The sequence below is a fragment of the Euphorbia lathyris genome, chromosome 9 (genome assembly GCF_963576675.1).
Source record: "Euphorbia lathyris chromosome 9, ddEupLath1.1, whole genome shotgun sequence".
Taxonomy (NCBI): Eukaryota; Viridiplantae; Streptophyta; class Magnoliopsida; order Malpighiales; family Euphorbiaceae; genus Euphorbia; species Euphorbia lathyris.
This window is the reverse complement of record NC_088918.1, coordinates 71,991,673-72,063,560: the sequence shown is the minus strand read 5'-3', so window position 1 is coordinate 72,063,560 and position 71,888 is coordinate 71,991,673. Positions and strand designations below refer to the sequence as shown.

General features: G+C 38.1%; 3 protein-coding genes across 10 annotated transcripts; 2 read left to right on the top strand and 1 right to left on the bottom strand.

Annotated features, from left to right (window-relative positions):
• The first annotated feature begins 13,007 nt into the window (after positions 1–13,007).
• Positions 13,008–19,101, top strand: LOC136205385 (70 kDa peptidyl-prolyl isomerase-like). Of its 5 annotated transcripts, none has more exons than XM_065995949.1 (13): positions 13,008–13,127; positions 13,207–13,351; positions 13,672–13,748; positions 14,736–14,996; positions 16,207–16,284; positions 16,368–16,448; positions 16,636–16,815; positions 16,916–17,002; positions 17,254–17,405; positions 17,479–17,605; positions 17,685–17,827; positions 18,659–18,786; positions 18,860–19,101. In XM_065995949.1, the coding sequence occupies exons 2-13, from the start codon at positions 13,317–13,319 to the stop codon at positions 18,957–18,959; spliced, it is 1,449 nt and encodes a 482-aa protein (XP_065852021.1). In that variant the 5' UTR covers positions 13,008–13,127; positions 13,207–13,316; the 3' UTR covers positions 18,960–19,101. The 5 variants fall into 5 exon arrangements, with proteins under 5 accessions (XP_065852021.1, XP_065852018.1, XP_065852020.1 ...); XM_065995946.1 differs by having other exon boundaries at positions 13,662–13,748; XM_065995947.1 differs by having other exon boundaries at positions 13,052–13,127; positions 13,212–13,351; positions 13,662–13,748.
• Positions 18,584–38,423, bottom strand: LOC136205384 (ubiquitin carboxyl-terminal hydrolase 5). 3 transcript variants are annotated; one of them, XR_010675924.1, is made up of 15 exons: positions 38,118–38,423; positions 37,428–37,676; positions 36,957–37,101; positions 35,598–35,657; positions 35,380–35,475; positions 33,549–33,959; positions 31,710–31,850; positions 31,462–31,632; positions 28,235–28,492; positions 27,972–28,120; positions 27,238–27,810; positions 26,646–26,919; positions 26,048–26,254; positions 19,481–19,519; positions 18,584–18,715 (listed from the first exon to the last, which is right to left on the bottom strand). XR_010675924.1 is itself a non-coding variant. In XM_065995945.1 (15 exons), the coding sequence occupies exons 1-14, from the start codon at positions 38,255–38,257 to the stop codon at positions 26,081–26,083; spliced, it is 2,742 nt and encodes a 913-aa protein (XP_065852017.1). In that variant the 5' UTR covers positions 38,258–38,423; the 3' UTR covers positions 19,131–19,519; positions 26,048–26,080. The 3 variants fall into 3 exon arrangements, 2 of the variants coding, with proteins under 2 accessions (XP_065852017.1, XP_065852016.1); XM_065995945.1 differs by lacking the exon at positions 18,584–18,715 and having other exon boundaries at positions 19,131–19,519; positions 33,549–33,829; positions 33,929–33,959; XM_065995944.1 differs by lacking the exon at positions 18,584–18,715 and having other exon boundaries at positions 19,131–19,519.
• LOC136205386 (uncharacterized) lies at positions 19,516–24,322 on the top strand. Of its 2 annotated transcripts, XM_065995952.1 has the most exons (5): positions 19,516–20,431; positions 20,880–21,081; positions 22,523–23,338; positions 23,431–23,549; positions 23,642–24,322. In XM_065995952.1, the coding sequence occupies exons 3-5, from the start codon at positions 22,774–22,776 to the stop codon at positions 24,185–24,187; spliced, it is 1,230 nt and encodes a 409-aa protein (XP_065852024.1). In that variant the 5' UTR covers positions 19,516–20,431; positions 20,880–21,081; positions 22,523–22,773; the 3' UTR covers positions 24,188–24,322. The 2 variants fall into 2 exon arrangements, with proteins under 2 accessions (XP_065852024.1, XP_065852025.1); XM_065995953.1 differs by lacking the exons at positions 19,516–20,431; positions 20,880–21,081 and having other exon boundaries at positions 22,218–23,338.
• Positions 38,424–71,888: the final 33,465 nt, after the last annotated feature.

Sequence of the window (71,888 nt, the reverse complement as noted above, 5' to 3'; positions counted from 1 at the left end):
GTTCTGACATGTTCTTCGTGTACCTTTAACCAAGTGTCGGTAAAAAAGGTCCACGTTCACCGCACCAATGATAACTTGCTGGATCCGCTTTGATATTCTTTGCCGGTGTTACCTGCAAAACAAAACCGGAGACAGGATCTCCGGGAAAACTCTCCGACGATCAAGTCAGTTTTTGTAAAAATGAGTCTATAATTTAGCAATAGCTTTGTGGAAAAAAAATGTGAACGTACCTCCCCCCTTATTCTTAAGGCCTTTTATAGGTGTTTTTTGGGTAACCGCCGAGGGCGGTTACTCCTTAGTGGGCCACGTTCTGAGGGCGGTTACCCCTTTTTAGGTCATGTCCCTTTCGTGGCTTTCATGGCAACGAACGTGGTTTTGAGTGGGAGTCTTGACGCTCCGTTTAGGAATTCGGGGCGGTTTACTCGCTGCGCCCGCTTCCTTCATTCGGGTCCCGTCCAATCTTAGCCCATGGGGCTTTAATATGGGCTGGGCTTGCGAAATGAATATAACCCGTTTTGGGCTTCGCGGGTTATCATACTTAAAAGTAATTAAAGCCTTATTTGCTATTGTAGATTCAAAATTTTATCATTTACCATTTATGTATTATTTGGTAACATTTGCTCCCATGTGACATTTAACCCATTTTGAATTAAAAGTTAAGTGATTTGTTAATTCTTATCACGTGGTACAATTTTTGACCCGTGACATGTACACATGACAATTGGTTTTTTTTTTTTTGTCCATATAGACTTAATATGTGAATAAATAAGAAAAAATTTAATTCAGTATTTATCCACATATTAAGTCTATATTAAAAAATTAAAATAATTGCTAGATGTATATGTCATGTGTAAAAAAATGTGTCATATGGCAAAAGTTAACAAATCACTTAATTTTTTTTTTTAATTAAGATTCAATTTAATCTCTAAAATTGGTATTTATAGAAACACCTTAAAAGCAAATGATATCGATGAATTAAATGACAAGATTTTGGATAATACAACGATTAAATATGATTTTATTCCAAAAAAATAATAATATCCATTCAATAATTACGAACTCATTGAACTTTTGAATCATATAAAGATTCTTCTTATCTATTAAGTATTATATCGTTATCTATATTTATGAGTTAGATTCTTTTGAATCTTTCTCCTTCACTTCAAAACCTTTATATTATAGATAAAACTTAAAAGTTTAATAATAATAATAATAATTAATAATTAATAATAATAATAATAAGGGTAATTAATTTATTAGTCCCTATATTTTGACAAAACACACTGTTTAGTCCTTGTATTTTCAAAAACACACGGTAAGGTCCCTAACTTTTTTTTCGATGAACTGTTTAGTCCCTAACATTTTTGTCGTTGAACTATTTAGTCCCTGCCCTTAGACTCTTATGAAGATTCTGTTAGTCAATTTGGATAAGCAGAAACATCTTTCGTCATCACTGAAGCAGTTGGTAGTAAACATGAGTTGAGAATATGGAGGAAATTAAACTCACCATTGAGAGTAAGAGGATTTTCACCTTCAATTCTAACACGAAGAGTAAGCGAAAGAGATTTGAGTGGATTGCTACCTTCAATTCAAACAGGAAGAGTGAGCATGAGTGATTCGATTATGAGTTAGAGATTCAATCCTTTCTCCATTTTTTTATGAGCGCGAGTTATGAGAGAAAGACATACAGGTGTGAATTGCTTTTGACTGATAAATAGTAAATGGTAATTTAGTCATTTCCGAATTCATAAACGGTAAAAAATTTAACAAACAGATTGAAGGACTAAACAATTCACTGAGAAAAATGTTAAAGACCTTACCGTGTGTTTTTGAAAATACAGAGACTAAACAGTGTGTTTTGTCAAAATATAGGGAGTAATAAATTAATTACCCTAATAATAATAATAATAATAATGTGGTCAAAGTGGTTAAGGTACTAAGGGTCCGTTTGGTTGCTACTTTTCATGCTACTTTTTGCCTTTTCATTTCAAAAGAGAGAGTTTTAGGTGTTTGGTTAGTGATCTCTTGTTTGTCTTTTAAATCTGAAAAGCAACACTATGTGTTTGGTTAGTGACCTCATGTTTGTCTTTCACACTTGAAAAGCAGCATTTTACAAAGAGGGTGTTTGGTTGCTCCTTTTCAGACTCCTTTTGCCTTTTCACTTCAAAAGAGAGAGTTTCAAGTGTTTGTTTAGTGACCTCCTGTTTGCCTTTTACAATTGAAAAGCAGCATTAGATGTTTGGTTAGTGATCTCCTGTTTGCCTTTTACACCCGAAAAGCAGCCTTTTACAAAAGCAGAGAATCTCTGCTTTTTGGAAAAGCAGCTTTTTCCAACAGCAAACTGTAACAGCAACAGCAAACCGTAACAGCAAATAGCAAACCGTAACAGTAAACAGCAAACAGCAACAGCAAACAGTATGTAAAACAAACGGGCCCAAAAGCAGATAATCTCTGCTTTTTGGAAAAGCAGCTTTTTCAAAAAGCAAACAGCAAACCCTAACAGCAAATAACAACAGCAAACAGCAAACCGTAACAGCAAACAGCAAACAGTAGGTAAAACAAACGGGCCCTAAATGAGTTCAACCATCTTAGAGTCTGTTTGTTTCAATTATTCATGTTTTCTGTTTGCTGTTTGCTGTTGCTGATATGCAATAAATATTAGTTGTTTTTTCCGCAAAAAGAAGTTGTTTCAGAATTTTACTAAACACTTTCTATCTCCTGTTTAGTATTGAAAGGAAAAAAGTAGTTCCGAAAAATGAAAACAAACGAGCACTTAGTGGAAGAATTTTATCTCCCGAAAAGGACCTACCCAGCTCAAATCTGAATTAGTCTAGATCATCGGTCTCGAATACTAGACAATTAGACAAATAATAATAATAATAATAATAATAGTTTTAAAATCAAACCATTGATGATAAAAATTAATGTTCCAATATATGAAATAGTGCAATTTATCTCTAACGTTACTACATAAATAGAATAATTTAATAATTATCAATATAAATATTTCTAAGGTTTCGTATATAAATTCGAATTGGTACAAGTATCAAATTCAAGAGGATGAGATTATGGATTCAAACTCTTAAAAGAAAATCATATATGTAGTAAATAGAGTTATTTGATTATTTATCAATAAACTATACTAATAATTAATTATGATGATTCAAAATTTTTTTTTCATAATTAGATATTGACATTGTCACTATCAGTTTTCTCTTACCATAAAGAAATGACAAGTACCTTAATGTATGCAGGAGAAAATAATAATATTCTTTTAGAAAATTAAATTATTAATGAATTATGTATTTTTTTTTTGCCAAAAAAATGAATTATGTATTTTTTGCCAAAAAAATGAATTATGTATATAAATCTGTTCTTTTTATAAAAGCAAATATAACTCCATTAAATAAAAAAATATAGTAGAAAAACAAAAATAAATAAAATCCCATATAAACCCAAATTTGTGAAAATATGTAAAATCATATGAAATTCAATTTTTTTTTATAGTTTTCTGATTTCTCGGTTTGAGACTTGTAAGGCACACTTTAGATGGATTCTCTCTTAATTAAAACTTTCTGCATACGCTAAGATTTGAATTCGAGATCTAATTTAAGCGATTAATGCTCTTAACTACTCAAACCCAACTTTAATTGCTATATGAAATTCAAATTGAATTGAAGGTTCTTATTTGCAGATTCCATCCCGGAGTAAATTATACATGTGGTATCGAACTTTAATGTAACCTAACAGTAAAATACATATGACCTTTAGAAAAAAAATGGTACATCTAGGGATGGCCCATGGGTACCCGGCACTATCCGATCCTAATGGGACTACTCGTACCCTGTATAAAAGGGTATGGGTAGGGTATGAGATCAAAATAATTACCCGTTAGGGTAATGGGACGGGTATGGAAATACCCCCTAGGGTACCCGGTATCCGTTACCCGTCATAACTCTTTTATATATTAAAAAAATTATTAAATTTTTAGATGTAATATTTGATATTTTAAACTCCAACCTTTTGTTTTTCAACCATTGAGGGATACCACTAAGCTACTTATTCTTATTGATTAAGGTTCAATTTGTTCAATTTTTAGGTAAATGATTTATTAAATTTATACTTTGTTAAATTTATAATATTTTTTATTTTATTTATTGATTCTTAACGGGTAAGGGTACCCGTGGGTACCCACGAATTAAATGGGAAGGGTATGAGATGCAAAAATATACCCGTTAGGGTAATGGGACGGGTACGGATAATTAAAAAATAAACGTGTAAGGGTTTGAGATTGGTACTACCCGCGGATACCCTACCTGTTGCCATCCCTAGGTACATCACCCTTTAATCAGTTTCTGACTCAACATTGGGGTCCCACAAAGAAATGAAAAAGACCTTTTTATTCCTAGTGGTATTTCCTTTAATTCCCTTTCATACTTTCTCTTAAAATTTCTCATTCCTCTCTCCAATCTTTTTTCTCTCCCCCCTCATATTTTCTTCCCTCTTATCTGATGCTCCCATATCGTAAATGAGAAAAAACATGAAACATTAAATAAGCTGATGAGAAGTCGAGATATGTGCATGTTGTCTGGAAACCAAGTTAGTGAATATAAAGTGCAGAGGAAAGGTAAAGAGTAGAGAGAGAATGTTATCGTCCTTTATCATGATGAGTAATGGTTATGTTTATAGGTTTTTGAGTGTGGGATGGAAAATGACCTTGATACCCTTGGACCCTCAGCTCTGTCCATGGAAAGTCCCTTGGGCGTTCGGACGCGGGTTCTCTGATGTTGAAAGGTCACAGGTGTTGGACGCGATGGGTCGTTTGACGTCGTACGGTCTCATGTTATCATAAGTCTCCCCCTTTTGGTCGAATCTAGTCACTGCGTGCGAGGCTTTTTGAATGGTGTGGCTGGGTGAAGAGGACGAGATATGCTTATGGATTTGTGAATTTGATTTCATCATACGTGCGCGTGCTTTTTAAATGATTTTGGCGACTGTTTATCATCAGTTTTTCCACGTGGCCTAATCCGTGCTGAAATGATTTTGGCGACTATATTTATTACAGTGTGTCATGTGCCATGAGTGGGGTTTCTTTCTTAGTTTTGTCTACTTTTGCATTTCATTGCCTTTTTACGCGTTTTTCTCAGTGACGTTTATGTAGTGTTTTTCGGTGAGCTATTATTGTTTCTAACGAGTTTGTGAGGTTAGTGATCATTACCATATTCCTGCTCTTTTCCACCTTACTTATCCATTCCCCTTAGTTTGAGAGAAACCTTCGGGTTTCTGTAGTATGTCTAGTAGTGAGCTTAGTTCAGACAGCACCGTGAAGGAGTTGGTGGGGGAAGTGGTGGTGGAGTCGTGAAGATAGGATTTAGAACCAGAGTCAAGACCATCAGCGTCTATAGAGGCGAGCAAGGGTGTGACTGAGACATTTGTGGGTATTAAAGGGAAAGCGATAGTAAAAAAAACCCGTTTCTTTTGCCCCATTGTACTGGGGTGGACCAAATGGTGGTGTCGGTGAGATTTCCTGACTATTTCCTACAGGCTGAGCTGAGTTTGGCCGATATATTTTATGATATATGGCAGCAGATGTGGTCATAGGGGCCAACGAGGAATAGTTCATCTGCGGGCCTTCATTTTGATCCATTTAAACGGCCAAAGGTGAAGACTTTAGAAGGGGCTTACAATATTATAATCTCCAAAGACTTAGAGGCCATATCATTGTGTTATCGGCTAGGTTGGCCTCTAATTCTGGCGGTGCCTTCAATTGACAAGTGAGCAAATGATTTTTGTGCCCCCTAATGAGATGGTGGTGTACAAAGACCAAGTGGATGCGGGGATGAGGCTGCCGCTTTTGCGCTTTTTCATCGATGTCTTGCGTGAGTTTAATTTTGCTTCAGCCCAAATTATAGGGAATGGGTGTTTGAGTTGGTTCGAGCTTTGAACTTGGTTCAAGCTCAAATTTGTGTTTGAGTTCAGCTCATTTGTTCACGAGCTAGCTCGTTTATCTTGTTCACGAGCTGAGTTGGCGAGCAACCCATTGACATGTTCATGAACAAGCTCGTTTATTGTGTTCGCGAACCAAATAATATCAAATAAAATAATAACATGTTTAAAAAATGAAATAATACAATTTTACATGCATGTGATGAAGATATAAAGTGAATTGATGATGATTAAAAAAACCTAAATCCCTTCTCTATATATCCTCCTAATCTAATTTATATTTTACTATAATATTTGAAATACCATATATCAAACTATAATTATTAAATATAAATAATAATCGATATTATCATGAGCTTGTTCACGAGTCTCTATCGAGGGTGGTTGTAAACATTATAATCGAGCTAGTTCATAAACATGTTCATGAGCCTATAACTGAGCCTGCTTATGAGGTTTCGAGCCGAGTTTTGTCATGCTCAATCCCAGGTTGTTTACGAATCAAGTCTCTAAAACGTGTTTACAAGTGGTTCATTTATAAATAGAGCCGAGTCGCTAATGAGTGGCTCAGCTCATTTACAGTTCTAATTGGCCACCTTTATTTTATTTTTTTAAGTGCCTTATTAGCCACTTGAACTTGCTTAGAGTGATTTATTCTCTCCTTGAAATTGGTTAAAGTTATATACATTTCAATTTTTCCAAAATCAATCTTGTTTTGCCATGTGGATTTATAGAGTTAATCATGTAATTTTAAATAACTTCAGGAGGCTAAAGAAACACTTTGTAAGTTTAGTGAGTCAATCAATTTTTTTTAGCTAAGTTTAAGTAGGGGTTGTTGATGTATTAATCCTGTCAGAGATTAATATAAAAAAAAGTTTTATAGGTCCAATAATAACTTTTAGGGAAAAGTATGAAAAAAATGTTTGTGGTTTGTCCAATTTGTAATCAGAAACATGTGGTTTAAAAGTTTACAAATAAAGGTTACAATTACATAGTTAAGTTCTGATTACAACCAAAAACACTTTTATCTTAAAAAAATTACTCTTACATATGAGTAAAACACACCACAACAAAAAAAAAACTTCTTAAATCGAAACAATAAATAATATGATAGAATTTGACATTTTTTACTAATCAAACAGTTTATTAACTAAATTGATATTTAAGTTCATTTTACACCATTGTAATTTGATTTTGAGATCTATGTTTTATCAATATATAAATATAATTGAAAAAAAAATGTTCTTATTGTCATCAATTACTTAAAAGTTTAATTTTAAATACTTTATTTTGTAAAAAAAGCATAACACATACCTCTATTTGCAAACTTTTAAACCGCAGATCTCTATTTACAAATAACGCAAACCACGAGCATTTTTTTCGTACTTTGCCCTAACTTTTATATTAATCTCTGGCAAATCCATTAAAGAAGTATTCTAACAACAACTTTAAGCGTAGAATTTACTATTCCATTCGTTATGGATAATTCTTCTCCAAATATATATGATAGGGGGCAACTTTAAACTTCATCTCTAATATAAAATAGATAAGATTATCAAAATTCCAAGAGTTAATATTTAAATTTATAGGTGATGTGATATCAAATGAGCTAATTTTGAGGTAAGTAGCTATGTTAAGAAATGTACAACTAAGTATTGCGTTTGTTTCTATTTTTTGAATTACTTTTTGTCTTTTAACTCTAAGCAGAAGATAGAAAATATTTTTCGAAAATTTTGAAATAACTGCTTTTAACAAAAAAAAAACTAATATTTAGTACCCATCAATAATCAATCAGTTAACATCAACAACAAACATCATATAAGAACTAAGGGGGTATTTGGTTGCTCCTTTTCGTTCTCCTGTTTGCATTTTCACTTCAAAATGAAGAGTTTTAGGTGTTTGGTTAGTAACCTCATGTTTGCCTTTTACATCTGAAAAGCATCATTAAGTGTTTGGTTAGTTACCTTCTGTTTGCCTTTTACACATAAAAAGAAGCTTTTTACAAAAGCAGACAAATTCTGCTTTTTGGAAAAGCAGCTTTTTTTCAACAGCAAACAGTAAGTAAAATAAACGGGCCCTAATTTGGTAATTCCACCCATAGGAAACCATGAAAAGAAAAGAAAAGAAAAAGGTCTCTAATTAAGTGTGAAGAGGTAATGAAGTGGTATAAAATTAGTGGTAAGTCACATTCAAAAGAGATTTGAGTAGTAATTGACATAAAGAAATACATAAGATTTGGTGCATAGATTAATAGAGGCCTAAACTTTTATAAGAAACAGAAGCAAAACACTAATTGTAATGTACTAATTATATGTCCATATCATTGGTGACATTTTAAAGACCAACAAAATCAGGGTTTTTTTTTTTATATAATACAGCAAAGATAGCACTAATGCAAAATGGGATTCTTGCATGGAAGCCACTACCTTAATTAATTAATGGGATTAAGTCATATTTGTACAACTTCGGTTCTCCGCATATATGTAATTAATTGATCCACTTGGCCACTTTTGCTTCATTAATATTAATAGTATAATGCATACAGCTTCTATTCTCCACATATATTTAATTACATTTTTTAATTAATAGTATTAATTAATTATACATTTGTCTTGTAGCTAGGAAACACGTTGTGGCCGTGGTTTCATTTTACGCAAGTTTAAGGAGCTAACTAAACTTTTTATATAAGTTGAGGGAGCTATCGGGATATTTTGAAAATTCAGGATCAATCAAGCTTTTTAGATAAGTTCAGGGGCAAATGATGTATGAAGTCATATTTAAAATAGCGGGACATCTTATAATATATATGAGTCCATATTACACATAGAAAAATATATATGGGAGGTACTGTATTTGACATGGAAAACCGGATACTTCTAATAATTTTCCGTAGTCTGCAGCTTCTCATCTTGTTCATTTCAGTTAAGGTTAACACTATTGATTTCTTTTTTTTTTTAAATTAACACTATTGATTTAATCTTAACATTTTATTTATGAACTGTTCACAAGTAACTCGTTAATTTTATTTATAACTTCGCTTGCGAACAACTTATTAAATAAGTTTATTTGAATTTTTTTAATATAAAGCTATATTGTTTTACATTTCTCCATTTATAAAAATACTATCATTAAAAAAAATAATTGAACCAAACTTACTCATCAACATGTTGATTAATATTATAATCGAATCGAGTTTCGTCATGTTCAAACTCAACTCATTTATAAATCGAACTTTTATTGTGCCAAAAACCAAATATCTCATGAACAGTTCACGTTATTTATAGCCCTGGTTAACACTCATATGATACACAATTTGTATTGCTATATACCGCACTCAAAATTGCTAGCACCGCCCCCATTGGACAATTTTGCCCTTGCCATAAAAATGTTGTCAAAATTGAGAAAAAAAAATTTTGAGAGAAAATTTTGAATTCAGCCTAAACGGATGCGGCGTCCGTTCCACCATGGGTTGGGTGGTACGCCGCATCCGTTCCCGCCATAGGCCAGACGGTATGCGTCACCCGTTCCGGCCATGGTTAGAACGGATGCGGCATCCGTTCCACCATGGGTCGGGTGGTACGCCGCATCCGTTCCCACCATGGGTCGGGTTGTATGATGCATCCGTTTAGGCCAAATTTTGAAATATACAAAATCGTAAAATTTTTAGTGACGAAAAATACTAAATCATTCAATTTTTTGTGACGAAAAATTAAAAAATTCTTCTATTTTTTGTGACGAAAAATGCAAAATCGTCATGAAAAATATGTATTATTTTCATGAGTTCTTTGATAAAAAAAATATAAATCTTAATGTTTCCGACTCGTAATCATCCATTTTCGAGGTTCCAATTGTCACATATCAATTATTTTCATAATTTTAATTATTGTTGTTCGGGTTTATGATTTTGGAGAGAAAATGCAAGGAAGGTAGAGAGGATTTGAGCAAATTCCATTTTCTTGTTTCAAAAAGTGAGGAGGGCAAATATGTCCAAAATGGGCGGTGGACCGGAATTTGGGTGTGGTATATAGCAGCTCACTTATTTTATTTTCTGAAAAACAAATTATATGTTTTTGATATCCTTTTAATTTTTTATTAATATTATTAAAAAATAAAATATATTTATATGGAAAATTAATAGAATCATTTGGTTTTCTATGTCAAATTGAGGACTTTTTATATATATTTTGTCATATAACATGGACCAACATATATTATAAGAGGTCACACTATTTTAATTATTAAGCGGTGTCACAATACATATGTCCAAATATGAATTGGTGGTCTTCCAATCCACGTGACATGGAAGACCAGATGCTTAATACAGTAAAATCTCTATATAGGAATAACTTCTATTTTGTTATAAAAAAAAAAACTCGGTCTCAACTTGATAATAACCTCTATTACCAAACTCTATTTAGTAATAACCTTCCAATTGTTATACAAATAGTCAGATCTCAAATGTATTCATATATAGAGGTTTTACTGTATAAGAACTCATAAATATATATTTTGTTTAAAAACAATAAATTATAAAGAAAATAGGTAAAACCGTCAAAAGTTATAAAAAAACAACCGTCATCCCATCCCCACACCCCCATCGCATCCCGTCCCAACTTGGCAGGGACAAAACAATCCTCATCCCTGCCTCGTAGATTTCCGTCCCCATCAGGAACGGAAAATCTCTCTTCCATTTACACCCCTACTTAAAATCTAACTAATTAAAAACAATAAATTATAAAGAAAATGGGTAAAACCTTCAAAAGTTATAAAAAAAAATGGGGTAAATTACACCCATGGTCACTGAACTTCAATTCTTAACAGTGTGGTCATTCAACATTACACTTTTTAACACCGGTGGCCACTCAACGTCTCAAAACGACCGTTGATTGTCTTAAAATAAAAAATTCGAAGAGGTAATGATATTTTAAGGAACTTTAATTCTTGAAAATTTTCGTTAGGTGTTTTTTAGTTAGGATAGAGTGCGTGAATTTATAGAGAGAGAAAGTTCCAAAAAGATGATTTAGCCCAGTCTAGTCTAAGCCTGTAAAAGCCCGAACTTAAAACTGAATGGATTTGAGATTTATCTCAAATCCAAGTATAACCCGGCCCGGCTTGAGCTATAAAATAATTCTATATAATTTAATTACATTTAATATTTTAAATTATGTTTATAATGTTAGTTTTAATTATTTCTATTATCATTTTCACTTCCCTCACTCTATGAAACTTACACATTCTTATTAACTAGATTGATTTTTTTCAATGGTCAGTAGATTGATGTTTTGAAAAACAAAATTGCAGTGCATGTGTAAGCATATTTTTATTGTTTGCAAACTCTTATTTATTTTATTAAAGAAAAAAAGTATAATTAAACTTCTGAACTAAACTAAGCTCTTTATCAATTATTTTTCCACATTAAGCATATAATCATTAATTATTTTTCCATATTAAGTGGTTGGGCCCGGTTTGGGAATTGGTTTTTTTAGTCTATCTCACTCCGGCCCGAGCCCGATATAAATATAGTGTGGCTAGGCTGAGTTGAGCTTAGACCCAGTAATTAGATGTAAAACCTGGTTAGACCCGGCCCGACCCATAAACAAATATACTTGAGAGTATTTCAAACATCGTTAAAAAAATATAAATATTTTATTTTCATGTATTGCACTAGTTACGTATCAACTAGTTCACAAATAAAAGATTTTGAGTTTTTTTTTGTTTTTGCAATATCAAAATAGACAGTTGCGTTCACATGGACCATGATGACCACGTAAATTTAGTCATTCACCGTTAGATCTAGGCGGATTAAATATAAGTCTTAGGATGTTTTGAATCTCCATCTTAAGATTTTAATCCGCCTATATCTAACGGTGAATGACTAAATTTACGTGGTCATCATGTGAACGCAACTGTCAAAATAAATTTGGAAAAGAAATACATTTAAGCTCGACAAAGTATTTAAATTTTAAAATTTTGTTTTTCCAACACGTACAGAACACGAGATACTATTTTTAATTTTCTTTTTCACATCTATACATATTTCTTTGACTCGTGAGTAATCAGGGGCGGAGCCAGGGGGGTAGGGGAGGGTCTCCCGACCCTCCGGAACACCCTTGACGAATAGTGGTTTAATCCCGAGCAGCCCCCCAAAATAGTTAAAATTAGTACTTATAATGTAGAATGTAATTATATGACATAAAACTAAGTTTGCATAGTTGGTTGTAGTGATAATTAAAGGAATCCCTACATCCAATTGGTCCTATGTTCTAATCTCCCTCTTTTCACTTTTTATCTCATTTTAATTTTTTCCCCTAAACCTCATTCTCTTTACATCCAATTGGTCCTATGTTCTAATCTCCCTCTCTTCACTTTTTATCTCATTTTAATTTTTTCCCTTAAACCTCATTCTCTTTTATTATTTTTAGTTGTATTTTTTTAGTTACAAAATTCATGATCGAGAAGACAATTTGATGAATAATTTATCCGATGGGTAAAATTGCACCATTTTAGACGTTAGGGGTAAAATTGATCTTAGGTGTAAACATTAGAGTATTTTTGCACCTTATCCTTAGTTTATATTGAATCTCACTTGTTTTGTACCTTAATATTTACAATTATGATCAAATTTACCCTTATATTATAAAAAATTTAAAAATTTTGATTTGACTACTATGAATCAAAGCCTTAAGTCGTTATTAAGAAAAAAAAATCTCCATGCAATGGAGCCCCTCCGGACTTGGAGCTCTGACTCCACCACTGTGAGTAATAATATTATACATATATGCAGTGAAAATAATGTGAGTCATGACTGAGGAAATGTCTCAGTTAATGATGTACAGAGTTGGCTCGACTTATCAATATTAAGCTCCCAATTGCACTATTAACGACGTTAGGGGTAAATTTATTTTTTCCAATAAAAATATTTGTCTAGTTTATCAAAATATATTTATTTTATTTTATTTATTTATTAAAAAAAATGTAACTGGAAATTTTGTAATTGAAACGGTAACAAATACAAATGGAGGGAAATCCATAACGGCTTATCTCCAACACCATATTTTCCTCCATTCAAATCCTATCCCCATTTTCCCTATTTTTTTTTTATTATTCATATTCTTCTTCAATTAATTTCATTTTACCTCTGAATCTACACTGCAAAGAACTAAAAGGAAGTCTACTATTTATAGGTAAAAATTTCATATGAACTCTTTAAATTAAGTTCAATTATATTTAATTAGACTAATCATATATTAATGAAAACTGTAGGGTAGGATGTTACAACTTCCATCTTCCACGGATTCCGGCAACCCGAAATTTCCGGAGAAGGAAATTGGAAACCAAGGACTGAAGAAAAGGATTCTAAAAAAAGGAATTTCATGGCAAATTCCATTTCCTGGAGACCAAGTACAAGGTACTATTCAATTTTATTACTGGAATTTTCTTTTCTTAATTTCAACATTAATAAAGGAATTTCCTCGTAAATTGTAAATTTTATCGAAATTTCTCGAAAATAGGATAAATTGAATTGAATTAGTGTTAGCACATTGCATCTTTTTCTACGTCGAGTTATATAAATTGAATTGAATTAGAGTTTGCACATTGCATCTTTTTATGCGTCGAGATTATATAACTAGTTCGTGGTAAATTTGGGTAAATTTAAGCCTTATCCCGGACAAGTTTTCGGGTATTGAAGTGTAAATTAAGAATAAATATATTTTCAGTTGATTTCAGTGGAAAGATAGAGGGTGGAGAATGTTTTGATTCAAGTATTGATAAAGGCTCTCCTTTTTCCTTCAAATTAGGCCAAGGTAAGCCATTGAAATACTTTTATTAATGTAACGTTTTAATGTTTCTAATGTTAGCTGATTATATGCCTTCATTTCATATAATAATATTGTCTATTTTAAAATTTTATTACCTAAGTTTAGTATTTAAATTGTGAAACACATGAAAATAATATGTTTTACAATTTTAATAAAAATATGGAATCGAAAATAGATATATATTGAAAATAAATATAAAATTAAATAAAAGATACACACAAATAATTCATAAACAAAGCAAAGTATAAAACACAACATGTATATATAAGGGGAAAATACAAATTAAACTCTTGTAGTTTCATAATTTGTAGATAAAAGAATGTGATTTTATTTTATTTTATGTTTTTTTTTGTAAAAGAGATATGTTTTACCTGGTTAGCAAAAAGAATGAATTTAATTAACGGTGTTAATCTTCAATGGTGTAGCATGTTGACTTTGATGATGTGGTAGGTTGATTTGTTGGCTTTGCAAACATAATACGGTTAAATATTGACTTTTGTTGATATGGGATGTTGACTAAATGACGTGTCAAACAGTGTTAATTATTTTGCTAACGGTATAAACCACATGCTCTCTTTTTACAAAAAAAAAAAAAAAGAAAAAAAAAATCACTTTTCTTTATTTGCAATTGATTAAACCACGTGGATTTTATTTGTACTTTTTACTATATAATTAAAAAAAAACATTAATTTTTTTTTAATGTTTTTGTGCCAAATGTGGCACAAGACGAGTGTTGTTTCATTAAATCTCGTGAAAAATTCTACTGTGGTCTAGAAATAACTGATCTCGAACTACTCAAGAGATGGCAAATCAGTACCACTATCATTTTTTAAGCGGTTAGGAATTGATAATGTGTCATTTTCTGAGTAGTTTACGATCGGTTGATCTCAAAATTGATTGAACCCGAAATTTTTGAGTTAGAAATGGTCTAGAAAGTGCATTTAGCGTTATTGATTTATGCATATGTTTCAGGTGAAGTTATAAAAGGATTGGATGATGGAGTTGCAACAATGAAGAAAGGTGAGAGAGCAATATTTATAGTGCCCCCAAACTTAGCCTATGGTGAAGCTGGTTCTCCACCGTTGATTCCACCCAATGCTACTCTTGTTTTTGATGTGGAGATGAAATCATGGATCACTATCACTGATTTAACCGGAGATGGTGGAATTTTGAAGAAGATAACAAAAGAGGGTCATGGATGGGCTACACCAAGAGATGGAGATCATGTTTTAGGTTATCCTCAACTTCTTTTTTTTTTTTTTTTTTTTGTTAGGATTAAAAAAGAAAAGAAAATACAAATACACTTCAATGTTATTGCAAAGTATTCTACTACTAACCTACCGAATTCAGAGGCGGAGGCAGAGAGCTTGGGGGGATCAAAGCACCCTTAGTCGCTAGAACCACCTTTGGTTCGGGTGGTTCCAAACCTCTTCCTACATGAAAGGGGAGTTGGGTGCAAAATTGCACCTTGCCCAATGGGACGAGCTCAATCTTAGACTGGGTTGCAGCCGTTAGTAGGTCAAATAATTAGAATCAGGTGTTCAACCTCAATTACAATTATATTTGCATTAACAGTTCCCTCTCTCTCTCTCTTCTCTCAGTCATTCATTCCCTCTCTCTCTCTCTCTTCTCTCAGTCATTCATTGGCATATGTTGCCCTCCCTCAGTGGAGGAGCCACGATTTGAAATTAGGAGAGCTAAGTTTAGTCCTGCAGTGGGGTGGCGATAGAGAAACATACTTCAACACTGACAACCTAGTAAACAGAGGAAGAGGAGGAGGACTGAAAAAAGAAAAAAAAGGATTCAGACTTCACAAAAGTGAGAGAATATTGAAGAGAAGAGAAGAGAAGGGTTAATTCCAACGGAGGCAACGCCATGCTTAAGGTTTCACCAAAGTGGGGGGAAACCCCCAAGCACTGGGTTGTCTCCACCACTGCCCTCCCTCACGTCGGGGTTCAATTTTTATACAACACAGATGTAAAATTTGCACTCCGAACGAAGTATTTATGTATTCGTCCCTAACTGGACCAATAACAAGTTGGAGATTGAACTAAGAAAAATTCTACAATGATCATGGTTCATTTGAAAGGTTCATTTTGTCACGGATTGGTCCAATAGCATATATAATTCAAGTCTCATTTTTTTAGCCTCGCGGTTTTAAAACATGTCTACATGTATTTAAAATCTTACTAATATAGTTCAATCACTCTCTTCATTTCCAATGTGGAACTCAGTTCATTCGTATTCTCATCATCATTCTTTAAAATCACTTCTTCCTCAAATTTATCATCCATCATCATCCCCACAGAACCGGGTTAGTACATATTTGGACTAGAATCATCATACAATCTCTCAATGTTATGGAGTAAATTAAACCTTATTACTTGTAACATAAATGCTGTTGAGTGATTAGTGATTTATGAATGCATTTCCATCATTGTAGTAAAATACGAGGCTAGGCTTGAAAATGGCTCAGTTGTCTCCAAATCTGAAGAAGGTGCAATGTTTCATATAGGAGATGGTCAGTTTTTCTTTTTTTCTTTATTTTTTATATCAAAGGAAAACTTATAAAATTACATTTAATTTCATCTCCTTTTGCTATAGGTTATCTATGTCCTGGCTTAGGAAAAGCAGTGAAGACAATGAGAAAGGGTGAAAAGGCAGAGCTAGCTGTCAAGTCCTTTTGTAAGTTTTTAACAGGTTTCAATTGACTTTCTTATCAATTTCAACCACTTTCAACTTTTGTGAAACTGGATGAAATCATATGAAACTGATTGAAACTTAATGAAACCGCGCTAAATTGATCTGAATTTACCCAATTTTTCTCTTTTTATTTTGTATTTGTATTGATATTGCATTATTATCTGATTAGATGGGTTGAGCGAAAACGAAGAAGGCAAAAGGATTCCACCCGATTCCAACTTAACCATTGAAATTGAGCTAGTTTCATGGACAAGTGTGATTGATATCACAGGAGATAACAAAGTTGTTAAAAAAATTGTTAAAGCAGGCCAAGGCTTTGAACGTCCTAATGAAGATTCCATGGTCAAAGGTAAATTTATTTTCTTACCCAATTAATCTTTCTTTTCAACATGTTTAATTACCTTTTTTTTTAAATTATTTCAGCTGTTTTATTAATTGTTGTGACACAGTGATATACACTGCCAAACTTGAAGATGGAACAGTGTTTGAGCACAAAGGAACTAATGAAGAACCCTTTCAGTATACAACTCTTCAAGGTAATTTTACGTATCCGCTCGAGATTGGTCGAACACTTTTTAAATAGCCCTTCACCATTTAGAAAATATTGCATATACCAGAGTTCAAACTAGAAATTTCTAGCTTAAGCGACTCCGACTCAGTAGAAGTTCTCAAAGTCGCTTAAAACTAAAGATATTTCGATTTCAAATTCGGATCCGGGGACATCTAAACTATATCTGAACTTAATAAAAAAATTCTAACTAGTTTCTTTTGTTGTTGTTGTTGAAAGAACACATTAACGAGGGGTTAGACAGAGCAATAATGAGCATGAAGAGAGGAGAACATGCTGAGGTGACTGTTGGTGCAGAATATGTATGTGGGAAGAACCTTCCTGCAAATTCTATGCTTAAATACGACATCGAATTGATAGACTTTATCAAGGTTATTTCTCTCATTTTTTGGAATTGATTTTAAATGGGTTATCTATAAATAAATAAAGTTGTAAGTTATGCAGGAGAAACCATTTTGGAAAATGGATACAAATGAAAAATTAGAAGCATCCCAGAAGAAGAAGCTGGATGGCAATATGTTTTTCAAGGCTGGAAAATTCTGGCTTGCATCTAACAAATACCACAAGGCATGTTATTATTAATTTTAAAATTATAAAATTGATGATTATATATATATATAACTTTGAATTATATGAATAATTTCAGGCAGCAAATTATGTGGAGTATGACCACAGTTTCTCTGATGATGAAAAGTGCATTGCTAATGGATTGAAATTAGCATGCAATTTAAACAATGCTGCTTGCAAACTTAAACTGGGGGACTACCTTCAAGCTTCAAGATTATGCACCAAGGTTTTTTCTTCACTATTCCTCCTAGGGTGAGATCAGTTCGGTTTAATCCGGAGATTCGAAAATCTCTAAAATCTCCAGAATTATGCCTAATAAAAGTTAGCAATATAATCCAGTTCAGTCTTAATTTTCTAAGATACCAGCTCTAAGCTACAACGGGGTGTTTGTTAGAGGCGATAAAGACGCGGGGATAGGGATAAAAAAAACTAAGACGAGTTATCCAATGTTTGTTTTAGAGATAGGTTGGGGAGATATGAGCGGGATATGAGTCTTATCCCTCAAATCCTATACCCAATAGGGGGGTGGGATAAGCTTCTGCGATTTTAATAGGATGGAAATGTCCATTTTATCCATCAGATTAATATTATGTAGTTTAAATAAGGTTAAAATAGTAAAATGCATTATTTTATCTCAATCCTTGTCCCACATACCAAACATTGAATAATAATTCGCGACTATCATATTTTTATCCTTATCCCAACCATTTATCCTTATCCATATCCCAACCTTTATCATTATCCCTCCCTATCCCAATAGAATACCAAACGCCCCGTAAAGATAAATCTCTAGAATTGCACCTAATGAAAGTAAAAGACCAACAGTTCAATCCAATTCTAAATCTTTTCAAGAATCTACAAAATCCATGCTCAACCCTAACTACTAGACATGGCTGCCTCAATCCCCATTTCTTTCATTACACCAGCAACACCCTTGATCATATGATCTCAACAAAAAAATAAAATCATAATAGGAAAGATTTACCAATCAAATGTCTCAAAGAAGCAATTGTTTTGCTTGTTAAGCATTTGATCTCATAATTTGCATTAATGGCAGGTTTTAGAACAGGATCCATCAAATGTTAAAGCTCTATTCAGAAGAGCAGAAGCATACCTGAAAATTTCAGAACTAGAGAAAGCTGAAACTGATATTAAAAGAGCTCTAATAATTGATCCACATAACAGGTATATATTTATAACAACATCAAGATTATATTTCACATTGGTTCTAATTTTCACTTCTTGTTTGAACTGGCAGAGATGTGAGACTCAAATACAAGGAGCTCAAGGGTACTCAAAGAGAATATACTAAACACCAAACTGAGTTTTTCAGCACTATGATTGCAAAAATGGGTTAATTAATTAGTTCAGAATTGAAGACAACATAGTTGAAAATAATCAAGATTTCCCTAATTAATAATTTTATAGCTTTAATTATCGTACAAGACTAGAATTTTTAGAGGAGAGCATGATATTCCATTTGAGGCCTTTTGTGTTGTGTGATTATCTTTTTATTTAACAGAGAGATGGGAGAAAAAACTTGATTTTTATGGTATTCACCTCAATTCGAACCTGGAGGGACCCTCAAAGGGGGTAAAGCTCTCCTTGTATCACAAGACTCAAACTTGAGATCGTGCTTAATAGTAACAGGAAAATCCCATCTAAAAATTTCATAGTAGGAGATAATACATGGCAACCCACCACCGTTCGCCCAACAATTAGAGATGTAAATTCCTATTGTTCTATATCACAAAAAGAGTCGCTACTCCTAATTTCTCTATATTCCTTCTAGTCTACCGCGTTCCATGATACATAAATATATAAACATTTGCTGATACGCTGAAGAAAAATGGGCTGCAAAAATTAAGTTAGTGCTGACCTTTAATCTTGATGCTGGCTAGTTTTATCTTACAAATTCCTGCAAAGCAATGGCCTCAGTGAGTGACTGTATGCTGTTTTTGTTAAAGCAAACATGTAGCCAAGAGTACAGGTTTCATGTCAATCGTGTTTATATTCTACATGATTATATATGATATTCTACAGCATGGGGGCAATGGGGGAACTTGCCCCCACTAGTCCCCATTAACTCTAAAAAATTGGTTTAACATATCACGAACGAGTCCTCTGAACTTGGTCCAAAAAATTTATTGACCCCTTGAACTTACAGAGTTGTTAGCTTTCTAAACTTGTTTAAAGTGACCTATTGGTCACCTGATATTTTTAATATTGCCACCTAATATACATTTTGATTTGTCTTTGCTCTAGTATGTGGCTTAGGAGGTTAATTATATCACTTTAACATGTTCAGAGTGCTAACAAGACAATATGTAAGTTCAAGAGGACAATCGATTTTTCAGAGCAAATTCACATAGCTCAAATTTTATTAAGCCTAAATTTTGACCGGGCCGCCCTTTTTATATCTAATACCATAGTTTTAAAAGGCGATCGCCTCTGTCGCCTCAGGCGAGAGGCGACAGGGGCGATCGCCGTGCCGCCTTCCAAAATGGAAGGCGGCTTACCTTCAAGAGGCGTTCGCCTCTGTCCCTCAGGCGAGAGGCGGCCTGAGGCGAGAGGCGACCGCCTTTTGAAGGGGAGGCGATAAGTTGGACTTTTAAAAAAAAAAAAATAAAAATAAAAATAAAACCCTAATTTCTATTAAAAGGAAAACGCACGAGCCATAAGAAAAAGAAACATACAGACAGACACAATACTACAGCCCCCAACTCCAACGGCTCTCTTCTTCTCCTCTCCTCACCGCCGTTAGTTCTCCTCCACACACTACCGAGTTTCTGCTTCTCAACTCACCGGCAGCCGGTCATCAATCATACAAGTATGCTTTTTCTCTTCTTTCCTCTTTATTTTATCTTCTTTTTCTGTTTTGCTGTTTAGGTTTAGGGTTTTTCTTATTCTTCTTCACTTGATTTCTTTTTTTTTACTTTCTTTCTTCTTATACTTTCTTTCTTTCCATGTAATTGTGCCGTTATGCTGCCGAATTTCTGTGAAAATTTATAGTTTTGATTTGAGATATGGTTATGCTTGTAATTGATTATCTTTTTTCTGTTTTGTGGAATTTATGCTTTTAATTGATTATATGTTTTCTGTTTTGTGGAATTTATATGGTTTGTTTGATTTGAATTCATGCTTTTAATTGATTATATGTTTTCTGTTTTGTGGAAATTGATTGGAATTTGATTGGAATTTGATTGATTATATGGAAATTCTGTTTTGTGTATATCATTTTTGTTATTAAGATGGTTTCAATTGATTGAATTTTGTAGGTGTTTGGAAATGAGTGCTAGTGTTACTGATTCTACTGTATCGAAAAAACCGAATGCAAGAGCGGATCCTTGTTGGAAGTATGTGACGATAAATAAGCCACCTTCTACAAATGATCTCAAGTGTAACTTTTGTGACTTTGTCTCCAAAGCTGGAATATGCCGAGCTAAGTATCACATTGCTGGAGGAAATACTAGTGTTCAGGTGTGCAAAAAATGTCCACCTCATGTGAAAGAAGAAATTGTTAATTATATTGCATCTAAAAAGGCGGCACGTAAATTGGTGGAAGATGTAGATATCACCAATTTAGATAGTTTTGGGGATGATGAGACGGAGTTGGATGATCTTGGAGAGTCTGGTAGTCGGGGTGGAAAGAAAAGTCTTTCTAAATTTCATATCCCGAAGAAACCAAGGGTGAAGGGTCCAATGGATGTATTTTTCAAGCAAGATGCTGAAAAGGTCGTGAAAGATAGAAAGTTGAGACAAACAACAATAAACGAAGCTTGCAAAAAAGAGTTGCGAGAAAAAGCTTGTGCGGATATAGCTAGGTGGTTTTTTGATGCGGCAATTCCTTTTAATGCTGTTAATTATCCTAGCTTTGATGTGATGGTAGAGTCCATTGGACAGTATGGTGTTGGGTTGAAGCCGCCTACAATGTATGAAGTTCGAGTTCCCCTTTTGAATAAAGAAGTTGTCAAAGTGAAGGATGAAATGAAATCATTTGAAGAAGAATGGGCAAAGTATGGATGTTCAATTATGGCTGATGGTTGGACAGACAAAAAGCATAGAACTTTGATTAACTTTTTGGTTAATTCTCACAAAGGGACTGTTTTTATCGAATCAGTTGATGCTTCTGATTATTCCAAAACCGGAGAGAAGTTGTTTGAATTGTTTGATAAGATGGTTGAAAGAATTGGAGAGCAGAATGTTGTTCAGTTTATTACTGATAGTGATGCATCAAATGTACTTGCAGGTAAACAATGCTAATTTATTATCACCCTAGATGGGACAATCACCCTAGATGTGATCCCGGCATGCCTAATAGATTGAAGGGAAAATTCTACCGGACGGCAATTAGACCAGCATTGTTATATGGTACGGAGTGTTGGGCAGTGAAACACTGCCACATCCATAAGATGTCGGTGGCGGAGATGCGTATGTTGAGATGGATGTGTGGTCACACGAGAAAGGACCGGGTGCGTAATGAAATAATTAGGACAAAAGTAGGGGTCACATCTATTGAGAATAAAATGAGAGAAAACCGACTAAGGTGGTTTGGCCATGTGAGACGTAGAGCGCTTGATGCGCCGGTTAGGAGAACCGAAGAGTGGCAAAGGGATGTAGTGGTGAGGGGTAGGGGAAGACCTAAGCAAACTTGGAGGAGGGTGATCGAGAGTGATATGAGTTTATTGGGAATTGAGGAAAATATGGTAGTGGATAGGACGGAGTGGAGGGAGCGAATCTGTGTCGCTGACACGACTTGATTTTCACGGTTTTATATGATGGTTCATGTTAGCCGACCCCGAATCATTTCGGGACTAAGGCTTTGTTGTTGTTGTTGTTGTTGTATTAAATTTTTTACTTTTACTTTTATTATTTTGCAATGTTTAATTGATTTTGGCTGTCATACTTTTTTAACATATAGGCAAATTTTTGCAAGCAAAGAGGCCAAACTTGTATTGGACGCCATGTGCAGCTCACTGCATTGATCTGATATTGGAAGATATTGGGAAGTTGCCAATTGTCCAGAGAACTGTAAAGAGGGCAGTGAAGTTGAATTCCTACATTTATACTCGCCCAGGTGTAGTGAATTTGTTGAGAAAATTCACTAATCAAAGAGAGCTTGTGAGGCCTGGTATCACAAGATTTGCCACTGTTTATCTCACACTTTACCGCATGCATTCGGTGAAGAATCTTTTGAGAAGGATGTTTGTCTCTGATGATTGGACCAAAAGCAAGTGGGCAAAAGAAATTGGAGGAAAGACAGTGGCTGGTTATGTATTGTTAGCGGCATTTTGGGCGGACACTCTTTACATTTTAAAGATCTTTGGTCCTTTAGTCCGCGTGCTTCGATTGGTGGATGGCGAGAAAAGACCTGCTATGGGATATATCCATAAAGCTATGGATATGGCTAAAGCGGCGATAGCGGCGATAGCGAAGAGTTTCGATGGTGATACAGATAAGTATGATAATATTTTTGAAATAATTGACAAGAGATGGAATAAACAACTCCGTCAACCTTTGCATGGAGCTGGTTATTTGTTAAATCCAGCATTTTTCGGTGCAGCGGATGAGAATGATGAGGTTAGAAAGGGATTTTATCAGACATTGGAGAGATTGGTTCCAAGTGAGGAAGAGCAAGACCAAATCAATACACAGTTGACTAGATATCATAATAGTACACCGAATGATTTATTTGGAATGAAGATGGCGGTTAGGCAACGAACAACAGTAGATCCAGGTAAATATTAACTTTGGACATTTGAATTTTCCAACTTTAAGTTCATTGTTTGCATTTGCATTTTAATAAGCATTATAATTTTTTGTGTTTAGTGGATTGGTGGAAATCATTTGGAGGAAGTCTTCCACAATTACAAAAATTTGCCATCAAAGTGCTTAGTCTCACTTGTAGTGCATCGGGTTGTGAAAGAAATTGGAGTTTCTTTGAACATGTAAGTTAATAAAAATAATTGTAATAAGCTTTTTTATGTTTTAATATTAGTTATGTTAGTCATTAATGTTGTTCTTAATTATTATTTTGTAGGTTCATAGCAAAAAAAGAAATCGACTAGCTCAAACATGTTTGAATGATTTAGTTTATGTGAAGTATAATCGATCTTTGAAGAATCGAAAAGGGGTTAAGGACACCATTAGTTTGAAGGATATTGATGATTGCAATGAGTGGTTGACGGGTAGAATGGAGGGAGAGAATAATAATGACAATGATGATCGTGTATTTGAGGATGATGACGAATTTCCATGGACTATGGTTAGTATAGTTAGTGGAGCGGAAGAAGATGTCTACAATACTAGGGCAAAAGGCAAAAGTGTCACCCCTACCGCAAGTGCTAATGTCACAAAGACATACGTTAGAGGAAACTCTTCCCGGTCAAAAGCCAATCCTCCTCAAGTTGTTAGAGATGAGGTCCATGATGAGGATGAGGATGAGGATGAGGATGAGGATGATGATGATGATGAGTATCGAGTTGAAGATGAAGAAGAAGAAGAATATAAGGATGATGAAGTGGAAGAACTTGATGGGGATGGAGATGTTGATGAGGAGTTGGATTTGGGGGATGAAGATGCTTGATGTTATGCTATTTGGATTTAAGAATTAGCACTTTATTATTAGACTTTAAGTTAATTTGGTTTATAAGCTTAGAAATTAAACTATCCTTAAGTACTAATAGTTTTTATTGAGTTAATTTAATTTTATTTGATTTTCTATTTTTTTGTCGCCTCACGTGCGAAAGGCCGTCGCCTCGCCTCAAGGCGATTTTTGGCCCTTGTCGCCTTGACTCGCCTTTCGACTTTTAAAACTATGTCTAATACTATATCTAAATATTATATTCTAATCATTGCCTATATAGAACAAAATTAAAGAACGACATGGTTAAGTATAAAATTAAATCTAAAAACTAAAAGCGAAAAGATGGAATTGGAACAAATCAATGGGGCTGTGACAGTGGGTTGGTGGGTGAGTGGTGTTGTAAAAAAGTTGAAGGGAAACTTTAACGCAAGTTAAGAGACAAGAGTTGGTGTTGTGGCTTCTTTACTTTCTTTTTGTTACTATTTCTAATAATTTTAAATACTCATTCATTTGTAGTTTTTAAAATCTTATTCTAGGAATTTTATATTTTATTTCTTTTTTAATTTATAAATGTTTCATTTTTTATTTTCTAAGAATTAAATGTTTGAGAATTTAATTTCACTTTTAGTTTATATAAAAATTTCAAATGCTAAATCTAATTATAAAAACTATAGAATTTGAAATGATAAGGGAAAAAATTATTCAAGACTCAAAGATATAAATTGTTATTGAAATAGTTTTTTTTATATTGCAATTGTTGATTTTTTTGTAAATTTATTATTATTATTATTATTATTATTATTATATAGTTTTCCCCCAACTAACGGAAAGTCCTAGATTCTTCCTTGCTTGTAAACCGCGTTCAGCTGGCCTTAGCGGAGAAATGTTGCAACCTCCTTTTATTAAAGGAATGGCAGATCAAAATAAATAAATAAATAAAAGCCATGTCAGAATTTGACAGACCTAGCTAAGAGCCAGTGGGGTTTAACATTATCAGATGATTGTCTAACAGCAAGTTACCAAAAACATGAATAATCAATGATCTGTTAAGGAGACAGAGAGTAAATGCGAAACAAAGCGTATAATGAATGTCAATTCAAATTAGACCACTAGCCGATACTACCAACCCTAACTGGTCATGGAGTTGCCAGAACTCTGGTTGCATTGGTGCTGAAGATTATTTAAAGCCGACATGGAAATCCGAAAATCCAAATTGTAAAAGAATGGAAATAATATGACTTTAATAATCTTAATTAGGTATTTTAGTTAATTAAACAAATCTTATACCTATTATTTTAAAAGTCTTTCCTATATATATTACTTTTTAAAAAGAAAAATTGTCTACCTAATACTCCTTTTTTCTTAAATTGCATGAAGCAACATTAATCCACTGAAAATGAAGAAACGGTCAGTGAAAGCTGGAGACCTAATATCGTTTATTTTCTCAAATCTCCTAGTGTCATGTCTTCTTTCTAACTCAAAAACAATAATCTGAACTTTTATTCTAGTCCAACATTAGAGGAATTTTCCTTTTATTTAACATGATGTGTATGCTTTATAGTTTACTAAATTTGACAATCTAGTCTTCTTGTATTAAACTTTTTCTTTACAAAGAAATAATAAGACAAATTAAACGCCTCCTAAGCTATCATATTATCATTATGATATAATGATAGGAGACCTGATCCTAATTTCTCGTCTCCCTAAGTACCTGAAATCAATTTACTGGCTTACTGTAGAATCATGAATAAATGGCTCAACAAAACATTTCCAAATAGAAATACCAAATTGATTCCTCCAAAACATGACATTTATGTTGTTAAGCTAAGATGATTATATATTCCTTTAAGTTGCACATACCTGGTTGGCAAGAATTAGACACGGTCATCAAGTTCACTTTTGGGATGAAGAATGGCCTTCCCCAAACCGTCCCCCATTGCTAATAGCATTATGAGTCTTGACCCTTCGATAGAAGAGAACATACGCAGCAGAAGATTTCACATCCTCCTCATTTATGAGTGATATGTGGCTATCATCAAAGTTGTACCATCTGTTCTCATCCAGAAGCTGCATGTTAAGAAAATAACATGAAATACTGTGAGATAGATTTGTCCTAAATTCTTGAAGAATCACAGGTTAAATTGCTACAAGTTTTACCCCAGAATGTGAAAGGTGAACAAATCATATTTCTTATCTAAAACAAACAATTGCAAATAAAAAATAATAATAACAAATTAGCTAGTTTTTACTTCTTTTTTCCTTCTCATACATAATGGTAACTTCAAAATATCAAAATGGTGGTCAAGTGCACATGTGCTACAAAGATAAGCACCAAAAAAAAAGAAAAGAAAAGAAAAACAAAAGCAAAAAATAGAGCTGAAACGGTTCTAAAAAAGTAACCTATGTAGCATACTGATATTCAGAACTCATCACCTATTTTCAGTTATTTCATACTCACCTTGATATAAGCTGTGTAGTGTCCACTTCCCATGCCACCATAATGATTAGTTAAGGCATAGAGTTCATAGAGCTGACGCCCGGTGCTGTTTTTGTTGGCTACATAACTTGTCAGATCCAAGTCATGAATAGGAAAGTTGACAAAAGTCTCCAGTTTATGCTTCATGGACCTGCTATATGAGAACCTTTTCAAGTGGATGACTAACACTTCAGGAAGCCTCCATAAATCAAGTTTTTTACTTGCTTGCCGCCGCTCATTGCATTGTGGACAGTGCCTTTGGAAGATATATAAGCATTAGTGTTTTACTATAATTCCTTTTTCTCCCAACATATGAGCCATACATAATTCATAAATGATGTCCATATATCTAGTATCAACGGAATTTACACTTGACGGAAGCAAAAGAAATAAGCACATGAGGCATTCAGCATTCTGACTTATCCTCTGACATATACTCGATTCATAAAATAAAATAAAAAGTAAGAATGCTAAAACAAAAGACGGACACTGCATTTTAGGATTAACCAGCATTTGGATGATGAAATCGACATCGAAAGAAAGAACTAATGTAATAAAGAAAAACAGTACTAACCACATGTCTTCAGGCACCAAGGGCTCCTCACGCAGAAAAGCTTCTAGACAAGTGTACAAGGACAGAGGTTCAGAACGAGCTTTCTTACTTACAGGACCATATTTGAACACTTCAGGTAAGTTTTCCAAGCTACGGATATCATACTTATCCAAGAGCTCTTGTGACCAATCCAAATAAACTATTATTGTAGTTGCTGATCCGGACAATTTAATGGCTTTCTCTTCTCCCACCGAAAGATCAATGCATGTGTTACTTTCATCAACCAACTGAAGTGGTAGTTTCAGTGTTGATACCTTGGCTCCACTACCATCAGCAGTTACAGAATCTGATACATGATTACTACATGCTCCTTCAGAATTTTGATCATGGCATACATCTGATGCCACCAGCGATTTGTTGGACTTAGTTATGTCAGCATGTCCTGAACTCCCAGCTTTCAGAAAAGGGGAGAGCATTTTGTGGACTACTGTCTGTACATCACCTCTTGTGATTAAATCATCACATGAAATTGTTGATAAAAGAGGTGTACCATAAGGTTTCCACCGCGATGTAGCTTGGGTATCATTTGGTTCCCTGTCATACAAGAATGAATATAAATTATTACTCAAATAAAGAGGTTTATCTGAGGGAGAGGGGAAAAAAAGGGAATAGACCTTAATACAATATAACTCTCCTAACTAATAAAGGAACTAGTCATAATCAGTCTATGAAAAGCCAAGTGAAAAGATATATACCGTTCTTGACGACGATGAAGCAACCTAAGTAGAATTCCTTTGTTTAACAGCTTTGGAATCTTGTAGGCAGCAAGATGATCATCATCTTTGATAGTGGATAAAGATATTAATGGGTCTTCCAAAAACCTTTGAAAAATATGGTTCTGCACCTGTTAACAAATAGAAAAAACAAAAAATAAACACTAGATTGTCATAACGAGTCAAAACCAGATTGATGCACAACTGTAATCTTATTTGTACAAGAGTCATAATGAATTATGAACCTCTGCAAGCTTAAGCTCTTCATCATTCTTTAAAGAACATGAATTATTAAGTGCATGGATGAGGTCTCTATATCGTCCCTGCTTCGGAACAGTCACCACACAAGGAAACGGCAGGGTGCTACCATCAAAAGTAAAAATTGTCACTGTATAAGAACGTGTGGTGGTGGATTGGAGTGGCAAAGAAAGGTACATGAAGGGATCAAATGTGACAGAAACTTTATTGCAAACTGGGCAAACCAAAGTCGACTTGTATTGGCCCTGTAAAACAGTCAAGAGAAAAATAAATGAACATAGAAATAAGATCAACAATTGTGAGAAGGTTCTCTAAAAAAATTAAAAAATTTATGAAAAAACAATAGTGAGATGGCAAATGATAATGTAAGGTACATATAAAACATGGCAATGATATTGAAGAGTAATTGTCAATAAAAAAAACAAAAATGAACATTTTTCATTACTGCAAAAATCCATAATATCTAACTAGAGCCAAATGTTGAAAGATTTTGACTAGCTCTGAATCTAAACAATATTAGAAGAAGGGTTATGAGGAATGCAATCCATTAGTCCACCCAAACAAAAGCAATATAAGATAATCAAAACATATTTGTCGCTTGTCTTTAAATATGCCCATTTGAAGTCTCCTTGCATAGACGAGGTACTGTGAAGCTATCAGTTACCCATATAAAAGGCATTATAAAAGGGATTCCAATAGCATAAACATAAAAACATAAAAGCACCAAAAGGCTTGTATGATGTAAACAGATACAACATAAACCATAAAATCATGCGTCAATTAAAAAATTATAGCTAAAAATCATGCACTTACTACCTTTCTTTTTCTTTTAATCAAGATTACGAAGAGATCGAAAAGGATTTTATAAAAGAAAATGATAACAAACAACTTCTTCCAAATATGAATCATGATTGATGCAATATGAAAATTTGTTACTTTCTCTATCTAGTAATATCCATAGTTGTTAAATCGAGATTCGACTCGTGACTCGAAATCTCATTTTGTGAATCGGGACTCGTGAATCGAATCGAATCGTAAGATTCGGATCAAATTCAAAATATTATAAAAAAATAAAATATTAACCATATTTAACTTTAAATACTAGTCTAAAAAAATTATATCTGCACTTATAAATCTAATAATTATATGGAAATTATACAATTAATATTACATAATTTTAAATCTTAAATAATATTTTATATATATATATATATATATTAACTCTTTTTATATATATATATATATATATATATATCAAGGATTTTGGATACATGAAAGTGCATAGATTAATTATAGTTTATTAAAAAAAAATCAAACAATTTAAATATGGAGCTTATTGTAGTGGAAAAGAATTAAAAATAAGTTTTTCTTTTATCGAAATAGGAAGAATTTTATTGAGGGTAGGGGTGAGAATCTGAAAAAGTTGAGAGCAATGATTAAAATTCACCATTTCACTTTAAACTCACCGTTTCACTTGAGACTCCTTAAATTAAAACATAAAAAATAATTAATAAGATAAAGCCTTCATCTTCTACATTGTGTAACCTAATTTTTCCATCATCACAACTTCCGCCGCCCTCCTGATCCTTCCTTCATCCAAACCTCTGCCGCCCTTTCTTTTCCAGCCCAGGCTAACCCATCCCTTGTTCCGACACTGCTTCTCCAGACGTTTTCATGGAAAACAGTGTTTTTTTCTAATGGTGTCATGAATCGGCCGAATCGATGGACTCGGCCGATTCGGCCGAGTCACCACCGATTCGGCCGATTCATGAAGAGTTTGAGTCGTACCATAGATACGACTCGAAATCTTCATGAATCGGATCGAATCGTACGAGTCGACTCGTGACTCGTACGATTCTAACAACTATGGTAATATCTAATAAGTTAATGGAAGAACCTGCAATCTGTTACTAACATTGATTTATGTTACATTGGTATCACGCCCCATCCCAATAATCAATTTTAATTTACAACATAAGATTAAATGCACACAAAGAGCAACCTGAGACACCAAACCATGTCAATGCAGATCCGATCAACACTTCTCGACCATGTTAGAGAAGTCAGCAGACCAAACACATCTATATTTCCTAGGTAATAAAAAAGTCGACAAAAACAAATAAACAAAAAAAAAACTGTCAAGGAACCAAATCAACTAAAAGTTTAAGCTGATAGTTAAGGCCCAATACTACACCGCCGCACGTGAATGCCCAGTGGGCTTGAAGCGTGTACAACAGAGGCCCATCTTACCATGTGTTGAAATTAAATCAACAAATGGGGTTGTCAGGATTCAAACTGTTGATCACTTAGGTTTAAGAGGCTTTAATACCATGTCAAGGAACCAATTCAGCTAAAAGTTAAGCTGATAGTGAAGGCCCAATAATAGCTTTAATATTAATATCTGACAAAAACAAAAACAAAACAAAACATCCGTTGTTGTTCTTTCACTCAGATTCTTTAGAAGAAACAGCACTCATGAGAAAAGATATTAATAATACAACAAAATACTGACAGAAAGAAGAATAATATGAAGTCACATTTAAGGAGAAACAGATTTGACATGAATCCTGACAATCCAAAAAATTCTTCAGATACAAACCCTCTTTTAGGAGCTACTAAAAGCAGCTCCTTTACCAAAAAATATCCAGGTTGTTAATTGGGCAACTACCTACTTAAATAACTTCTAGGTGCACGGCTTCTTAATTCAACTTGCTAAATAACTCCTTCAGATGTAAGGAGGAATTCCATCACCCAAATGTAAGAAGTTGGCAAAACAGCACGACCTTTGAGATTTCAGTAGGTCTTTAGATTTGAAAAGCCTTGAAATATTAACCCAACCTTCCATTCCACAAAGCCCTGCATCAAATGCTCCATCACCAAGCCAAGCCCATTTTTAAGGCATGTCCTTTTTCCCAAACTTCTGACATCTAAATTCCGATAGCGTTCATAGAAAATTGACCCAAACTACATAGTAACTTCTAACCATGAGAAGAATGGTGGCTCAATCACTATGTCTCACAACTAACTACGCTAAGAAAATTGAACAAAAAATAGGGGGGAATAATACGTTGTCAGATAGCTAGGCTAACAAGGAGGCTGAATTGTTCAAAAAGTACAACATCACATCGGATGACTGATTAGTTTATAAGTCTAATTCATTAGAAAATCTTTAAAATGTAAGTATAGAAGTCTAGAATATCAAAAAGATACTCACTTGGCACACATCAACAATTATGGAATCATTACGAGCAATGTGATTTGCCCAGTACTCATCTGCAACTTCTTCATCGGGCCGACCATCAGCATCCCTAGACTTTATGTAAGGCTTGTGTTTGACACGATTCAAGTCTTCATGAAGACCGTCTAGGAGAAATGCTAGAAGCTCCTGAAATAATAACAAGCATTTTAAACTAAGAGCAAGAAAACTGCAAAAGTAATCAAGACTTCATTTCTTTAGAGAACCTGAGAATCATGCTGATTATAGCCACTAAATTGAGGTGCAAAGCGTGCCAGCTTCGCTTTAAATTGGCGAGGAGGAACTGGTGTGCGTCCTGGTGCCCATAGCTTTCTAAGTAAATCACCAAATGCTATTGCTAGCTCACCCTACAATAGGACAAGTTTATTAAATTTGATAGGAATTAATACTAAGTAGTTTAACAATCCCGTTTCCTGATAAAAGCACCAAAATTTCAGCTATGAATAATAACAAGAAATATCAATTATAATATGTTAGCGAGCCACGACTAGAACAGAAAAAACACCCAATGCCTTCACACCTCAAACCTAGATCTAATAGATAACTTAAAAGAGTTTAATCCAATAGTAGAGTTTAATTGTAAGCAATAAAATACTTAATGTATATATGATTGAGCCCACCAAATACCAGTCATAGTTTTGTATAAAATGGAATTATAAATGCCGAGATAAGGAAGGAAATGTAGGACTCCAGGTAGATAAGAGAGAGGTTTAGTATTAATGCAAACAATTCTAATCAAGACATAATAATTAAGTAAGAAATTTATTGCATAGAAAGTAGAGTTTTAGGAGAGCAGTATTAAGAGTAAATTAGTCATTTTAATATTCTAATTAATATTTTATTGGTCTTGGGGAAAAACTTCAAACAATGTATAGTAATATAATAATAATAAAAAAAAAACTGGAGAGAGTAACAATTTTTGTTTGATAAAGAAAAAATAACCATAAGGGCAAGTATGCGCACTAGGAATTCTTTTTTTTTCAACCAATATAATAGACAGAATTACAGAAATTAAAGGCACAATGTAAGCTCATCAAACTGCCAACAACTAGCAACAGTTAACATTGACCACAGCATATGTTGCATGGAAACTCCTTAGCAGCGTTTCTGCGTTTCGTGTCCCTGTCCGTGTCCGTTTTCGTTTAAAGGCTATTTTATGAAGGTTATGTTTTAGAAATAACGTTTACGGTGTCCGTTTCCGTTTCCGTGCAACATAGGTAGTGGATCCATGTCAATATGGTTCTCCGTTGGGTTCACTCCCTTGTGGATTTATATACAACAACAACAGCAACAAAGCCTTAGTCCCGAAATGATTCGGGGTCGGCTAACATGAACCATCATATAAAACCGTGAAATCAAGTCGTGTTAGCGACACAAATTCGCTCCCTCCACTCCGTCCTATCCACTACCATGTTTTCCTCAATTCCCAGTAAACTCATATCACTCTCGATCACCCTCCTCCAAGTTTGCTTAGGTCTTCCCCTACCCCTCACCACTACATCCCTTTGCAACTCTTCGGTCCTCCTAACCGGCGCATCAAGCGCTCTACGTCTCACATGGCCAAACCACCTTAGTCGGTTTTCTCTCATTTTATTCTCAATAGATGTAACCCCTACTTTTGTCCTAATTATTTCATTACTCACCCGATCCTTTCTCGAATGACCACACATCCATCTCAACATACGCATCTCCGCCACCGACATCTTATGGATGTGACAGTGTTTCACTGCCCAACACTCCGTACCATATAACAATGCTGGTCTGATTGCCGTGCGGTAGAATTTGAGCACTAATCAGTCACTTCCCTTGTCCTATATAAGTACAGAAAATTACTTCCCGATCTTGATTTGAGCACTATCAGTCACTTCCCTTGAAAATTACTTGCTCCTTCCTATGGCTAAGAAACAATTTCTATTGAGTAATTTTCCAATGAACCACAAAATCCAGAAAGTGTAGAAAAAACACCAAATATTTTCAATTCAAGATAAGGAAAAGATGGCATAATAGATACTTATCATTAGACTTGAAATGTAACTCAAACTTACCACCATTCCTAAAGGGTTTTGCCAATTTATCTCTTGGTGATAATCCTCCCGGAAATATTTAGCAAACTCAGGAGTATGAACAAGACACTGTATTGCACTGTTCATAAAGCATGTGTTTCCTAGGTTCTGCAACCCAGTAAGGCCACCAGAAGACCCCCTTGTGCTGACACCAGTAACCCCATATGTGTTATCCAACTCCCCACCTGGAGATGTCAGGGTTTGACCTTGTGATAGCTCAGCACTGCAACTTTTAGAAGCACCTTTGCTTGCAGATAAACCTCCTGCAATTGATAATCTTGACTTAGAAGGTTCTAAAAGAACAGAACTATCTTCCTTCTGAGTAGATCCATTGGAACTCATATAATCACTCAATGCAGTACCATTGACATTGTTAAGGACCTCCACCAGAATCTGTATATAGGATTATAGAATAGAAGTAAATATTAAAATGATCAAAATATCAGGTGAAAATCAAAGTACAGATTCTAAAATGTACTTGACAAAAATTGCATAGGTCACACACATGCTATTTTACATTGTTCACAACTAAATACTAATAGGTTTGTCTATCACAACTTTGCCACTGTTTTCTACAAGTATTCAATTATTCTCTACAAGGATGAAATACAGAAACAACTTTGTCAATTAAAAATAATTTTTCCCTCCAAAAAAACAAATATAACCAAAATGTTTGGGCAACAGCTCAATGAAATTACAATGTAAAAGCAGGTACTCACTTATGGCGAGTGCCTCCAGAAAAAGTTTTTGAACATACAAAAAGAAGATAGGAACTGCAAAGAAAACCCTCAATCAATTTTCTCCAAGAAATAAATAGCAAATGCAGTCTCTGATCAGTTGGAATCAGTAGTATACAAAAACTGTGTCCCAGTGCCAGCCCTGGGAAGGACAGTACCCAGTCTTTTGACTTCATACTCCCTCTGTTTTTGAAAAGATGGCTTTAACGGTTTTGGGATATGGATTAATAAGAAAGTCATTCAAATGTCTTCATGGCATGACATATCAGGATCCGTGACCCATGCAAATCAAATGACCTTTTTCTCACAAGTCATTTATATCAGCTTATTGTATGACCTATATCAAAACAATCCAAAGCATTTTCCTGTAGCATCATAAAACTAAAAACTTCTTGTAGATTAAAAGAAAAATACACACAAAACACGTTATTCCCTTGTGTATCCAGTATGTGCTTTAACAGCTATAGACTCATCCATGATCCATCTTCTCTTCCATTGCTCTAAATAGGGCATTTGACAAATTTGAGAAACAATATAGGTTTGGCTAAAACTCTATTTAACGAACTTCAGAACAATGAAAAGTAACAAAAAGAAACATGGGCCCTTTGAGCTTTTGCTACTCTCATAGTAAAAAATGTTATTTACATTTGGACATAATGAAATGCCAGCATAAATAAATAATAGTACGAATGCATTGTTATTTAGGAATGGCTACTAATCCATGCAGCAACATTAAATGGGATAATATTTCTTTGATGTTCGTCAATCAAGGTTTTTGCTAAGATGGGGCTAACTTATGTTTCTTTGGGTTTATATGAGGAGCTGATTGTCAATAGGATGACTTATTCTCTCCGTGATGATTTTTTCTTCTTTAAAAGCTAAGTTTCTTATTTTATTTAAGAAGTAATCACCTCAGGCATGAAATTACTCTTAACAAGCATCAATTATATGCATGTTAATGGGCACAACCATGTTGTAATAATTAAAAGCAAGTTTAAGCATAGGCAGAGAAAATCAATCATAGCATACATGCTGCTGTAGAAGAAAAAATAAGTGGCTTAATATAACAGACTTACATCCTGGTCCATCTGTATGTTGGCATCATCTAGTGTTCTATCCATGTCATTCATCAAAGCATGCTTTCGATGGCCATAATAATCCCAAATGCAAACCTATCAACAACGAGAAAAAAAATATCAAGTACTTAACTGATGGGGAAACAGTCAACAAATAGTAACTGTAAATTTTTGAAATTAAACTAGGATGACAAGGAAAACAATAATTAAGTGTTTACTTGGTCTGAGTTGAGATCAAAAATTTCACAAGCTCTTTTATGAAGCTCTCCAATTGTTTCCTGTCAAAATGATTAATTTTCAGAGAAGCAGATACAGTACTTAGTATACACGTGTTGAACTATGTGACAATCAAAACAGAGCAACAACTTATAAACATTTAATACTGAACTTGAAGCTGTTTGAAGCCTTCAGAATGTACCCCATGTATTATTTTTCAATAATAATGACTGTCAATCGCAAATGCAAAACTAAAATAAATCAAATAAAAGCATCAGAGTCATCTCAGTGGTCTCAAATGCTAATTATTTGTAGAAGATATTTTTGCTAAATGTTTTCACTGGCTATTCTCAGCATAGGGCATTTGCTTGCCAGTATCCTACATAGAATCAGATGAATTACTATCAGCAAAGTGAATTTTCCTGGCAAGTAACTCCAGAAATCTAATGACTATCATGGATAGTCGAACATGGCACTTTCCTATGGATGTTCAACTATTACATTTAGTGAAATTCTAGAAATGGGAACATTAAATAGAAGAATAAGTTACTATGATATCCTTGTTATTTAGATTCTAATATAATCATAATTTTGATGTTATTACAGAAAAAACAATTATATTTTTCAACAGATTAAATATCCAATTAAATGATAACTATAAGTTGCACATTCTAATTTATAATCTTGATTTACATTTCCCACCTTCATTTAGTTTTTATCATAAAATTCGAAGGGGGAAAAAACAGAAGTCTTAACTAGTTCAATAATATATTTTAGGAAGACATATATTAAACATTGAAATATAAAATATATCAAACCTAGATGATAAAGTGCCGATAGTAATTAATTTTAGTGCTACATGAAGGTTGATTACAACCAAAACCATGAGGTTTGAGTCCAAAAACACTTGCATCCCTAATTTTCCAAAATTAGAATATTTTGGCCCTAAGATTAGAAAAGGCACCACAGTTTGGTCCTTTGATCTGTTATAGTTAATATGTCCATATATGATTATCTTTAAAACAATTTCCTTTTAAAATTAGTGGCAAACAAAAACACTATAGTGCTGGGCATTCTCAAACCTTAAGAAAATTGCTGATTGTGAAATAGAAAGGGAGAAAAGTGTTTATTTACGGTATAAATCACTACGTCTATGTTTGTAATGAGTAATTTAGACACTTCAACTATAATTCATGTCTTAGCAAACAGTATTCTACTAAAGAGCTACAAAAGTAAGCTTTGAAACAGTAGGGATGTAAGTGTTTCCTGACCCAAAACTTAGAGAGTGAATCTGTAGTTAACACTGAAAAAACATAACACAAATTAAAGTGCTAAATGATGAGTATCCTCAAAGCCTATACCTTCTTACTTATTCTTATAGTAGAACGGTCACTCTTAGGCATAACAAGCAGTTGAAGACGTAAAGGATACACCTCCACAGCTATATCAGTTTGAGAAAGCCCTGAACTGATTACTTTCCGTGCCAATGTTGGACCACCTCCATACCTATACAGTCAACAAGTATCATCATTAGTTCCTTCATAATTCTTTTGGATGACACTTCACAGTTATCAAATCTGTCTTCAAATTTACAAAACCAGTGCCTTCACTTTAGTTTTTTATCTAAGCTGAAATGGCACACATCAAGATATCTATCATTAGGGAAGAACATAAATAACAGACTACATGTTTTTTCTATTGCTCTTGACAATAACCAACAAACATTGTATTCATTATGGTGTTATGGATTGACAAAGTATAAATTTTGGTAGAGACAAGCAGAAGGAAGAAAGGGCTCCATCCAGAACCATGTACAAGTTCATGAAACTGACCATGAGTACAACTGGTTCCAAACTTCTTGTGGAAGCAGTACATAATCACGACCTTCTAACAGACTATCATGAATCTCAGTACCAACATGAGAGTCCTCTGGTGTTGCATCATATACTAAACCAGAATTGTCAATACTTGATGGCCTTTTTGAAGAGCCAACCAAATCACAATTCTCCATCAAAGAGAAACCATCATTTGCATTATTTGCTTGCTCTTGGTTCACATATTCAATCCAGTGCTGCCACCATCTGTAAGGAAAAAATAACAAGAATATGTGAAAACATTACTAATGTTTGAGAAAGAACAGAAAATGCAAATATGCAATTAACCACCAAATAATTAAGAAAGAACTCTGATTCAGAATCAAAAAACGGGTGCAGACTACCCACTAGTAATATCATCAACTGAATTCATTGGTGTCCAATCAAAGCTCAGAAAAACATGACTACATAGACACAGAGGTGAAGTGAATAGAGAGAAAGATAATGGTAGAATGGGAAAAATTGGCATTTTCTAAATGCAATGGGTAGCAATTGGATTAATAGTCAGAATTATTCATCAAATTTATGTAATTAGGAAATCAAGCACAGTCAAGGATTTTATAGTGAGACTAACCACAAGTAATTATTACAATACTAATAATAAGAAGCACCAGAAAACAAAAGAAGAAGAGACAGTGGACTGCTAACCGCTGAGTAATTAAATAGAAGTTGTCGCCTTCTTTGCTATTAGCTTCGGCAGAAATCGCAATGTCTCTAATCAGAACTCTCTCTTCCTCGGCTGACATCTCCCCGCTGCCACTGCTACTGCACATGGAAACCTCAATCATCTCTCTCTATCTCGATCTTTCCCGGATGTGAAACTAAAAAACGTGTAAACATTCAAAGTTCCAGGTTTTCTCGCGAGCCAGACAGGGTATAACCACTGGGAAGAATCAGTTGGAGAAGAGAAGAGACAAGACGTGGGCCTGTGCAGGTTCAGCCCTAAATTTCCAACCGAACCCAGAACCCTTGTCTTTTTTTCATAAATTTTCAGCTCTAAATAATGCAGGGATAAGGTATCAAAATAGGCCTAAGGTTTTTGGAGAAGTATCAATTTAGGCTCAACGTTTAAAATAGCACTAATATAAATTTTACGTTTACAACATAATATCAATTTAAGCTTAACGTTTACAATATAGCATCAATTTAAGCCTCACGTATAAAATAGCACCAATATAGGCTTAACGTTTATAAAATAATACGAATTTAAACTTAACGTTTACAAAATATATCCAATTTAAGCTAACCGTCACAATTAAATTAACCATATTATATTTTTTTCCTATTAACTTTATATGTTATCTTTTTATTTAGTTATATTTTCTTATTTATTATAATACAATTAATTAGTTTTCTTGCCCATTAAAACTTTATATTTGTTTTTCATCAACCATTTCATGACTCCTAAATTCCATGACTCGTGTAATATATGCAAACTAAAAGTAATTGAATATCCACAATATTTTGAACACTAGTTAAAATAATATTGATACATATCAGTGTTCGAAATATTGTGGATATTCAATTACTTTTAGTTTGCATATATTACATAAGCCATAAAATTTAATAGTCATGGAATCATTTATGAAAAACGAATATAAAGTTTTAATTGGCAAAAATACTAATTAATTATATTATAATAAATAAGAATATAGAACTAAATAAAAAGATAACATATGAAGTTAAGGTGAAATACATAGGATTAAAGCAATTGAATTTATTTAAAAACTCGAATGGCGAAAGAGAGGGAGAGCAAAGCTAGGGCGACGGGTAAGGCGAGGGAGGGGTTTGGCGGCCGCTCGGGGCAGGGGCCAGGGGATCGGGGGGCAGTGACGGCGCTGGGGGTGGATCGGGGTCCGGGGGATGGGTGCGTGACGGGAGAGGAGGCTTCGGCTGGCTCGAGAGGTGAAAGGCGGGGTAGTGGGGATAGGATCCGGGAGTTGGCTGGCTCGAGAGGGATAGATCGGTTGGTTTGGGGGGGGGGGGGGGGGTTGGCCAGATCTGGCCTCGGGTTTGGGAGGCGATGGTGCGGTTGGAGACAAGGAATGGTGGGATCTCGCTGAAGGGGGCGGTGTTGGCGAGTTAGGATTTGCTGGGCGGACGGGTGCCGATGGGGGGCATCCTTGGGGTTCTAACGGTGAGTCGGGGGCTGGGCGATCGGTAGCGGTTGGAGAGGTGTGCGGTGAGTCGGGGGCTGGGCGCTCGGGAGCGGCAGGGGATGTTCCCCGTGCCTTGTTCCCCGCCGTCCCGGATGGCATGGTAGGCAAGATGCCGCCTGCCCCTTGTGCGGCGCCCAGCATTCTGGCCATCGGCTCCGGGCACTGTTCTGATCCGGCCGACGTTGGGGCTGGGCGTGGGGCTGGGATTTCCGGCACGGTGCCTGGCGATCATTGTTTTATCCCGGTCAGTGCTGGGCTGGCTGGGGCAGCTATTAGAGGGCTTATTGCCTCGAGTCAGAGCCCTTCAAGGGCTGGGAATGATGTTCAGAGACAGGGGGATGAGGCTTCTCCCAGGACTGTTATGGGGGTTAACGGGATAGGTAAAGGGTCTTGGAAAGACACGGTTATGGGGGTGGTTGAGGAGGAGCCTTGTTTAGAGGAAGTGGAGATGGTAGGGGACTCGGCGGATCTGTTTTCTGATTCTGACGAGGAGGAGGGTGCCCAGGATGATCCTCTGTGTCCGGTTATTAGACCGTCCTCAGAAGAGAAGCGTGAACTCAGAGAGAAGTGGAGAGTGTCTTTGATAGTGAAGGTGCTGGGGAAGAGGATTAGCTTCAATTATTTTGCCCAGAGGATTCAAGCCCAGTGGGCTAGGAAAGGGAAAGTCAGTATTACTGACCTTGAGAATGATTTCTATGTCATTAAGTTTACCAGAGTTGAGGATTACAATACTGTGATCAAGGGGGGCCGTATATTATATCTAACCATGTTTTGGCTTTACGGCCTTGGGTGCCTAATTTTAACCCTCATGATTCTACGGTGAACAGGATATTGACTTGGGTTAGGTTTCCGGGCCTTCCCATTGAGTATTACAGTGAGAAATTTCTCAGTAAAATAGGAGGTATGGTTGGGAAGGTCCACCATGTGGACAAAACTACTATTGGTGCCATTAGGGGCAAGTTTGCTAGGGTTTGTGTGGATGTTGATCTTGCGAAACCCTTATTATCCAAATTATGTGTTCAGAATAAGGTTTTCTTTATCGAATATGAAGGCTTACATAACATTTGTTATGAATGTGGTATATATGGTCATTCTCAGGAAGGTTGCCCCAAAAGGGAAAATGTTTTGAAGGAGACTGTTGTGGAGAGTATGAGTGTTTCTGTTGGAAACCAAGGGAATGGAGGGAACTTCGGACCCTGGATGCTGGCTAAAAGGACTGCTCGTCGTAGAACTCAACCTCCTATTGTACAGAATCTTCCTCCTGATATCAACAGTAAGGGAAAATCCTCTCTTTCTAAACCTATTGCTGGTCCTGGTGGGAAGGAGAAGCCTATCTCCAAAGCTAGGGAGGAGGCTGGATCCAGCTCCGCTCTTAGGTCTGGATCTAGGTTTGATGCCTTGTCTATTGAGGACGTTCATGTGCCTGCCCAGGGTGATAAGCATATGGAGCACAGCTGTTAGACAAGGTGCCGAACGGCCTCGCCCGGGCGGACCGGGGGGTGGACACCTCATGGCGACGTAAGCGGTGATTGGCGCCGAAAGCAACCAATCGTGGAATCAAGCTGCTCGGCAGGACCGGAGCTCGGAGTATGGAAGATTCGCCACCCACGAATGGGAAAATGAACACCGACCCCTTGCGGGAGACCGGTGAGGGTTCGGGAAACTTAGGTACGAGCCGAGAAGGCTAGCTCCTTTCCGGAGAAAGGCTACTAGGCACCCCGACATCGCCCGGTTATGAACCACCGGCCTCCTACTCAGCGTGTTAGGCGATAACGGACTAATCGTATATTTCTTTAAGTTTAAAATTCATTTGAAACCTTTTCTTTCTCGCTTTGAAAACCGTTTTGAGCATGCTATTGAAAGCCATTTTAGTAAAGAATCAGCCATTTTGCATAAATTTAAAGTATACATGAGAGAGAGGGGGAGAAGAGAGAATTGATTTATTCACAGTGTGATTTTATACTTTAGACTATACACTAACTCTAAGCTAATCTCACTCCCCGAAAAACGAGTTTATTTACATGGTTCGTACCTTAATCGCCGTTGGAACGATTTAGGTACGTTTCAAAACCCCGTTAATTTACATGACATCGACTCGAATCGCCGTTGGAATGATTCGAGCGTTTGAAAACGTGAGATAAGAAGTTTTAACAAAAACGTGATTAAGCATACAAGTTCATTTATTTTTGTACAAAATCATTTGAACAAGAAAACAATTCAAAACTCTATTATTTACAAATAGAAAACGACTTTAATTACAAGATTCGCTTAATCCGCCGTTGGAACGAATTAAGGTTTCAACACATGATATTTTGGAAATGGTTTAAAATGACAAAAATCTTTTATTTACACTTGAAGAATGTCTAGAAAAACTTTAATTTAAACAAACAACTTGAAATCTCTTTTTGTCTTTTATTTTTCCCTTTTTCACTCAATTTAGGTACGTTTCAAAACCCCGTTAATTTACATGACATCGACTCGAATCGCCGTTGGAATGATTCGAGCGTTTGAAAACGTGAGATAAGAAGTTTTAACAAAAACGTGATTAAGCATACAAGTTCATTTATTTTTGTACAAAATCATTTGAACAAGAAAACAATTCAAAACTCTATTATTTACAAATAGAAAACGACTTTAATTACAAGATTCGCTTAATCCGCCGTTGGAACGAATTAAGGTTTCAACACATGATATTTTGGAAATGGTTTAAAATGACAAAAAATCTTTTATTTACACTTGAAGAATGTCTAGAAAAACTTTAATTTAAACAAACAACTTGAAATCTCTTTTTGTCTTTTATTTTTCCCTTTTTCACTCAATTAGCCCTTACTTGAGCATCGTTACAATAATTAACAAATCAAGGCCAAATTTACTCAATCAAATGTGTTTAAAATATATACTTATATACAAAAATAAGGTAGAAATATATATATACATAGTTTTATCTAAAAACAATGATATATCTATAGATAAAAATGAGTAAGAAATACTATATGGTATAATGAAGAAAATGAGAAAAAGTACTAAACAAAATACCTTTTTACCCTAATTATAACTATGTAAAAACAATGAAGAAAATTCATAAATGTAAAGAATAACATTTAGTTCTAAATAGTTTTAAGTATTAAATATATAGAACATAATTTTCACCCTAAATAAGAGCTAATATAACTTAAATATACCAACACTATATATAATACTTTACAAAACTAAGTCAAAACGAATTAAATCTCAAATATGAAATAAATAGCTATATAATACATAATTAATAGTTATAAGGCCCAAAAATAATTTTTATAAATATATTACATAGTTATATACATATATATACAAGTAGAAATGTCAAAACGAAGAGAAAAGAGGGTTAAAAGTGGAATTTTCGGATTCCAGCAGATTACCGACGGAAAATCCGTCGCCAATCTGCTGTTAGCGACAGAAAAGGCAGAATTACAGAAACAGTCCAGAAGTTTCCAGATTTACTCAAACACCTTAAATTAGATCTATTCTATCGTTTTGGACCTCCGAGCTACCCAAATTGGATCATAGCCTATAACGGAGACTCCTAAAACGACGTTTTTATTTTAAAACATTATTTTTGAAATACTTTTAAAACTTATAATTACAACGTTTTTTTTAATTCCCGAACTACCTTTAAATCGGATCACGGTTCGTGTTGGGATATTAAAACGAGGTTTTTATTTCAAAACAAAACCGAACGTTTATTTAACACGTGACGAAATTTAAATAAATACGGAATAATAAATAAAATGTGATAAATAAATAACTAAATAAATAAAAACTATAACATAAAAATAAATGAATAAGAAAAAAAATAAAATAAATAAAATAAAATGAGTCTAGTCCTCGGATAATACCTTAAGATCGGTATCTGACAGTCGAAGTCGATTGATTCCACGAGTTGTGATTTTCCGGTGTTTTTTGTGTTTTTGATGAAATATTCAACTATAGAAAATTTGGATTTTTTCTCCAAAAAATTGACTTTCTCTCTCTAAAAATGTTTAGAGTGAGAAAGCTCCAAAATCTCTTCCCCCCAAATGCATGGGGATCCGTGCCTTAAATAGGCAACGGATCCCGGAAGCTTTGGGCGACGCCCAAATAAAATTGGGCGTCGCCCAAAGCCGGTTGGGCGGACGCCCAACTTATGTTGGGCGAACGCCCAACTATCGTTGGGCGCGCGCCCAACCAGCGTTGGGCGCGCGCGCCCAACTGATGTTGGGCGTTCGCCCAACGTCGCTGGGCGCTCGTGCCGGGCGTGCGTCCTGCGCTGTCGGGCGCGCGCGCCCATCGGTCGTCGAGCGCGCGCTCCGCGCTGCCGGGCGTGCGCGTGCGCGTCCAGCGGACGTCGAGCGTGCGCCCCGCGCTGCCGGGTGTGCGTCCAACTGTCGTTGGACACGCGTCGGCTGCCGCCAGGCGCTCGCACCACGTCGTTGAGCACTCGCGAGCCGTCCTCTTGACGACCGCGACCCCCATTAACTTTTCCTTTCTTTCCTTTTTTATTATATATTTTTTCTTCTCTTTTTTAAAATTTTCGGAACCAACCGCTTCGACCGCTTCGTTACAGGTTTTCGTCACAGGTCCTCCGACTCGGTGTCTACAGTTGCCCCTACTTTTCTATTTTGACAGTGATGTGTGTGTTTTGAAAACGTTTTTTGCTAACACGACACATGCAATGGAAATATATTAAAGTAAAAGACACATATAGAGTAGGAGGAAGAATACTTGATCTCCATGCCGCATGCTCCGGCCTTGTCTTCGATCTTCGCCTTGGTTGTCCCGTCCTTGCCTCTGAATCGACTGCAGACGAACGCTCCTTTCGGCGACCCTAGTCTCTAAATCGACCGCAGGTATATAGCTCTCTCTAGCGACCCTAGCCTAAATCGACCGCAGGTAAAGTTGCTCTTTCTAGCTACCCTAGTCTCCAAATCAACCGCAGGTAAAATTGCTCTTTCCAGCTACCCTAGTTTCTAAATCAACCGCAGGTAAAATTGCTCTTTCCAGCTACCCTAATCTCTAAATCAACCGCAGGTAAAATTGCACTTTCCAGCGACCCTAGTCTAAATCGACCGCAGGTAAAGTTGCTCTTTCCAGCTACCCTAGTCTCTAAATCAACCGCAGGTAAAATTGCTCTTTCCAGCGACCCTAGTCTAAATCGACCGCAGGTAAAGTTGCTCTTTCTAGCTACCCTAGTTTTCAAATCAACCGCAGGTAAAATTGCTCTTTCCAGCTACCCTAGTCTCTAAATCAACCGCAGGTAAAATTGCTCTTTCCAGCTACCCTAGTCTCTGAATCAACCGCAGGTAAAGTTGCTCTTTCTAGCTACCCTAGTCTCCAAATCAACCGCAGGTAAGATTGCTCTTTCCAGCTACCCTAGTTTCTAAATCAACCGCAGGTAAAATTCTTTCATTTGCATATCTCGAAATCAATCGTTCGACCCTAATCTCTATATCGATCACAGGCGTTTTCTTGTATTGTAGATCTCCAAATCGAACATTCGACCCTAATCTATACATCGATCGCAGGCGTCCTTTCGTTTGGACATCTCCAAATCAACCGTTCGACCCTAATCTCTACATCGATTGCAGGCGTCCTTTGTTGATGATAGTTGGGCTTTATCACTCGTCCGAGAGTTTTTGACCGCAGTCACTTTGATATTTGGGCTTTATCACTCGTCCGAGAGTTTTTGACCGCAGTCGCTTTGATATTTGGGCTTTATCACTCGTCCGAGAGTTTATGACCGCAGTCGCTTTGATATTTGGGCTTTATCACTCGTCCGAGAGTTTGTGACCGCAGTCGTTTTGATATTTGGGCTTTATCACTCGTCCGAGAGTTCGCGACCGTAGTCGCTTCTTTTTAACAGGATCGTCTGCGTTTGACCGGAGTCAATGATGCCGTAGACCGAAGTCCGTAGCAGGGCCTGTGCCTATTGATGATGCCGTAGACCGCAGTCCGTAGCGGGGCCTGTGCCCGTTGGTGATGCCGTAGACCGCAGTCCATAGCGGGGCCTGTGCCCATTGATAATGCCATAGACCGCAGTCCGTAGCGGGGCCTGTGCCCATTGATGATGTCGTAGACCGCAGTCCGTAGCGGGGCCTGTGCCCATTGATGATGCCGTAGACCGCAGTCCGTAGCGGGGCCTGTGCCCATCGATAATGTCGTAGACCACAGTCCATAGCGGGGCCTGTGCCCAATGATCGAATTTTAATTTACCTATCGGAGCCTGCCTAAACTCACACGGATTTCTTGGAGCTATCCGAGTATTTCTGCATGCGGCTTGACTTGAGTCACGCCCATCACCTAGTGAATATTTTTATGGTATGACCTAGTGTAGTGATATGTATGCACATGATTATGAATGAATATTTTTCTCTCTTTTTCTTTTCTTTTTTTTATACATTGCTTCCCTCCTATTTTCTTTACAGGGAGACCTTCATTATATTGACCGAAGATTACAAGAGAACGTGGCGGTTGGGCAAGGGGAGTGGCTACTGGATGCTGACGCTCAGATCGGACATCGTTGTCGGGATAGGGAGGATGAGCGCTCCAACTGGGAGGAGCGAGGCCGAGCAGCCGAGGAGAGGAGCCGTGTGGATATAAAAGCCCAGCGAGCTGTTGAGGGGAGTTTGCGGATTGCGGTGGAGAGCCGCCGAGTTGCCGAGGAGCGGGAACCTTACTTCAGAGGCTTTGATTCGTTTGAGGGCTTTTGGGACTTTGGGATTCCTTCTCATTGATAGTCCCGTCATTATTTCGGTTTACAACTTTATTAGTACTACCGCGATGTATGGCGGGTATATGTGAAAGAGATATTTGGGTAGGCTTTTTATTTGGTGGTGGGGAAAAGAAATGTATAACTCATGACTTACAATACCATGCATTCAGTCGATCATAATAATTCCAATCATTCTCTTCAAATATATTCATGCCTTTATTTATTTACAAACAACAGAAATACTTAGCCGCTTATACATTATTTTTATAATTGCTCAAGATACAACTACTGTTACCAGGACCCGCCTTTTTTCGGTTTTCAGATCCCAGCGATTTTTCAACTCTCCTTTTATTATCCCGGAATTTTCAAATGAGCGCCCTTTCGGGTTTTCACCCATTGGGATGTCCCTTATTGTTGCATAGGTCGCCCTTTGCGGGTTTTCGACCTATCGGGAATTTTTATTTCTTTCTCTTTTTTTTTACGAAAAGTATTTCTTAAGCCTATCCAGATTGGTAGGTTCGGAGAACTCCATGCCGTCCATAGTAGTTAGCTTCACCACCCCTTTGCTTAGGATTTTCTTCACGAGGAATGGTCCTTCCCAGTTTGGCCTGAACTTGCCCCTAGGGTCGGTGTGCGTCATTCGGATCTGTTTCAGCACCAGGTCCCCTTCTTTGATAGGGCTGGCCTTGACCTTTTTGTTAAAGGCTCGGGCCATCCTTCTCTGATATAACTACACATGGTAAAGGACCTTCATCCTTTTCTCGTCCACTAATGCCAGCTGTTCATAACGCTTCTTCACCCATTCCGCTTTAGGAATCTCTACTTCTGTCGCGATCCTCAGCGATCGCTTCTCAACCTCAATAGGCAGTACTGCTTCTGCCCCATATACTAAGGAGAACGGCGTTGCCCCAGTTGACGCTCTAACCATCGTGCGATAAGCCCATAAAGCGAGTGGAAGCTGTTCGTGCCAGTTCTGGTGCGATTCTACTGTCTTTACGAGAATCCTTTTAAGGTTCTTATTAGCCGCTTCTACTGCGCCATTAGCATGTGGACGATACGGAGAAGACCTGTGATGTTCAATACCGTACTCTTGGAAGAGACCTCTCACTTCACCTTGAAACTAGACCCCATTATCCGTGATCATGTGATGAGGCACTCCGAATCTGGTGATTAAGTGCTTTTCAATGAACTTCCTCATCTGTTTAGACCCCAACTTGCTAAATGATTCTGCCTCTACCCACTTGGTGAAGTAATCAATGGCGACTGCAACGAATTTGTGTCCGTTTGACATATTAGGCCTCACCTCCCCGATGATATCAATGCCCCAAGCCGCAAACGGCCAAATGGGTGCTAACACGTGCAATTCCATAGCTGGTAAGTGATTATAATCTCCGTGGATTTGACAATCACGGCATTTCTTCGCATACTCGTTACAATCTCTTTCCATGGTGAGCCAATAGAAGCCTTGCCTTATGATTTTCTTTGCCAATACTGCTCCTCCCATATGGGCCCCACAAATTCCTGAATGTACTGACTCCATTGGCTCACGGGCTTCTCCCGCATCCAAGCACCTCAGTTGTAAACCATCGGTGTGCCTTTTGTAAAGCAAGTCGTTGTGGATGACGAACTGCTGAGCTAACCTTCTAATCACAGCCTGATCCCTAAGTTCTGATTCTGCCGGGTATGTTCCACTCTTCATGAAGTTTACGATATCGAAATACCAAGGCTTTTCATCTGCCCCCAACAGCATTACATCTTCGTAGCACGGTTTGTGAGACCTCTTCAATACCAAAGGCTTCGAGGCAAGGTTCCGAGGGTGATCCCATACTGATACCAAAGTGGCCAAAGCATCCGCTGCCTGGTTCTGCGCTCGAGGAATGTGATAAAAACGACACTCGCTGAATCTCTGCGCCAATCCCTCCAACTGGTCTAGGTATGGACGCAACCTTTCCTCCCTTACTTCCCAGTTTCCCTGGGCTTGTTCGATAATCAGTTTTCAGTCGCCCCAGATTTCAACATATGATGCTCCCAGTGCTGCTAACGACTCTAACCCGTAGATGCACGCTTCATATTCGGCCATATTATTGGTGAGAGGGAAGGATAGCTTCTTTGCCATTGGGATCCTTTCCCCTTCTGGTGAGATAAGTAGCACCCCTACTCCGGCTCCATTCGAATTAACTGCTCCATTGAAGAACATTTTCCACGGTATAACCTCTATTGCGTTCAAGTGCTCATCGGGGAAATCATAGTTTATCTCCTCCTCTTCTGCGTTCAGAGGCTGATTGGCCAGAAATTCTGCTACGGCTCTCCCCTTGATAACCTTCTTCGTTACATATTCGATATCAAATTCGGACAAGAGCAACAACCATCGGGCTAGCTTCCCTGTTAGAGACGGAGTTCGGTACAGATACTTTACGGGATCCATCCGAGAAATAATGATCACTTTGTAAGATTGAAAATAGTGTCGTAGTTTCTTTGTTAGCCATACTACTGCCACGCACGTCTTTTCGATCATGTTATACTTAAGCTCGTATTCTAGGAACTTCTTACTCAGATAATACACCGCGTGCTCCACACCAGTGTCTCCTTCTTGGGCCAGCATTGCCCCAATAGATCGCTCTTCGATTGCTACATAGAGGAGAAGCGGTTTTCCAAGTTTAAACGGTCTCAGGACCGGCGGATTAGACAAGTAGTTTCGGACGTTCTCTAAGGCTTGCTGACACTTATCATTCCAAATCGTGGGTTGATCTTTTCGTAGCAACTTAAAGATCGGCTCGCAGATTGCAATGAACCGACTGATATACTGAACCTGCCCTAGGAATCCTCTCACTTCTTTCTCATTCTTTGGTGCCGGCATTTCCTGTATGGATTTCACTTTATCGGGATCCACCTCAATCCCCTTGTTGTTGATTACATAGCCTAGGATTTCCCCCGAGGAAACGCCAAAGAAGCACTTCTTCGGGTTCAACCTTAGCTTGAATTCTGCGATTCGGGCCAAAAACTTCCCAAGTGCCATGAAATGCCCTTCTCTTGTCTCTGACTTGACCATCATGTCATCCATATAGACCTCCACCTCTTTGTGTATCATGTCGTGGAACAGTGCCGTAGCCATTCGCTGATAAGTTGCCCCGGCGTTTTTTTTTTTAAACCAAATGGAATTACTCTATAGCAATATGTCCCCCACTCAGTAGTGAACGAGGTCTTTGCTTTGTGCTTCTCGGCCATCTGAACCTGCATGTAGCCCATGACGCCATCCACATTCGTGTGCAAGACGCTTGATGCTGCATTATCGATCACTACATCGATGTGAGGCAATGTGAATTCATCTTCAAGCCTTGTTGAGATCTCTATAGTCGACGCACATTCGCACCTTACCGTCCTTTTTTGCGATTGGCACTACATTTGCCACCTATGGCGGATATTCAATTACTTCGATGAAACCTGCCTCTAACTGTTTCTTCACTTCTTCCCTGATCTTATCTGCCCATTCCGGCCTCATGCGTCGGAGCTTATGTTTCACAGGCTTAGCATCGGGGTATGTTGGAATACGGTGAGCTACGATGGATTTATCAATTCCTGGCATGTCTTCATACGTCCAAGCAAACACTATTTCGTATTTTTTTTTAATTATTCTCTCAAATTCTTTCCTCTCTTCAATAGTTAATTCTTGAGCAATTTGTATAAGTTTAGGATTTTCATCCGTGCCAAGATTGAAAGTTGACATTTCTATCGTATTGATTTCAAATGTAGGCATGTTATATGAATGAGAATGCATGGAATGATCAGAATCAACATCAAGCAAGTAAGCAAAATCAGAATTCATTTCATTGATAGTATTGGTGAGTACATCATCAGATTCAAACAAAGCGGTAATCTAGTTGTCATCAACAGGGTTCTCGAGTTTCTCATAAGTCTTAGAGGTACTGGGCTCATCCACCGCTTCCACAGTGGCCTCAATAGTGATCACCTGTTCCTCGACATTAAGATCTAACATCAAGATCTCCTCGATGAAACAGCTTGCTTCTCCTTTGCCCCAGTCGGTAACATCATTGAAGATCTCAAAACCTGGCAGAATCTTTCCTTCGGTGCTAGCAGCCATTTCCAGCTCATCATCAGACTCATCCCAGATGTTGATTGGAACTCTCTGATTGATACCATCCTCGTCGGAGGAACTTCCCCAAATATCCACGACCATCAGATCCATTATATGAGGGACGTTCAGATTTACGTAGGAAGGGTCCGACGATCCATACCGAGCCCAGCCTATCAGTTCTTCATAGTCCCTGAGGAACACTCCATTCATTCTTCTAGCGATGAGTGGAATAGCACCCCTTCGGATACACATGAGTTGTTCCTGATCGCTCAAGGTGACCCGACATGAGGCATACTTGAACCTCCATCTCCTAGCATAATCCACGAATGCTTCCTCGGGAAATTGCTTGATCCTTTCTAAATCTTCCAATGACCCAGTCCACGGGATGTACATCTCATACCTCTGTATGAAAGCCTCCATGAGGGACCCCCAGTCCCCTTTTGCCTTTGCCGAGAGCATTCGGTGCCACATCAAAGCTTCTCCTACGAGTGTCTTTGGAAAATGCTGAACCAACTCACTTCGATAGAGTCCTGCGTCAAACATGTAGGCATGGAAACAGTTTATATGGTCAATGGGGTTCTCACCTCCTTTGTACTTAGCCATGGTTAACACCGCCTCAGGTGTCTCCTCATCGGGTAACATCGGCACTTCCTCTGGGTATCCCCCTGCGGTGTACTTCTTGATGAATCTCTTAGTCATTTCAGCCCAATTCACTTTAACATTCATCGGAAGAGACGTATACCACACTAGTGACTCTCCCGCCAACGAGTTGCAAAACAAACTCATGATTTCGTCCTCTTTGAAGCCCAAAGGACCCATAGCGGATAGGTAAAAATGCAAGTGCTCCATGGGGTCCTTGCCTTCATTATACTTGCTGACAGTCGGAAACGGACGTTTGATAGGCCCAATTTGCATCGCGCTATGTTCCCCCACCTGTGTTTGGGCTTTTCGATACTTCACCAAAAACAAGCTTGACATCAGTGACCAATCATGCTTAGTCGAGTCAGGTAGCGATTGAAACCACTTCAAAGGTTCGCCCACCAGCGAGAGATAGAACCATGGAGCGACTTCTTCCACTTTGTATGGCTCCCCAAACATAGCGCACACGTATCCATACAAGTGAGCTTCGGGGTCTTCTACTCCACTAAACAGTTTCAACACAGGCATGATCCTCCGAGATGATACTTCCTCGGTTTCCTCAGTTTTAGTTCTATCGTCCATCACTTCTTCCGTTGGCTCTTCCTCCAAAACAGACACGTATAAACCATTTCCCACATTCCTTTTCTCATTGGAGTCCAACAGCTCCTCCTTAAATTCGCAGAATGACTCCACAACAAGGCTCTCTTCTAACCTAGATCCAATTGCGCTCACCCTATGACTAGACGATGGATTGCACCTAAAGAGAGGGTTTGCTGACGATGGGTCGACTATTTTCTTTTTATCAATCAGATCCTGGATCTCATGCTTTAGCCTCTCACAATTTTCAATGGTGTGCCCGTAGTTACTATGGAACTCGCACTACCCCCTGGTTATCATCCGTGGTGTGGGTCCTGTCTTGTTCTTGGGAGTAAGGGCTTTCAACAACTCCTTTTTCTGCAATCGTTCGAAAACTTTTGCATAGGTCAGATCAAATTGGGCGAACTGCCTTTTCCTGATAGCGTTAAGTTCAAGCACTTTTACTGCGGTAGGTTCTACATTAGTACTTGACCCTCCGGCACTATACCCCGACTTCGTCCATTTAGTACAAGCTCTTTTCGGCTCTCCATCCCCCTCAACTATCAAAGCGTAGCCATACATCTGATTAAAATCGGTGAAAGGCATGCACCGCAACTCATTCTTAACATACGGTAAAGTGTTGCTGATTACCACCCGGATCTGATCCTGCTCCGACGGCTTTTGTTTCATAACTGCTGCCTTAGCTCTCCACCTACTCACAAAGTCGGACAAAGACTCCCCAACCTGCTGCTTGGTGCTCTCTAGCTCCCTCAAAGTAACCTCAAACATAGTGTTGAAGCTAAATTGGGTGATGAATACCTTCGCTAGTTCTTTCCAATCTCTCTTCGTTCCTAGTGGCAATGCATGAAACCACATGAGGGCGACTCCTTCCAGATAGGCGCTGAACAACCCTAGGATTTGTTCCTCCGTCAGAATTATATGTTTCATTGCTGCCACATATTGGTTCACATGGGCGGTAGGATCCCCAGTTCCATCGAACTTCTTCATATTCGGGAGCTGGAATTTCAAAGGCAAAGCAGTCGCCGATAAGCAGTTCTTCAAGTTATAAAAATCCTGACTCCCAGAGCCTACCCCGCATAGATCATGCACTTCCTGAGTGATGTGCTGCTTCCATTCCTCTTCCCTTTGTTTTCTCTTTCCCAAACTGCTTGTTACGCAATCCTGATAGTTATTTCAAAAACGGGGACCCGTGCTCACAATGCTCTTAGCTGGTTTACTGCCGCTCTCGTTACTCTTAATTGCAAACTCGTCCAGCTGGACTAAAATCGCGGTTAACTGATCATTGAGGTTGTTTACCACTCTTTCTAACCCTGATATTCTCTCATCTGGCGTAGACATACTGACCGAAGACTGAGCTGATTCGGACAACGATGATTCGGACGTCACAACTGCTGATTCGGAACTGACGATCCGTAACTGATCAAACTGCCTGACTAGCCGATTACTCTTGCGGAACCACAACCGCTCAATGATGAAGCCTGCGTGAACGGCGTCCATTAGTATGTATGCATGATTTTATATGCATGATTCGTGGTGTGTGCGGTTATTTATTTACGGATATATAAGATAAGAAGAACAAATGTCAGTCTAATTACACGTATCACAGCATCTCTCTTCCACCCTTATTCCTCCACACACTCGATGGTCCAAGTCTCTTTCCTAGGATTTTGGTTCGGGGCTCACATTGCGATCCAGGGGACGCGTGATGCCGACGATTATTGCGGAAAAATAAATCATTCATCAGACAATACAGTTCATTTTGACGTATCAACATCCAGTGACTAAGAATCGACCAAATGGATTGTTCTTTCGAATAACTCGTCCCTCGTTATTTTGCGAGATGCATCAGTTCCGGTTTTGACACCCTTTGAACGCATCTCGGTTTTTAGATGTGGTACGAGTTATTCTTCTGGTTCAATCATTCGTTACTGACAATGACTGGTTCCCTTTTATTCACGTGGGTTCGCGTCTCGATTTTTGAATTACGACGGGATCTTTTGGATCTATCGAGAGACGTAACCACGTGTTTATTTAATGATGAAAGCACTTTTTATTTTAAGGAAATGACTCATTGCGTAACGTGTTTGTTTTTAGCGTCAAGAATCCGTTTGCTCGTTTTGGCTACATGAGAAGACAGCGAGTCTTATTTGAGCGCACGGTAATCTTTCGGCTAGCAACAATTCTTTATTTCTTTCAATTTACGGGATATATCATCCTAGCGTGGTTATAGAAAATCAACGTTTCGTTTAATCGCATGCTTATTCGAAGCAGGGATATTACCGTTCTTTTTCATTTAGGCACGAGTTAAGCAAACACGCAGATCGGGCCATATTTCTTGTAGTTTTGGTAACGGTCGAAATGATCGAGCCATTAGTCAAACCCACAGTCTCGTCCATATGGTGCCATCATGCGGTTTAGCTCAATTCGGCTTCGTGATTTTAAACGGCGTATATACCAGTTCGAGGCACGTATTCAACGGTATTGGTTCACTTTCTTTAACTACTCTTGGGATTGACATATATCGTAGATACAGAATGATTTTGGTCGTTTTTATTTTTCTTTTTATTTTCTTAGTCCCTTTTGCCGATACGTCCATTTCTCTTGAGAACAACGCAAGGTATAACATAAGAGCTCGTCTTTTATTCGGAGGGGACGGGCCATGTTTGCAAAACTCTTTACGTTACAACGGGGTCATTCGAAACAGAAATGTTCTTCGTCTTCGTTTTGTCATAATATCGCTTTATCCCAACATATTTAAAGAATGTGAATAACGGCTATCGTTAATATAATCTTTTGAATCGAGATATAACTATCCTTAACATCAAACCGATTTGAACTAATACGTGCTTATGTCACGACGTACTTCCTGAACATGTGACTTCTTCGGGACACGGAAAGGGACCAGGCGGGTCGCACAAGTTCATTCGTATGAGATGACTAAGTCGTCTTTAGTTCGAATCGTTTCGATGTTTGGGGTAGTTTGTACATCTGTTTAAGAGTATATATTAACGTATCGTTTCATTTTCTTTACATATTTTAGGATTAGACACGTATCATGGTAATTTGAAAATACGAACTGATTCATTCATCACATCAAAAATGGTAACGGGTAATCCTATGGCAACTTCTAAGGCTACTATATGCTGACACGGCTGATCGCGGGACCTCACAAGATCGCACAAATTCGCCCCTAACGAATGGATGGGGACCCTTTGGCGCCTTACTGTAAGGGGGAACTTACACTAGTCTCTTTCGAGCGACGAATGGACTCTCGCTAGAGGTTTCGCGGAAATTACCTAAAAGGTTTGCAATAATGCTTATGAATGCATACGAAAAGAAATAATACGATCCGTCCCCGTTAAGGGCTTAATACACGCCTTCCGGAATCAAATTTCTCGCTTCCCCAGCAGAGTCGCCACTTGTTAGACAAGGTGCCGAACGGCCTCGCCCGGGCGGACCGGGGGGTGGACACCTCATGGCGATGTAAGCGGTGATTGACACCGAAAGCAACCAATCGTGGAATCAAGCTGCTCGGTAGGACCGGAGCTCGGAGTATAGAAGAGTCGCCACCCACGAATGGGAAACTGAACACCGATCCCTTGCGGGAGATCGATGAGGGTTCGGGAAACTTAGGTACGAGCCGAGAAGGCTAGCTCCTTTCTGGAGAAAGGCTACTAGGCACCCCGACATCGCCCGGTTATGAACCACCGGCCTCCTACTCAGCGTGTTAGGCGATAACGGACTAATCGCATATTTCTTTAAGTTTAAAATTCATTTGAAACCTTTTCTTTCTCGCTTTGAAAACCATTTTGAGCATGCTATTGAAAGCCATTTTAGTAAAGAATCAGCCATTTTGCATAAATTTAAAGTATACATGAGAGAGAGGGGGAGAAGAGAGAATTGATTTATTCACAGTGTGATTTTATACTTTAGACTATACACTAACTCTAAGCTAATCTCACTCCCCGAAAAATGAGTTTATTTACATGGTTCGTACCTTAATCGCCGTTGGAACGATTTAGGTACGTTTCAAAACCCCGTTAATTTACATGACATCGACTCGAATCGCCGTTGGAATGATTCGAGCGTTTGAAAACGTGAGATAAGAAGTTTTAACAAAAACGTGATTAAGCATACAAGTTCATTTATTTTTGTACAAAATCATTTGAACAAGAAAACAATTCAAAACTCTATTATTTACAAATAGAAAACGACTTTAATTACAAGATTCGCTTAATCCGCCGTTGGAACGAATTAAGGTTTCAACACATGATATTTTGGAAATGGTTTAAAATGACAAAAAATCTTTTATTTACACTTGAAGAATGTCTAGAAAAACTTTAATTTAAACAAACAACTTGAAATCTCTTTTTGTCTTTTATTTTTCCCTTTTTCACTCAATTAGCCCTTACTTGAGCATCGTTACAATAATTAACAAATCAATGCCAAATTTACTCAATCAAATGTGTTTAAAATATATACTTATATACAAAAATAAGTAGAAATATATATATACATAGTTTTATCTAAAAACAAGGATATATCTATAGATAAAAATGAGTAAGAAATACTATATGGTATAATGAAGAAAATGAGAAAAAGTACTAAACAAAATACCTTTTTACCCTAATTATAACTATGTAAAAACAATGAAGAAAATTCATAAATGTAAAGAATAACATTTAGTTCTAAATAGTTTTAAGTATTAAATATATAGAACATAATTTTCACCCTAAATAAGAGCTAATATAACTTAAATATACCAACACTATATATAATACTTTACAAAACTAAGTCAAAACGAATTAAATCCCAAATATGAAATAAATAGCTATATAATACATAATTAATAGTTATAAGGCCCAAAAATAATTTTTATAAATATATTACATAGTTATATACATATATATACAAGTAGAAATGTCAAAACGAAGAGAAAAGAGGGTTAAAAGTGGAATTTTCGGATTCCAGCAGATTACCGACGGAAAATCCGTCGCCAATCTGCTGTTAGCGACAGAAAAGGCAGAATTACAGAAACAGTCCAGAAGTTTCCAGATTTAATCAAACACCTTAAATTAGATCTATTCTATCGTTTTGGACCTTCGAGCTACCCAAATTGGATCATAGCCTATAACGGAGACTCCTAAAACGACGTTTTTATTTTAAAACGTTATTTTTGAAATACTTTTAAAACTTATAATTACAACGTTTTTTTTAATTCCCGAACTACCTTTAAATCGGATCACGGTTCGTGTTGGGACATTAAAACGAGGTTTTTATTTTAAAACAAAACCGAACGTTTATTTAACACGTGACAAAATTTAAATAAATACGGAATAATAAATAAAATGTGATAAATAAATAACTAAATAAATAAAAACTATAACATAAAAATAAATGAATAAGAAAAAAAATAAATTAAATAAAATAAAACGAGTCTAGTCCTCGGATAATACCTTATGATCGGTATCTGACAGTCGAAGTCGATTGATTCCACGAGTTGTGATTTTCCGGTGTTTTTTGTGTTTTTGATGAAATATTTAACTTTAGAAAATTTGGATTTTTTTTGGGAAAAAAAATATATTTTTCTCCAAAAAATTGACTTTCTCTCTCTAAAAATGTTTAGAGTGAGAAAGCTCCAAAATCTCTTCCCCCTCCAAATGCATGGGGATCCGTGCCTTAAATAGGCAACAGATCCCGGAAGCTTTGGGCGACGCCCAAATAAAATTGGGCGTCGCCCAAAGCCGGTTGGGCGAACGCCCAACCTAGTTGGGCGAACGCCCAACTATCGTTGGGCGCGCGCGCCCAACTGATGTTGGGCGTTCGCCCAACGTCGCTGGGCGCTCGCCCAGCGGCCGCCGGGCGTGCGCCCCGCGCTGTCGGGCGCGCGCGCCCATCGGTCGTCGAGCGCGCGCTCCGCGCTGCCGGGCGTGCGCGCCCAGCGGACGTCGAGCGTGCGCTCCGCGCTGCCGGGCGTGCGCGCCCAGCGGACGTCGAGCGTGCGCCCTGCGCTGCCGGGCGTGCGTCCAACTGTCGTTGGACACGCGTCGGCTGCCGCTAGGCGCTCGCACCACGTCGCTGAGCACTCGTGAGCCGTCCTCTTGACGACCGCGACCCCCATTAACTTTTCCTTTCTTTCCTTTTTTATTATATATTTTTTCTTCTCTTTTTTAAAATTTCCGAAACCAACCGCTTCGTTACAGGTTTTCATCACAGGTCCTCCGACTCGGTGTCTACAACAGCATACCGGGTCTAGAGTCCGTTGAGCCTTCTGAGTTAGTGGTTGACTCTGTTAACCCCCTCTTTGATTCCAAGAATGAAGCTAAATGGGGTTCCCTGGCTCTAGTGGCCCGAAATATGAAGGAGAATAATGAGGTTAGTATTCCTATTCTTAGTGGTGATCCTGGGATTGGGAAATCAATGGGGGTTATTAAACATAGCTTGAAAAAAACAAAGGGTAAACAAAAGAGTATCCAGAGTTCTTTGGCTCATTCAGACAAAAGGGGACCTGCGGGTACCTCGATGAGGCTCTCAGGGGCCCCTAGTAAATACCTGGCTTAGGTTGGTTGGTGTGGTCTGTTTCCTCCTTTCAATGGATTTGTTGTGTTGGAATGTTAGGGGAGCGGCTAGCAAAGCTACCCGTATCCATATTTTTGATCTTATTAAACAGTTTAACCCTCCGTGTTTTGCTTTACTGGAAACTAAGATTAGTGGAGAGAAAGCAGATGAGGTGGTTAACAAGTTTAAGAACTGGAGGTGTGTTAGATCGGAGGCAACTGGCCGGGCTGGTGGGATCTGGCTTTTCTGGAGGCCAGAGCGGATTCATTTTGATGTTATTAGTATCGATAAGCAGTTCATTCACTGTAAAGTGAGCATTTCTGGTAATAAATTCTTCTTGTTTACCCTTGTGTATGCTAACCCTATCTTAGCAAATCGAAAACGGCTTTGGGAGGTTTTCTTTTCTATGAGTGTCAGCATCTCCGAACCCTAGTTTGTTGCAGGTGACTTTAATGATATCGCCTTTATGAGTGACCATAGAGGGGGTTCCAATCATTATGTTAATCGTTGCCTCCACCATAAGAATAATATGGATTTATGTGGGCTTTCCGATCTGGGGGCTTCTGGTCACAGATTCACTTGGAAACGTAATAGTACCTTTGTTCGTTTGGACAAGGTCTATGCTAATGTGTCTGCCCAGACTTCTTTTCCGGAGAGTTCTGTCTTAAATCTCCCGTTTTGTCATTCGGATCATTGTCCCATTTTGTTTAGACTTCTGAGAGGCAATCGTCCTAGGGGTATGAGACCTTTTCGGTACCAGTTGGCTTGGGAGTCCCATCCTAAGTTCAAGGAGTTCGTTCAAGAGAATTGGAAGCCTCATTCAAATGTTCTGCAAGCTGCTGAAGGTTTCAGGAATAATGTGCTGGGATGGAATAAGACTGTCTTTGGGCATATTATTAGAAGAAAGAATAAGTTGTTAAACAGGATGGAGGGCATTCAACGCAGGTTGGAGGTGAGGTTTGACCATAGTTTGGATGGCCTCCTCCGAACCCTTCAGAAGGAGCTGGAAGCTGTGCTTAGGCAGGAGGAGCCTCTCTGGTTTTAGAAATCTAGGAAATCCTAGATTAGAGATGGGGATCGTAATACTAGGTATTTCCATCTGGCTACTATGATCAGAAGGCAGAGGAATAGGATTGAGGCCATTAAGGATTCTAATGGGGAGTGGGTGTATGAAGATAAGGTAATTCGGAACTTGGCTCTGGAGTTCTATAAGGATCTGTTCAAAGAAGAACATGTCCAGCTGGAGAGGGCTCACTCTGTTGCTACCTTTCCTTTGATCAGTGAGGATATCAGGCAGAGTTCCTTCCTTCCTATTTCCCGGAAAGAGATTGACCATGCCATCTTCAGCATTGGGGCGTCTAAAGCTCCGGGGATTGATGGTCTTCCCGCTGGTTTCTACCACAAGCATTGGGATGTTGTGAAGGAGGGCATCTATGAGTTTATCATAGGAGTGTTCAATGGTTCGAAGGATATTGAGCTGGTTAATAGAACTCTCCTGGTTCTTATTCCTAAAATCGATAAACCCACCTCCTTTTTGCATATGAGACCCATCAGTCTTTGTAATGTTCTTTATAAGACGGTTACAAAGATTGTGGCTAATAGAATCCGGGGCTTTCTTCCGAAGATCATTTGTCAGAATCAGAGTAGTTTTGTACCCGGTAGACAAATGATGGATAATGTGGTGATTGCCCAAGAAATGGTGCACACAATGAAGATCAGGAAAGGGAAGAAAGGCATTGTGGCTCTAAAGCTGGATTTGGAGAAGGCCTATGATCGTATCAACTGGAATTTCCTGGTGGAGAGTCTGGAGAGAGCTAGGATCCCGGACAGTTGGATAAAGCTTATTAAGGTTTGTATCTCCTCTCCTGTGTTTCAAGTTATGGTGAATGGGGATATGTCGGAGGAGTTCTCGCCGGGCCGGGGCATCCGTCAGGGTGATCCTATGAGTCCCTTCCTCTTCGTTATTGCCATTGATATTGGAAGCTTCCACCTTGTGGCCATTAATAACTTCTGTCCCCAGGTGACTCACTTATTCTTTGCAGACAATGTCCTTATCTTTCTTGAAGGTAATGAGGAGCAGTTGAGTGTCATTATGGATATCCTAGATTGTTTTTGTTCGGCCTCTGGTCAGAGACTTAATATCCAGAAATCTAGGATGATGTGCTCTAAGAACATGAATCCGAGGATGTGCAAAAGGTTAAGTGATTTGTCTGGCATTCCTCTTACTAACTCTCTTGGGAAGTATTTGGGTATTCCCCTCCACAGTGAGAGGGTGTCTAAAGTTTCCTTTAAAGATACTTTGGACAAAGCCAATACGAAGTGTGCCACGTGAAAAGCCAAGACTCTGTCCCTCGCTGGTCGCCTGACTTTAATTCAGTCTGTGAATTGCGCAGCTCCTAACCACATTATGCAGGCTTGTAAGCTTCCGGATCCTGTGCTCAATGATCTTGATAAGATTAACCGGAGATTCCTGTGGGGGGAAGCTGCGGAGGGGAGAAAGATCCATCTGGTGCCTTAGAGTGAGGTTTGTCAGCCCAAAGATTCAGGTGGTTTGGGCATTAGGAGAGCTAAAGACAATAATAAGGTTTTATTAATGAAACTCCTTTGGCGTATGTGGCAATGCCCATCCTCTCTCTGGGTTCGCCTTCTTTGTGGCAAGTATCGGAAAGATAAGATCTTCGGGGGCCCTAAGGAGAGAGTTGTCAATTGCTCCTTCCTCTGGAAAGGGCTTAGCGCCGTGTTTGCTGAGTTCTGCTCGGGGGTTGGTCTGGAGGTGGGTAATGGTAAGTCCATTAGCTTCTGGCTCGACACCTGGATTGGGGATAAACCTTTAGTGGATGTGTGTACTTCCCCCCCCCCCCCCCCCCCCCCCCCCCGCCCGGAGATATCCGTAACTGGAGGATTGCCGATGTAGTGGACTCTGAAGGGGACTGGATCTGGCCTAAGTTTGATACTTTCTTTAGCCTTGAGACTCTCCTTAGAATTCGGGGAGTGAAGGTGAGTAACCAAGAGGAAGACGAAGATAGGCATTGCTGGGCGTTGACTAACAATGGAGTTTATTCTTGCAAATCTGCCTTTAAAGCTCTTTCCCTCTCTAGGTCCGATTGTCCCTCGGATATTTGGAAGACCATTTAGGCCCTCAAAGTCCCCTACCGTATTAGGAGCTTCTTGTGGCTGGGTGTTAAGGACAGGTTACTCACTAACGCGGATAGGCATAGAAGGCATTTGGCGAATTCTGGAGCTTGCGGGAGATGTAGAGGCCATGTTGAATCTTTGTGCCATGCTCTTAGGGATTGCCCTAAGAGTAAAGAGGTTTGGAAGAAAATTCTCCCCCAACATTTTTTCTCTTCCTTTATGGGCCATTCTGGGGACGACTGGTTCTCTGATGGTATTAGTGGTAAGTTACTAAGTTATATGGAGTATGGGGACATTTTCTTTGCCATTATATGTCACCAGGTTTGGAAATGGAGGAACGAGGAGATTTTTGGTAATAAAGTTGTGCTTGTTCCAAACTTAGCTGAGTTCTTCTCTAAGAAACTCGCCTCTATTATTGATAGCTTCAGAGGAGAGCCCCTTGCCAGATCTTCCCAGCGTAGTGAGGTTCGCCTCGTGAGTTGGAGCAGGCCAAGAGAGGGGGTTATGAAGCTGAATACTGATGGATCCTGCCTCAGTAATGGTAAGATTGATGCCGGAGGGGTTCTTAAGGATGCGGGGGGCGCCTGGATTTCTGGGTTTACCCAGAATTTGGGGTTGGGTTCTTCCTTCTCAGCGGAGCTCTAGGGCATTCTTTCTGGTATCCATCTTGCTAAAAGGCTGGGGTTTAAGAAGCTTTTAGTGGAGTCGGACAACATGGAGGCCACCAATATGATTTTAGATAATCATGATATGGGTCTGAATAGCCACAACCTTATCAGAGCTATTAAAAGGCTTAGCTCCTCTTTTGAGTTTGTTGAGTTCAGTCACATTTTTAGAGAGCAGAACCGTGTTGCGGATCACTTGGCGGCGGCTGGCCATGAGGGGGTGTTAGGCGTTTCTACCCTTACCGTCCCCCCTATCTCTCTCTCTCCTCTTCTCTTAGAAGACAGGATTGGGGTTAGCTTCCCTAGGCTAATCCCTGTGTAGTTTGTTTTTTGTTCGTTTTTCCTTTCCTTTTCTACCAAAAAAAAATAAGGAAAGAATATAATATGATTAGTTTAATTATGACATTTAGCTTAAATTGTATATATTTTGTAAAACGTTAAGCTTAAATTCGTATTATTTTGTAAACGTTAAGCCTATATTGGTGCTATTTTGTACGTGAGGCCTAAATTGATGCTATATTATAAACGTTAAGCCTAAATTGATATTATGTTATAAACGTTAAGCCTATATTGGTGCTATTTTGAACGTTAAACATAAATTGATACTTTCCCAAAAACCTTAAGCCTATTTTGATACCTTATCTCAATAATTTATTTTTATGCGATGTTTATTTAAAAATAAATATCGAATTTTAGATGTCGGGTATTAGAAATAAAGAATATTATAACTATATAAAATATTAAATAATTTAAATGTTTGATTTTTTTTAACAGCAAAGCAACACTTCATTATAATAATCAGGTAGAAAGGTTTGATACATCAGCAGCCACCAAGTGGCTAATAAAACTTGGGCCCTAGGGCCAGAACGACGGACAAGCATGGGATCATGCCACTCGGGCTAACGCATGAGCTGCATGATTGGCTTGCCTCTTGATATGCACAACTGTGAGGGTTGGTAGAGTCTCAGCCAGCTGCCTGCAGTAGCTAATCAAATGACCAAAGTCACTAAAGTCCTCTTTTGGAGTGTTAAACGCCTGCTCTACCAGTAGGGAGTCGGTTTCGAGCGTGATGTGCTGTAATTGTCGGGTGAGCAACCACGAAAGGGCCTCTTTGACACAAATTGCTTCCGCGACGTGGACATCTAGATCACCACAGAACACATTCGACCAGCATGCATGAGGTTCACCTCAGCAATCCCTCAATATGAAGCCGCATCCCACTGAATTTGAGTCCCTGAAGATAGCGGCGATGACATTTAATTTCCAGGCATTCGTTGCAGGCCGGCACCATCTAGGCGTGTTTGTGATCGTCTGTTGCGGTGCTGGGGGTGGCAATTGGCGGGCACGGGCTGCCTGAAACTCATTCAGCATAAGAAGATTCTACCTTACTGCTATAGTCGGCGGCCGCCTTGGGTTCCCCCACATCGTGTCATTTCTGTTTTGCCAGATACTCCACAGGATCAGGCATCCTTTCTCAGAGGTCGAAGAATCCGTGAGGTTTATCAAAGCATCCAGCCAGTCCGTAAACTCATCCAGAGGGCCAGGGAAAAAATTCAAATCAGCAATTCTCCAGAAGTCTTGTGCAACCTGGCAGTCAACAAAGAGATGGAGTAGATGCTCTCCAATTTCATCACATACTGGGCACCTGTTACTAACCTCTAGACCTTTCAGAAACAATCTATCTCTCAGAGGGAGGATATTATTAGCAAGCTTCCATAGGAAGAGTTTTATCTTGGGCGGGGTATTAATGGCCCAAAGCCCCTACCACGGAAAACCTACCTCTCCCAGTGCTGAAGGACCCAAGACACTATCCGCCACCAGCCGATACCCTGAGTGAACCTGATATATCCCTCTCCTGTCATGGAACCAACCCCACCCATCAATTCCCGTTGCAGTACCTCTTGGGAGCTGCATCGCAGCAAGGGCGTCATCTTCGCCCAGCAATTCACGCAAGGAGGCCACATCCCAACGGTAGGTGCCTTCAACCCATAATCGATTAACGGTTGTCTCCTCCATTCCTGTAGGCATTGTCCCCATCACATGGCCAAGACGAGTCGGCAGCCAAGGGTCCTTCCAGACCTTAATGTGCTCTCCATTCCCAATTCGTCTACGGAAGCCTGACTGAATATGTGAAATTGCCATCCAGATGCTCCTCCATGTCTGGCTCGGGTTGGACCCTAGGCGAGCTGAAAGAAAATCCCCACTAGGGAAGTATTTGGCTTTGAGAAGCTTATTTATTGGAGCGTCAAGTTTTGAGGCAATATTCCATACATGTTTTCCCAGTAGAGCAATGTTAAAGGAGCAGAGGTGTCAGAAGCCCATTCCTCCCTGGTCTTTCCTAAGACACAACTTATCCCAAGATCTCCAGTGGATTCTTCTTTTGCCATTAGCATTAAGACCCCACCAAAATCGGTTCAAAGTGAGTTGTAATTCCTCACACAGGGTTTTTGGGAGGAGGAACATAGTCATACAGAAAGTAGGTCTTGCTTGTAACACAGACTTGATCATGGTTTCCTTTCCTACTTGGGACAACGACCTTGTATGCCAGCTATTTTCTTTTTTCCACAGTCTGTCCCGGAGGAACCCAAAGACACTTCGCTTACTCCGGCCAATGAGAGAGGGCAAGCCCATATATCTTCCGGTATTGATTGGGTTGTGAACTTGAAGGGCTGACCTGATATCATCCCGTTGAGCCTCTCCCACATTCGATCTGAAAAGAACCCCGGACTTCTGGAGGTTTACACTCTGGCCTGAGTCTCTCGCATATCTAGATAGGAGGTTCTGGACCACGGAGCACTCATCTATAGATGCCCGGAAGAAAAGTATTCTGTCATCAGCAAAGAGGAGATGGGAGCTAATTGGAGCTCTAGGGTATACCTTGATTCCGTGAAGTTGTCCGCTTCCCACAGCCTGTTTAATTAGGCCTGATAGTCCTTCGGCACATAGAATGAAAAGGTAAGGGGAGAGCGGGCATCCCTGTCTCAGCCCCCTCTTTGGGGAGATTGGTCCGACACCCGTTCCATTAACCATGATCCTGTAGCTGACAGTAGTGACACACTGCATTACCTAGTTTATCCACACAGTCGGGAAGCCCATTCTATCTAAGACCGCTCTAAGGTAGCTCCATTGCACACTATCATATGCTTTACGAATGTCAATCTTGAGAGCCACATTACCCATCTTTCCTCTGGTTCGGCGCTTCATATAGTGAATTGTCTCAAAGGCCAATAAGACATTGTCTGTGATAGATCTTCCTGCTACAAAAGTTGACTGCTCAAGACCCACCAGGGATGGTAAAATAGCCTTCAATCTGTTTGTAAGGACTTTAGCGATTAATTTGTACAAGACATTGCAGAGGGAAATGGGTCTGTAATCGCCCACTAATTCCGGATTATCCTTTTTGGGGATGAGAACAATATTCGTTTCATTTAAAGATGATGGGAGAACTCCAGTTACTAACCATGTATTATAGGCTTGGAAGACATCATTGCCGATCAGGTGCCAGAACTTCTGAAAAAACAAAGGATTTAAACCGCCCGGCCCTGGTGATTTGTCTGGATTCATGTCAAAAGCCGCTCTCCTGAATTCCTCAATATTGAAGGACCTTACTAGCCTCTCGCACCCCTGATCAGAGACTGCAGCATCAATATACTCTATCGTCCCCCTCCCGTCAGGCTCCGGGTCTTTAAAGAGCTGCTGATAGTATTTTAGGAACATGTCTTCAATATCACCCTTGGTCGTTAGTACCTCCCCCTCATTTGAAGTGATACTGCGGATGCAATTCCGCCTCCTACGAGCGTTAGCAGCCCTGTGGAATAGCTTGCTATTCATATCACCATCCCGCATCCACTCAAGTTTGGCTCGCTGCTGCTAGTAGGACTGTTCCTGACTGTAGAGTAAGTTCAGCTGGTCCCTTAACTCCATTGTTCTCGCTGTTTCAGCACTCTCCGGGTTCTGCATAGCCGCCAACAGATCCGACTTGCAGGCATCGAATTTGCGCCTAAAATTGAGAGCAAAATCACGCCCTCAAACTTCCATAACCCGTGTGCATTGGTTAATTTTTTGCATTAAAGACCGACCCTCCAGCCGCAGCCAGCAGTTAGTGACCGTCTGATGAAAATGGGCCTCTTTAACCCATGCATTCTCAAAGCGGAACTTCCATCCCTTTTTGTCATGGACCTGTGGGGTCGTAATCAGCTTTATTGGGTGATGATCCGAGACAAAAGATACGAGGCACGACAGGCTAGCTTGGGGGAACAGATCCAACCAATCTCCATTGACCATGCATCGATCAAGACGTTCTTCCACAAAATGCGTTGTACCTCTTCCTCTCTCCCATGTGAAGCCATAACCCTGCAGGCTCAAATCCGACAGACCACAGTCAGAAATAGCATCCCTGAACCCCTTGAAAAGCCAATCCGAGTGAGGGTGGGCACCATTCTTATCCTCGGGCCGGCTCAGCAAATCATTAAAATCCCTCATGACACACCACGGGAGGTTCGATTGGGACTTTAAAAGCCGAAGTAGGTCCCATGTCTCATGCCGGCTCGCCTTGTCATGCGAACCATAGAAGCCCGTAAGCCTCTAGGGAGCTGAACTCTCGCAGCTGAGGAGCATATCAATATGGTTCTTAGAAAAACTCAAGAGGGAAGCTTGAAGGAAAATAGGCAAACGTTTGGCAGCGGAAATATAGAAATTTTAACCTTTTTTCCTTTAACCAAGATCCGTTAACCGTTATTTCATATAAAGAGGGATAGAAGGAAATACCTTTTGTAGTTCTATCTACTGTTGCAATCGTAGTGCCCACAACTCTTACTCCGAGTTCCCGAGCACAAAACAAAAACACAATTCAAAAGATGATTAGAACTCAACCGTATAAAAGCAACCAAAGCAGATTGCCTCTAATAAATCAACACAAGATCAAGGATAAGAGAAAGAGATGAAAAATCAATTGAACGAAAGCAAGCGATGAAGAATCGATCCACTACGGTAGGGGGCCGAATTTTCTCCCTCCCGGGATTGCTATGCCTGGCCGAAATTCACATGAAGGGGGGTATATATATTCTCTTCCATCTAAACCCTAGTCAGATATAATTAGGTTACTGAATAAGAATTTAATTCGGAATAAAATTCTTATTGTTATTATCTATAATTATATTTAATTACAAAGATAATAATAACCTATTAATAGGATAATAATAGGAGCAATTTAATTTCATTAAACCTCCTAACTTATTTATCCCATAATTAATTTAATTCATAATCATAATCTAATTATAATTGTTAAATTGAATTAATTCCTTTGTGTATTTTAATACACAATTTGCCCCTCCCTATACTACTCGGCCTTAGTGGACTCAGTTGGGCTTCCGTCAATTAATTAACATCTGTTTCTCTTTTGGGTTCCAAGTCTTATGTGTGACCCATTAGGTTCTTATTGCTTCTAGCCGTATGCAACTATTAAATTAATTTTCTCATAATTATATTTAATCTTTGCATAATGGAATGAGTACGCGAACTGTGATTGGCAGATCCGAAACATTCCCCTAGAGCTATAAGACGACAGGTTGATTCTGTCGTTTGACCTTTCCGTATTAGTTACAGTATAATTCGATCCTTCATCAACTACATCCTTGAACTGAATCTTAAGACTATGGATAATGTCAAATCATATATAGCGAGACGTTCGTTTTACTTGTACAGGCCGAGTTAACTCCAATTAGATAGGTTAAGTGAAATCTGCATTTCAAGTCTTAAGCTATGACCTTGCAAGGATTTAGAGTTAAGTCTTCCACAAGCGATCCTTGGACGTATCTCCCATTTTATCAGGAGTGACAAATGCTCAATCCAATGTATAACTATCCTGTAATTACTTCCTGTGATACCCAACGTCTGCCGTACACACCCCAGACTCATCCCTGTTATGGATCGTGTTACAACAGGATCAAAGCATCACATTCTATAATCCAGAATCACTAATTAACATTCCTTTGAGTCTTAGGATTACTTATACCTATTAATACCAATGAGATGAACAGGTGACAAGGATAAATCTACCCATCCTGTTATCTCAAGTCGGGTCCCCAATCCTAATGAACTCCATTCATTGGATCCATATAACTGTCCAGATATCTGCATATCTGAAGCTTATGAGATCAGCTCTCTGTCTCGACAGAAAACATTGTTACATGCAAGTCTCAACAGTGTTATGTCAATCCCTATTCAAAACATATCACTTGGCTTGGGGTGCTTTTAAGTTTATTAGTTTATCATAATGTTTCGTCTCACTTCATGCTTGTATGAACACTTTATAATCACTTTAAATAAACTTAGGGATTTCCTTTTATTAGACTTATTTAGTTCTTTAAAGGAGGTTGCCTTTATACAGTTATGAAACCATATCTTATTAAAACAAATGATATAAAGAACAATTCATTTACATTAGGTTTATATCCTGGAACAATTGTCTATAGGACACAAAACCCCAACATACTCCCACTTGGTCTAAAGCCAATTGTTTCTACAACTTATCCCAGTAGAACTTAGATGATGATCATGTACTTTCTGGGTTAAGGGCTTTGTCAACGGATCTGCAACGTTGTCCTCTGTAGGTACTCTTTCTATTCTCACATCTCCTCTTGCAACAATCTCTCTTACAAGGTGGTATCGCTTAAGGTAATGCTTGGATGCATTATGAGACCGTGGTTTTAGGACATTGATGATTGTTTAACTTTACTCCATGTACCATGGGTAAGTTATCTCGTTTCGATTCAAGCATGCTAAACCGCTTTAGCACCTTTTCGATGTATGTAGCCTGTGAAAGACCAAGCAGTCTTCTTGATCTATCTCTGTAGATCTTTATACCAAGTATATAAGCTGCTTCACCAAGGTCTTTCATGGAGAAGTTACCTGATAACCATACTTTCACCGACTGTAGTAGAGCTATGTCATTTCCCATTAGCAATATATCGTCCACATATAATATAAGAAATGCAACTGAGCTCCCACTTGCTTTCTTGTAAATGCAAGCTTCTTCGCAATTTTGTTCGAAATCAAACTGTTTTATGGTTTCGTCAAAACGCTTGTTCCAGCTTCTAGATGCTTGCTTGAGTCCATAAATAGACCTCTAAAGTTTGCAAACCTTGGTTGCATCCTTTGATGTGAAACCTTCAGGTTGCATCATATATACATCTTCAAGCAGGTTTCCGTTTAGGAAAGCTGTTTTCACATCCATTTGCCAAATCTCGTAATCGTAGTGAGTGGCAATAGCAAGCATTATTCTGATTGATTTGGACATGGCTACAGGAGAGAAAGTTTCTTCATAATCAATCCATTGCTTCTGACGATATCCTTTCGCTACTAACCTAGCTTTGTAGGTACTAACCTTTCCATCCATGTCGGTCTTCTTCTTGAAGATCCACCTGCACCCAATGGGTTTTATCCCCTTGAGTGGATCAACCAAAGTCCACACTTGGTTAGTGTACATGGAATCCATTTCAGAATTCATGGCCTCAAGCCATGCTTTAGAATCTGGACTGGTGAGAGCCTCTTCGTAGTTTTCGGGTTCATCGTCTAACAAGGGAACCTCATCGTCATCTCCCACTAGAAAACCGTATCTAACCGGGAGTTCACGAACTCTTTGTGATCTACGAGTAGGTGGTGGCACCTGAGTCTCATTTAATGGGACTGCTTCGGGTTCCTCAACCGCCTCTGTTGTTTCAGCAGGTGTTTTTTCTTCTTAAACTTCATCAAGCTCAATTGTGCTTCCTTTTTCTGTTTCTTCGAGAAACTCTTTCTCTAAGAAGGTTGCGTGCTTGGATACTATTACTTTCTGATCATCTGGATGACAGAAGTAATACCTCATCGTTTCCTTAGGGTATCCTATGAAGAAACATTTATCAGATTTAGAATCTAATTTATCTGATGCTATTCGTTTTACAAATGCTGAACAATCCCATATTCTCATAAATGAGAAAGTGGGTTTCCTACCAATGAACAGTTCATATGGCGTGGAACTGGCGGATTTAGTTGGTACTCGATTTAGGGTGAAGATGGCAGTTTCTAAGGCATAGCCCCAGAACGTCTTTGGAAGTAATGATATGCTCATTATAGATCGTACCATATCTAATAGGGTACGGCTCCTCCTTTCGGATACACCATTGTGCTGTGGTGTATAAGGGGGTGTCCATTGTGAGCATATCCCACATTCAGTTAGATAATTCAGAAAATCATCTGAAAGATATTCACCACCTCGATCGGATCAAAGTATCTTTATTTTCTTTCCCATTTGATTTTTTACTTCATTCTTAAAGCATTTGAATTTCTCAAAAGCTTCGGACTTGTGCTTCATCAAGTAAACATAACCATATCTGGTATGGTCGTCTATGAAGCTTATGAAGTATCTGAATCCTCCTCTGGCTTGGACTGACATAGGACCGCATACATCTGAATGTATTAATCCTGGAGTGTCTGATACACGCTCGCGTTTATTGCTAAAGGGTGTCTTTGTCATTTTTCCTTTTAACAGGCTTCGCACGTTTCCAATGATTCAGAATCGATTGAATCTATAAGCCCATCTTGATGTAGCTTAAGCATGCGTCTTTTGTTTATATGGCCTAAACGACAATGCCACAAGTAAGTCGAATTATCTAGCTTATGTCTTTTGATATCAATTGCGAATACAGAAATTTTGTCATCTAACACATAAATCCCATTTAGTGATATTCCAGAAAAATAGAAAATCCCATCTTTATAAAACTCGCAATGTTTGTTCTTTATTGAAATATTAAAGCTGTCGTCAACAAGACAGCTAATAGAAATAATGTTTCTGGACATTTCTGGAACATACAAACAGTTCCTTAATTCTATTACAAGCCCAGAGGGCAAACTTAAAGCATAATCTCCAATCGCGAGGGCGGCAACTCTTGCTCCATTTCCTACTCGCAAGTTTATGCTTCCCTTCTTCAATTCCCTAGTCTGTCTGAGTCCCTGAATATTCATACAAATATGAGATCCACATCCGGTATCTAATACCCAAGATTCAGACTGTGAAATTATATTTATTTCAATATAGAACATACCAGATGTTGAAGTCCCAGCTTTTCCCTTCTTGAGGGTGGCTAGGTACACCAAATAGTTTCTTTTCCAATGCCCGTCTTCACCACAAAAGTGGCACTCTCCTTTGGGCTTCTTCACTTCCATCCCTTTTGTTTCGGTGGGCGTGGCCCCCTTGCCCTTCTTGAGATAGATAGGATTGGGAGAGTTCCCTTTCCTCTTCTTTGATCCCTCAATAGCAAGGGCCAGTATTCCTTCGTTTTCCTTTATATTGGGCTTGACTGTCTCAAGCATATTTGCACGCTCTTCAAGAGAGGTTTGCAAGCCATTCATTTGGTAGTGATGGAATTTAAGGCTAACGTATGGCAGCGGAAATATAAAAATTTTAACCTTTTTCCATTAACCCAAGATCCGTTAATCGTTATTTCATATAAAGAGGGATAGAAGGAAATACCTTTTGATGAACTATCTACCGTTGTAAGCGAAGTGCCCTCAACTCTTACTCCGAGTTCACGAGCACAAAACAAACACAACCCAAAATCAAGTTAGATATCAACCGTATAAAAGCAATCAAGAATAGATTGCCTCTAATCAATCAACACAAGATCAAGGAATAAAAGAAAGAGATGAAAATCAATTGAACGGAAGGAAGCGTTAGACAATCTCGTCCTCAAACTTGTGGGTCGAAATTCTCTCTCTCTCTCTGGCTAGGGTTGGCCGAAATTTACATAGGAGGGGGGATATAAATACTCTCTTGTATCTAAACCCTAGTTAGATAGAATTAGGTTACTG

What these genes read in the sequence shown, in the direction of transcription:
- LOC136205385 (XM_065995946.1), top strand. Translation starts at nt 13,213, where the DNA reads ATGTTACAACTTCCATCTTCCACGGATTCCGGCAACCCGAAATTTCCG. An exon ending in GCTAGCTGTCAAGTCCTTTT is followed by an intron (nt 16,449 to 16,635) that starts GTAAGTTTTTAA and finishes TTATCTGATTAG; the next exon opens with ATGGGTTGAGCGAAAACGAA. An exon ending in AATTGATAGACTTTATCAAG is followed by an intron (nt 17,406 to 17,478) that starts GTTATTTCTCTC and finishes TAAGTTATGCAG; the next exon opens with GAGAAACCATTTTGGAAAAT.
- LOC136205386 (XM_065995952.1), top strand. Translation starts at nt 22,774, where the DNA reads ATGCATTCGGTGAAGAATCTTTTGAGAAGGATGTTTGTCTCTGATGAT. An exon ending in ACGAACAACAGTAGATCCAG is followed by an intron (nt 23,339 to 23,430) that starts GTAAATATTAAC and finishes TTTTGTGTTTAG; the next exon opens with TGGATTGGTGGAAATCATTT. An exon ending in ATTGGAGTTTCTTTGAACAT is followed by an intron (nt 23,550 to 23,641) that starts GTAAGTTAATAA and finishes ATTATTTTGTAG; the next exon opens with GTTCATAGCAAAAAAAGAAA.
- LOC136205384 (XM_065995944.1), bottom strand. Translation starts at nt 38,257, where the DNA reads ATGATTGAGGTTTCCATGTGCAGTAGCAGTGGCAGCGGGGAGATGTCA. An exon ending in TGGAACCAGTTGTACTCATG is followed by an intron (nt 37,102 to 37,427) that starts GTCAGTTTCATG and finishes TTGACTGTATAG; the next exon opens with GTATGGAGGTGGTCCAACAT. An exon ending in CTTCATCGTCGTCAAGAACG is followed by an intron (nt 27,811 to 27,971) that starts GTATATATCTTT and finishes CTTGTATGACAG; the next exon opens with GGAACCAAATGATACCCAAG.